Below are 72,089 nucleotides of genomic sequence, written 5' to 3'. Positions count from 1 at the left end.
CCACATACCACGGTACGAGTAAAGAGTACTTGTCAGGAGACGAGGTTGAACAAGGTATAGAGTGATACCGAAGATCAAACCTCGGACAAGTAAAATATCGCGAGACAAAGGGAATTGGTATTATATGTATATGGTTCATTCGATCACTAAAGTCATCGTTGAATATGTGGGAGCCATTATGGATCTCCAGATCCCGCTATTGGTTATTGGTCGGAGTGAGTACTCAACCATGTCCGCATAGTTCATGAACCGTAGGGTGACACACTTAAAGTTGGATGTTGAAATGGTAGTACTTGAATATGGAATGGAGTTCGAATATTTGTTCGGAGTCCCGGATGAGATCCCGGACATCACGAGGAGTTCCGGAATGGTCCGGAGAATAAGATTCATATATAGGATGTCATTTTATGTGAATTAAAATGTCGCGGAAGGTTCTATGGAAGGTTCTAGAAGGTTCTAGAAAAGTCCGGAAGAAACCACCAAGGAAGGTGGAGTCCACATGGGACTCCACCTCCATGGCCGGCCAAGCCTAGGTGGGGAGGAGTCCCAAGTGGACTCCCCCTTAGGGGGCCGGCCAACCCCCCCACATGGGAGGTGGAACTCCCACCTTTGGTAGGAGTCCTAGTTGGGCTAGGTTTCCCCCTCTTATGGAAGGTTTTTTGTTCGGGTCTTATTCGAAGACTTGGACACCAACACTTGGGGATCCACCTATATAATGAGGGGCCAAGGGAGGGGGCCGGCCACCCCAAGACCACAAGCTGGCCGCCCCCCTTTGAAGTGGCCGGCCACCCCTCCCAAACCCTAGCCGCCGCCCTCTCCTCCATATAGCCCGCGTAGCTTAGCGAAGCTCCGCCGGACTTCTCCACCGCCACCGACACCACGCCATCGTGCTGTCGGATTCAAGAGGAGCTACTACTTCCGCTGCCCGCTGGAACGGGAGGTGGACGTCGTCTTCATCAACAACCGAACGTGTGACCGAGTACGGAGGTGCTGCCCGTTCGTGGCGCCGGAACCGATCGTGATCAAGATCTTCTACGCGCTTTTGCAAGCGGCAAGTGATCATCTACCGCAGCAACAAGAGCCTCATCTTGTAGGCTTTGGAATCTCTTCAAGGGTGAGACTCGATACCCCCTCGTTGCTACCGTCTTCTAGATTGCATCTTGGCTTGGATTGCGTGTTCGCCGTAGGAAATTTTTTGTTTTCTATGCAACGTTATCCTACAGTGGTATCAGAGCCGTGTCTATGCATAGATGGTTGCACGAGTAGAACACAATGGTTTGTGGGCGTTGATGCTCTTGTTATCTTTAGTTTGAGTACTTTGCATCTTTGTGGCATAGTGGGATGAAGCGGCTCAGACTAACTTTACATGACCGCGTTCATGATACTTGTTCCTCGTTCGACATGCAACTTGTATTGCATAAGAGGCTTTGCGGGTGTCTGTCTCTCCTACTATAGTGAAGATTCAATTTACTCTTCTATTGAAAACATTAGTATCAACGTTGTGGTTCATGTTCGTAGGTAGATTAGATCTCTCTCGAAAACCCTAAACCACGTAAAATATGCAAACCAAATTAGAGACGTCTAACTTGTTTTTGCAGGGTTTGGTGATGTGATATGGCCATAATGTGATGATGAATATGTATGAGATGATCATTATTGTATTGTGGCAACCGGCAGGAGCCTTATGGTTGTCTTTAAATTTCATGTTGAGTAGTATTTCAAAGTAGTTGTAATAGTTGCTACATGGAGGACGATCATGAAGACGGCGCCATTGACCTTGACGCTACGCCGACGATGATGGAGATCATGCCCGAAGATGATGGAGATCATGTCCGTGCTTTGGAGATGAAGATCAAAGGCGCAAACACAAAAGGGCCATATCATATCACATATGAACTGCATGTGATGTTAATCCTTTTATGCATCTTATTTTGCTTAGATCGCGACGGTAGCATTATAAGATGATCCCTCACTAAAATTTCAAGATAATAAAGTGTTCATCCTTAGTAGCACCGTTGCCAAGACTTGTCGTTTCAAAGCATCTCGTGATGATCGGGTGTGATAGAATCAACAAGTGCATACAACGGGTGCAAGACAGTTTTGCACATGCGGATACTAAGGTGGCCTTGACGAGCCTAGCATGTACAGACATGGTCTCGGAACACGTGATACCGAAAGGTAGAGCATGAATCATATGGTTGATATGATGAACACTTTGAGTGTTCGCCATTGAAGTCACACTTTTTCTCGTGATGATCGGGTTTAGGTGCGGTGGATTTGGTTCGTGTGATCACTAAGACAATGCGAGGGATATTGTTTTGAGTGGGAGTTCACCTAGATTTTTAATTATGTTGAATTAAAATTTGAACTCAATTTGTCATAAACTTAGTCTAAACTATTGCAAATATATGTTGTAGAGATGGCGTCCCCAATCAATTTTAATCAGTTCCTAGAGAAAGAGAAACTTAAGAGCAACGGTAGCAACTTCACCGACTGGTTCCGTCATGTGAGGATCTTCCTCTCTGGCGGAAATCTGCAATTTGTGCTTGATGCACCGCTAGGTGACCCTCCTGCAGAAGATGAAACCGATGAAGTAAAAGCTGTTTACGCAACTCGGAAAACTCGGTACTCTCAAGTTCAGTGTGCCATCCTGTGCAGCCTGGAATCCGATCTTCAAAAACGTTTTGAGCATCATGATCCTCATGAGTTGATGAATGAGCTGAAAGCTATATTCGAGACTCATGCGGCAGTTGAATGCTATGAAGCATCGAAACATTTCTTCAGCTGTATGATGGAAGAAGGCAGTTCCGTTAGTGAGCACATGCTCGCCATGACCGGGCATGCGAAGAAACTCAGTGACTTGGGAATAGTGATTCCTAATAGACTGGGGATTAATCGTGTCCTTCAATCACTGCCACCAAGTTACAAGAACTTTGTGATGAACTACAATATGCAGAACATGAACAAGGAGTTACCTGAACTCTTTGGCATGCTAAAAGCTGCTGAGATTGAGATCAAGAAAGAGCACCAAGTGTTGATGGTCAACAAGACCACCAGTTTCAAGAAACAGGGCAAGTCTAAGGGAAAATTCAAGAAGGGTGGCAAGAAAGCTGCCACGCCTCCTATGAAACCTAAGAACGGCCCTAAGCACGATCTTTGAGTGTTATTCTTTGCAAGGAGAAGGGACACTGGAAGCGTAATTGCTCCAAGTATCTGGCTGATCTGAAGAGCGGCCTTGTCAAGAAGAAGAAAGAAGGTATATTTGATATACATGTTATAGATGTTTATCTCACTGGTTCTCGTTCTAGTACACAGGTATTTGATACTTTGGTTCGGTTGCTCATATACGTAACTCGAAACAGGAACTAAAGAATAAACGAAGACTACTGAAAGATGAAGTGACGATGCGCGTTGGAAATGGATCCAAAGTCGATGTGATCGCTGTCGGCACACTTCCTCTACATCTACCTTCGGGATTAGTTTTAAGCCTAAATAATTGTTATTTTGTACCCGCGTTGAGCATGAACATTATATCTGGATCTTGTTTAATGCAAGACGGTTATTCATTCAAGTCTGAGAATAATGGTTGTTCTATTTTTATGAATAATATCTTTTATGGTCAAGCACCACAAAAGAATGGCTTATTTCTATTAGATCTCGATAGTAGTGATACGCATATACATAACATTGATGCTAAGCGAATTAAATTGAATGATAATTCTACTTATATGTGGCACTGTCGTCTTGGTCATATTGGAGTGAAACGCATGAAGAAACTCCATACTGATGGATTACTTGAATCACTTGACTTTGAGTCACTTGATAGATGCGAAGCATGTCTAATGGGAAAAATGACAAAGACTCCATTTTCTGGTATGATGGAGCGAGCTACTGACTTATTGGAAATTATACATACCGATGTATGTGGACCAATGAGCGTAGCATCGCGCGGTGGTTATCGTTATGTTCTAACCTTCACAGATGATATGAGTAGATATGGGTATATCTATTTCATGAAACATAAATCCGAAACTTTTGAGAAGTTCAAGGAATTTCAAAGTGAAGTAGAAAATCAACGTAACAAGAAGATCAAATTTCTACGATCTGATCGTGGAGGTGAATATCTGAGTTATGAGTTTGGCATGCATTTAAAGAAATGCGGAATACTTTCACAATTGACACCGCCGGGAACACCTCAACGAAACGGTGTGTCCGAACGTCGTAATCGAACTCTCTTAGATATGGTTCGTAGTATGATGTCTCTTACTGATTTGCCGTTATCATTTTGGAGTTATGCATTAGAGACAGCCGCATTCACTTTAAATAGAGCACCATCAAAATCCGTAGAAATGACACCGTATGAATTATGGTTTAATAAGAAACCTAAGCTGTCGTTCCTGAAAGTTTGGGGTTGCGAAGCCTATGTAAAGAAGTTACAACCGGACAAGCTAGAACCCAAAGCGGAGAAATGCATCTTCATAGGATACCCTAAGGAAACTATAGGGTACACTTTCTATCACAGATCCGAAGGCAAAATCTTTGTTGCTAAGAACGGAACCTTTCTTGAGAAAGAATTTCTCACTAAAGAAGTGACTGGAAGAAAATTAGAACTCGATGAGATTGATGAATCTATACTCGTTGATCAAAGTAGCGTAGTACCGGAAGTTGTACCTGTACCGCCTACACCGGCAACAGAGGAAGCTAATGATAATGATCATGAAACTTCGAACGAGGAAACTACTGAACCTCGCAGATCGACAAGGGAACGTGCCACTCCTGATTGGTATGATCCTTGTCTAAATGTCATGATTGTGGATAACAATGATGAGGACCCTGCGACATATGAAGAAGCGATGATGAGCCCAGATTCCAACAAATGGCAAGAAGCCATGAAATCCGAAATGGGATCCATGTATGATAACAAAGTATGGACTTTGGTAGACTTACCTGATAGCCGAAAGGCTGTCGAGAATAAATGGATCTTCAAGAGAAAAACAGATGCTGATGGTAATATTACTGTCTATAAAGCTCGACTTGTCGCAAAGGGTTTCCGACAAATTCAAGGAGTTGACTACGATGAGACTTTCTCACCTGTAGCGAAGCTAAAATCTGTGAGGATTTTGTTAGCAATAGCTGCATTTTTCGATTATGAGATTTGGCAGATGGATGTCAAAACGGCGTTCCTTAATGGAGACATTGAGGAAGAGTTGTATATGGTACAACCCAAAGGTTTTGTTGATCCTAAAAATGCTGACAAAGTATGCAAACTTCAGCGTTCAATCTATGGACTGAAGCAAGCATCAAGAAGTTGGAACCGACGCTTTGATAAGGTGATCAAAGACTTCGGGTTTATACAGTGTCATGGAGAGGCCTGTATTTACAAGAAAGTGAGTGGGAGCTCTGTAGCATTCCTGATATTATATGTAGATGACATATTATTGATCGGGAATGATATAGAACTATTAAGCAGTGTTAAAGGTTATTTGAATAATAGTTTTTCAATGAAAGACCTTGGTGAAGCATCGTATATATTAGGCATCAAGATTTATAGAGATAGATCAAAACGCCTAATAGGGCTATCACAGAGTACATATCTGGACAAGATTCTAAAGAAGTTTAGAATGGACGAAAGTAAGAAAGGGTTCTTACCTATGTTAGCAGGCAAGGTATTGAGTAAGACTCAAGGACCGGCTACGGCAGAAGAAAGAGAAAGGATGAGTAATATCCCCTATGCCTCGGCAGTAGGATCTATCATGTATGCCATGCTATGTACTAGACCGGATATAGCACATGCTGTTAGTTTGACTAGCAGATATCAAAGTGATCCAGGAATGGAACACTGGACAGCGGTCAAGAATATCCTAAAGTACTTGAAAAGAACTAAGGATATGTTTCTTTGTTATGGAGGTGACCAAGAGCTCGTTGTAAACGGTTACACCGATGCAAGTTGGAACACTGATCCTGATGACTCTAAGTCACAATCTGGGTACGTGTTTATATTGAATGGTGCTACAGTAAGCTGGGCAAGCTCGAAGCAGTGCACGGTGGTGAAGTCTTCAACAGAATCAGAGTACATAGCAGCTTCAGAGGCTTCATCAGAAGCGGTATGGATGAAGAGGTTCATTGTAGAGCTCGGTGTGGTTCCTAGTGCATTGGACCCATTAATCATTTACTGTGATAACATGGGTGCCATCGCCAATGCACAAGAGCCAAGGTCACACAAGAGACTGAAGCATATCAAGCTGCGTTACCACTCGATTCGCGAGTACATCGAAGATGGAGAAGTAAAGATTTGCAAAGTACACACTGATCTGAATGTAGCAGATCCGTTGACTAAAGCTCTCCCTAGGGCAAAGCATGACCAACACCAGAATGCCATGGGTGTTAGGTATATTACGATGTAATCTAGATTATTGACTCTAGTGCAAGTGGGAGACTGAAGGAGATATGCCCTAGAGGCAATAATAAAGTGGTTATTATTTATATCTTTATGTTTATGATAAATGTTTATATATCATACTAGAATTGTATTAACCGAAACATTAGTACATGTGTGATATGTAGACAAACAAGAAGTCCCTAGTATGCCTCTTAAACTAGCTTGTTGATTAATGGATGATTAGTTTCATAATCATAAACATTGGATGTTATTAATAACAAGGTTATGTCATTATATGAATGATGTAATGGACACACCCAATTAAGCGTAGCATAAGATCTCGTCATTAAGTTATTTGCTATAAGCTTTCGATACATAGTTACCTAGTCCTTATGACCATGAGATCATGTAAATCACTTATACCGGAAAGGTACTTTGATTACACCAAACACCACTTTGCGTAAATGGGTGGCTATAAAGGTGGGATTAAGTATCCGGAAAGTATGAGTTGAGGCATATGGATCAACAGTGGGATTTGTCCATCCCGATGACGGATAGATATACTCTGGGCCCTCTCGGTGGAATGTCGTCTAATGTCTTGCAAGCATATGAATGAGTTCATAAGAGACCACATACCACGGTACGAGTGAAGAGTACTTGTCAGGAGACGAGGTTGAACAAGGTATAGAGTGATACCGAAGATCAAACCTCGGACAAGTAAAATATCGCGAGACAAAGGGAATTGGTATTATATGTATATGGTTCATTCGATCACTAAAGTCATCGTTGAATATGTGGGAGCCATTATGGATCTCCAGATCCCGCTATTGGTTATTGGTCGGAGTGAGTACTCAACCATGTCCGCATAGTTCACGAACCGTAGGGTGACACACTTAAAGTTGGATGTTGAAATGGTAGTACTTGAATATGGAATGGAGTTCGAATATTTGTTCGGAGTCCCGGATGAGATCCCGGACATCACGAGGAGTTTCGGAATGGTCCGGAGAATAAGATTCATATATAGGATGTCATTTTATGTGAATTAAAATGTCGCGGAAGGTTCTATGGAAGGTTCTAGAAGGTTCTAGAAAAGTCCGGAAGAAACCACCAAGGAAGGTGGAGTCCACATGGGACTCCACCTCCATGGCCGGCCAAGCCTAGGTGGGGAGGAGTCCCAAGTGGACTCCCCCTTAGGGGGCCGGCCAACCCCCCCACATGGGAGGTGGAACTCCCACCTTTGGTAGGAGTCCTAGTTGGGCTAGGTTTCCCCCTCTTATGGAAGGTTTTTTGTTCGGGTCTTATTCGAAGACTTGGACACCAACACTTGGGGATCCACCTATATAATGAGGGGCCAAGGGAGGGGGCCGGCCACCCCAAGACCACAAGCTGGCCGCCCCCCTTTGAAGTGGCCGGCCACCCCTCCCAAACCCTAGCCGCCCCCCTCTCCTCCATATAGCCCGCGTAGCTTAGCGAAGCTCCGCCGGACTTCTCCACCGCCACCGACACCACGCCGTCGTGCTGTCGGATTCAAGAGGAGCTACTACTTCCGCTGCCCGCTGGAACGGGAGGTGGACGTCGTCTTCATCAACAACCGAACGTGTGACCGAGTACGGAGGTGCTGCCCGTTCGTGGCGCCGGAACCGATCGTGATCAAGATCTTCTACGCGCTTTTGCAAGCGGCAAGTGATCGTCTACCGCAGCAACAAGAGCCTCATCTTGTAGGCTTTGGAATCTCTTCAAGGGTGAGACTCGATACCCCCTCGTTGCTACCGTCTTCTAGATTGCATCTTGGCTTGGATTGCGTGTTCGCCGTAGGAAAATTTTTGTTTTCTATGCAACGTTATCCTACACTTATTTGGGGCGGTTCTTACTTTCCAGTTGCTCATGGGCCATTGGATGGGGTTAGAATTGGTTAAGTTATCTAAGGCATTGCCTGTCGATGATGACAACCTTTTAGTCGACCTTGAGCCTTTCAAAAGATCGGCAGTAACTTGTGCCAATCAACTTCTGAAGCTGGTAGATGAAGCAAAAGCCGAGCCTATTCCTGAATTTGCCCCTGGTTCATCATCGGCGAACCCTTGAACTTTTTGTTTGACTTGTTGTAAATAAGATCAGCCGTAACTTGATGTAGTCCACTTTTAATTTGGCTCTGTTGCCAATTCGAACATCCTTTTGAATGTACGATATATGCCAAGTGCTCCCGATGGGAGTTTTTATGTTAATGCTGGTCTGAACTGGGGACTGTACTGCAGATTCCTTCATCTTCTTCTCGTGCCGAGCTTTTTCCAAATCCTTCGAGTAATGATGAGTCAGGCCTTGTTCGCCGCTTACGTGATCAAGTGTCTTGTCTAAATAAAGACATCACTTCTCTTCGCGCGATGGCAGCCTTGGTGAAGAAAAAGGGAGAGATAGCGACTGCTATCGAATAGTATGCTCTCGATGGTCTTTATGTTGCTACCGAAAGTTTGGGCTGTAAGTATTAGACCATCTTCTGATTTCTGGTATAGCTTGAATGTTCTTTTAACTGACATTCGTTCCTTTTCCAGTCGTAGCTTCAGATGCAAGTGAGGAGAACAAGAAGATCCATGAAGAGGTCGAGGCGATGACGGACGCTGCGCATCCGACGCACGGTTTATGGCTGCATCGTCCGAAGGCTGTTGTCATGGCGAAGTTTAAGTACCGGGTGGGGAAGGCGCATTACTACTTTGATAAGTACCATGCTCATCTCACGATGGTTTGGAACACCTTGTTCCCTCTGGACCAAGCACCCGAAACCTTATCTGGCCTGTTCACCCGATTCAAGTCTCCCGAGAGGATTCGACAGTTGGTGCGGAAAGAGCTTCTGGCTGGTGCTGAGCTTGCCTTTGCTTCGATATTGGCGTGCCATCCGTCTTTAGACTTGAGAGCCGTGGCAAACACTGAGAGGAATTTAGGCCAGTATTATGACGTTGCTAGAGGTCCTGCTTACACCATTGTTTCTCGGATGGAGTCATGCCTCGAGAAGGAACTGAAGGCCCACTGGGACCGGGGAGCCCGATCATGAATGTAATAACCTTATACCTGCATAAGATTGCTTTGTATGAATTTATTGCGTGCGTTGCACGCTATGTTAGTTTGATTGATATTTTATTGTCAAGGGCGGCTGAGTGATCAGTTCAACCTGCTCTCTCGACGACTTCGTTGAATTATGCAATGTTATTGCGAAGCCTACATGTAAGTTTTGTAAGAGCGAGACCCATCGACTTAGTCGAGGGAATTAGACGCTTGGCTTCGTCACGCGGTGCACCGGTTTGAGCCTTATTTTGTGACAATGTAACCATCGACTGCAGCACTCGTGTATTTTCTCGAGGCTTGGATTGGTTGTTTTCTTTTGTGCATCATTAATCTTAGCTCCCGTTGAGAGTATTTAATTAATGACACTGTGTAAGCATTTTTTAGGCCAGCGCTCCCGATGGGAGTAAGAGCCAATGGTAGGGCCCCATACAGTATGTTCGGGTGATAAGGCCTGGGGCAAGAAAAAAGGTAGAGAACCTGATTAGAACTTTTATTCATAGTGCAAAAGCAACCTTACGGGTTGTCGAGTAATTAAAAACAATCGTATCCTATGTATAAAACCGTCGCAGGTGTGCGATGTTCCATGGATTCTCAACATCTTTTCCTGAAGCTGGGTTTTTGAGCCGATAGGCTCCTCCTGGTATCACTTCAGTGACGATGTATGGTCCTTCCCATGGGGATTCAAGTTTCAAGGGTCTCTCCTGCTTCAGCCGAAGTACCATATCCCCGACTCTAAAGCTTCGACTGCGTATTCGTCGGCTGTGATAATTTCTCAGCGCCTGCTGGTATACCGTCGTTCTTGCCAAGGCAATGTCTCGTGCTTCGTCGAGGAGGTCTACAACGTCCTGTAGCGCGATATTTGAAGAGGATTCCGTGTATGCTGTCACTCGAGGTGCTTCGAACCGAACGTCGGCTGGCAGGACTGCCTCGGCTCCATGCACCAAGAAGAACGGGGTGTACTGAGTCGACCTGTTAGGTGTATTACGCAAACTCCAGAGTACGGATGGTAACTCTTCGACCCAGGCTCCAGCTGCACCTGTAAGGCGTTTCTTGAGGCCATCCCCTATGAGACCGTTGATCCTTTCCACCTGGCCATTGGTCTGTGGATGGGCCACTAATGCAAACTTTAGTTTGATTCCTCCGTCATCGCAAAATTTCCGAAACTCTTTGGAGTCAAAGTTGGTTCCGTTGTCTGTGACGATACTGTGAGGCGTACCAAATCGACAAGTTATTCCTTTGAAGAATTGAACTACTGTTTTAGCTTTTTGATTCCGTACGGGTACTACCTCGATCCACTTGGTGAACTTGTCGACTGCGACCAGTAAGTATGTGTGTCCTCCAGGTGACGACCTTGGCAATGGTCCAACTTGGTCGAGTCCCCATTGAGCGAAGGGCCATGCTAGTGGTATCGTCATCAAATCTGCCGCAGGGGCGTGCGGTTTTGGTGAAAACCGTTGGCAGGGGTCGCACTTCATGACCAGGTCTCGAGCGTCCGATGCCGCTGTTGGCCAGTGAAATCCCGCCCTGAAGGCCTTTGCCATGAGGGCCCTACTTCCTGCGTGATGTCCACAGGTTCCTTCATGTATCTCTCGCAACAGTGCTCTTCCATCGTCAATGGCGATACATCTTTGGAAAATACCGGAAATGCTGCGCTTGTAAAGTTCACCGTTTACTATGGTGAAGGCTTTCGACCGCCTAACGATTCGCCTCGCTTCTACCGGATCCTCTGGTAACTCCTGTTTTGTTAGATACGCTAAGAACGGCTTGGTCCATGGTGGCTCGAGGAGGAGGACTTGTTCGGCAGGAGGAGTTAGAGATTCTTCGGCAGCTTGCTGCGAGCTCGCCTCTAATTCATCAGCCGACGATTTTGGAGGTGCTGACGTATTTTCTTTTATTGATCGCTGAGTGATCACTTCGTAAAACACTCCGTCTGGGATAGGGGAGCACATGGACCCGATGTTTGCCAAGGTGTCGGCTTCCTCATTACTGGCTCTGCCGATGTGTTTGAGCTCGCATCCTTCGAATTTAGCTTCCATATTCTGATACAGCTGCCGGTAGGCGATCATGTTGTCGCTGACTGCGTCGCACAGGTTCATCGACTGCTGCACCACCAAGTTTGAGTCTCCATAGATTTGTAGACGAGTTGCCCCGCACGCCTTTGCCATCTTCATTCCGTGCAGCAGCGCTTCGTATTCTGCTTCGTTGTTCGCCGGCAGAGAGAAGTTCATACGTAGTATATACTTCATCTTATCTCCCTGCGGTGATATCAGCACCACTCCTGCTCCTGCACCTGTACTCCGTTTTGACCCATCGAAGTACATTACCCATGACCCCGACATGTCGGGTGCTGCTGGCGTCTGTGATTGGATCCAATCTGCCATGAAATCTGGGAGGATTTGGGATTTTATTGTTGTTCGGTTGACGTAGGTTATGTCGTGTGGTGCTAACTCGATGGCCCATTGGGACACTCGACCTGTGGCCTCCGGATTAGTCATTATGCTTTTCAGCGGTGCTTCGCTCACGACGATAATCGGGTGCTCTGTGAAGTAGTGCCGTAACTTGCGGGCTGACCTCCATACTGCGTATGCCAGGTTCTGATGATGGGGATACCTCTGTCTTGCGGGTGTGAGCACTTCACTGAGGTAGTAAACGGGCCTCTGTACGCCATGAACTCTCCCCGTTTCTTCTCTTTCGACGACTAGGACGCTGCTAAAGACTTGGGCCGTTGTAGCTATGTACATGAGAAGTGTTTCCTTCTCACGGGGGGTTACAAGGACCGGAGATGTCGACAAGATTTCCTTCAGCTTGTCGAAGGATTCCTGCGCCTCCTTCGTCCACTCGAACTTTTCTGATTTTTTCATCAAATTGTAGAAGGGCAAAGCTTTTTCCCCTAGCTTGGCGATAAATCTGCTGAGCGCTGCTAGTCGTCCTGCCAGTTGCTGCACTTGGTGCAGATTCTTCGGCGGCTCCATATCGAGTATAGCTTTGATCTTCGAGGGGTTCGCTTCGATCCCCCTGGCAGAGATGAAGTACCCGAGTACTTGTCCTCCTGGCACTCCGAAGAAGCATTTTTTGGGGTTCAACTTGTTTTTATACTTGTCTAAGTTGTCGAAAGTTTCCCGCAAATCATCGACGAGAGTAGCAGCGTGCTTTGTCTTCACCACGATATCGTCGATGTAGACTTCGATGTTCCTCCCGATCTGCTCTCCAAGGCAAGCCTGCATGCAACGTTGATAAGTTGCTCCTGCGTTTTTCAACCCGAAGGTCATGACGTTGTAACAGAAAACGCCGTGTGGGGTGATGAACGCGGTTAGCTCCTGGTCTTCTTTCTTCAGCTTGATCTGATTGTATCCGGAGTACGCATCAAGGAAGGAGAGGCGATCACATCCGGCTGTGGAGTCGACTATCTGATCAATGCGAGGCAGCGGGAAGTGGTCCTTCGGACAGTGTTTGTTGAGGCCGGTGTAATCGATACACATACGCAGAGCAGTGGTGTCCTTTTTGGGCACCATGACAGGGTTGGCTACCCACTCAGATTCTTTGAGCTCTCGGATGAATCCTGCTTTACGGAGTCGATTGACTTCCTCGCCAATTGCTCTCCTCTTGGGTTCGGAAAATCAGCGCATTGACTGCTACACTGGTTTGGCTGTCGGGTCAACATTAAGGGCGTGCTCAGCGAGTTCCCTGGGGATACCTGGCATGTCGGATGGTTCCCATGCAAATATCTCCCAGCGCTCACGGAGGAACTCGATGAGCGCGCCTTCCTATGCGACAGTAAGTTCCGCCGACGTATTGACCATTTTCTTCGGGTCAGTGGGATGCACCTGCAGCTTCTTGGCTTCCTTATTAGCATTGAATTCATCGGATCTTACGTTTCGATTGTCGGCTGGTGGTTGCGTATGATCTGTGGTAGCGTCAACTGCGTTGAGTTCTTCCTTGGTACCGAACTTTGAGGCGATCTTCTGGAACTCCCTATCGCAGGTGTCTGATCGAGCAAAGCTCCCATGAACGGTTATTGGGGTCCCGTTGTTGCCTGGCATCTTCAGTTTTAGGTACGCATAGTGAGGTACGGCCATGAATTTGGCAAACGCGGGCCTGCCGAGGATGGCGTGATATTGAGACTCCCAGTCGACTACTTCGAACTCGATCTTCTTCTTCCTGAAATTGCTGGGCGTACCAAAGACTACATCCAATGATGTTTTGCCAAGAGAATAAGCGGGTCGAGTCGGTATGATGCCATGGAACCCTGTGTCAGACTCTTTTAGCATGTCGACTGTTAGACCCATTGCTCTCATTGTGTTGGCGAATAATAGGTTCAAGCCACTTCCTCCATCCATGAATACTTTGCTCATATTGTGTGAACACCCGGATTTTTAAGTCCAGATGCCTATTATGCCATTCCTCGCAATCCCAGGAATATTGTTTTTGCGAGACATAATAGATTGATATCACAACACATCATTCATTACAACACATAATCGTCTTACAAATAAAGGATCACATGATCCAGTCTCATTACAATAATAGAAGTTCTATTGATCCATTACATAACACATAGCGGAAGCGAAAAAGCGTAGTAGTAGTCCATCTATTCCACAGGCAACTGTTGACGTCAGGAGTGATCCTAGTTGTCGTAGACGTCCTGCTGTCCTTCTTCCGGGTTCTGGTACTCGTCTTCATAGTCTGGCCATTTGAATAGCCAGGGACACAGCCATGAGTACTTTAAAGTACTCGCAAACTAATACTAAGGTAAACACTATCAACTATAGTAAGGGGGTTCTAAGCTCTAGTTTTATTTGCATAAAGCCAGTTTTATTTCATAAGCACTTTAATAATCAAAGTCTCTTCATTTAACTAACTCAAGTTGGAACATTAGTGTCATTCCCACAACTCAGTTGTGATTCAAAGTCAAAGTCACCTTTCAATTCAAATCACAAGTCCCCATTCATATTTTTAGAAAAGTTCTGATGACGAAACAGTATGGCCTTTCCAACTGTCCATGACAGCGGACGCGGCTATTCGAATAGGTTAAACTCTGCAGAGGTTGTACACTTGTGCCACAACAATTGCAATAGTTCGTCAGGGGTAACTGGCCCTGATTTATCGTACGCAGTACGCGAACTACCAATCCTAACCTTTCATTTACATACCCTAGTATAGGCACCTCTCCCCATGAGCTTGGCCTCCCAATGAAGACAGACAGTCAGTCTGGGAACTGCACAGGGCTTGGGCCGGACATTCACCTCATTCACGTCATTTCACATCATTCCTTTTGTTGTAGAGGCAGCCTCCGGCATAACCCCGATGACACTTGTTTTAGAGGGAACCCATACTAAGACACATAAATTTCCAGCTAAGCCTTACCCAGATTCAGGTATTGTGGGGGTACTTGTAAAATTGGAATGGTATCGCATCCGAACCCAACCATCAGTTTTTGGTAAGTTTCACCAAGTCATTCACAAGTCATATTCACCTTCAAAGTCTTTCAATAGAAAGACTCATCATTCCAAGGTTTTCAAAGTCATTGGTTTTCACAAGTTCCCAACTATAGTAGTCACTTTTAATATTTAGCACTAGCAACTAGTTATGAGATGTGCTAAGTATCTTGGAGCTTGCTAGGCTAAGTGTGATGCCCTTGTACTACTCCATAACTAAACCAAGTGAATCATAAATCAAAAAAATTACTTTGACAAATAAAATCCAATAAAGCTTGTAAAGTAAAAACTTGGGATAGGATCATAGGGCATAAAGTAAAATGTAATGGTGCCTTGCTCTTGTAGAGCTTTGCACTATTCTAGTTGCATTGGTAATAGCTTGCCTTGGTTGGTGAGGTGATCAAAGTTTTCTGGCTCTTCCTCTTGGTAGAAGTCCTCTTCCTCTTGATAGTCTCCGGTACTAGCGTCTATAAACGAATACGAGGATACAATCACCAAACAACACTTGAGTAGTCTTAATTAGCCTTATTGGCTCACACCAATGATCTAGTATCACTACTTAACATTTATTCCCAAATTATGCTAGGGTTTCCTTATTTAATATTAGGAGAATAATTTCCTCTCATTGAAAATTGGAATTAGGGTTTCTCTTTGGTTTGGATAAATAATTTCCTCTCATTGAATCTTCTTAAGATTTAATCTTCTCAAATAACCAGGGATGATCACATGTTGACCAAGGTCAACACTTCACACTTATTATTTGAGAAAAATGATTTAAAGGAGATTCATCATCTCATGTGATTTAAATAACCATTGTAATTTAACTACTATTCTGATTTAAATTCCACAAGTGAGCAAATATGAACCTAAGCAATAGAGGTCATCACATTACTTCATAACACTTGAGAAAATGATTTAAATGAGGTGCTACACCTCATAGATTTAAATTCCTAAAATTTAAAATAGTTTAAATGGGCTAGACATTGACTACATAGTCAATAATTTGCTTCTAGCCCATGATCATGTACAGAACCCATATCATATTTTTTCATAGTAAATTAGAGTTTGTGAAATGTGAATTCTAGCAATTGGATTCACTTCAAAATTCAAATTGGTTGATTTTTAAGATTTATTTGAATACTGAAAAGTCTCTGTTTTGTTATTTTTGCTATTCAAAATCTACACAAGCTAAGGGGTTGAATCCAGTGGGGTTAGCTAGATCAATTTGCATTCTGGAACATTTTGGTTTGCTAGATTTGAACTTGTAGATTTAAAACTATTCAATTTTTAGCACAGACCAGTATTGAAATTTGCTGAATCAATTTAATACAAGGTTTGAATTGTTGGGCCGCGCGGGAAAAGCAAATGGGCCGAAACGAATTTAAACCGCGCTGCGCAGCCCAACAAGCATCTGGTGCGAGTGGGCCGCCCTGACGAGGTGGGGGCCACCCGTCAGCGGCTCATCAACGAGCGAAGCGGTACGTGAGATGGGAAGCGTCGGATTAGAATTAGATCGTGCGGTCGAGGATCACCGTCGTCTCCGACGAGATCCCGACGATCTGCCGGCGTGCCTAGGGGGTCGGAGGACCTACCGACGTTCCCGCGGGGTTCTGCTAGGTGCGAGGCGACGTTGTCGACGGTGATGAAGCTCCTGGTAGCAGTGGCGAGGCGCGGGGAAGCGTCAATCGTCGGCGGTGATCTGCGGGCTTCGGCGGACTTCTTCTTCAAATTCGAGCTACTCCGGTGAGGTGGTGTCAAATTGGGTGGTCGAGAGGAAGCAAGGATGGGAGGAGAATGAGTGAGTGTGAAGAGATGGTGCTCGGGACGTCTCTATTTATAGGCGGGAGGCGATGCCGTGGGTGCTGCAAGGGCGCGTCGACGGCGTGGCCTCTCCGGCGATCGAAGGGGCCAGGCGAGGACAGCATCTTGTAGGAGGCGTTCTAGCGATGCTCAGGGACTAGCTAGCGCAGAGAAAGGGTGAGAGGATGGCTCGGGTGCGTGCGATGAGTGCGGCAGTACCCGCGGTACTTCTCCGGCGAGGACGACGGTGACAAGGCAGCCGCAGTCGTTTGAGTGTGTCTACGCGGTAGAGGGTGTAGAGGAGATTCTCGACGCAGGGGTAGTCTTTGCAGGGGAGGAGTAGGGCGCTCGATCGCGCGACGCTCTGGCACGTCCAGAGCACGCTCACCGCGTGGCCTGGCATGCCCTGGCATGTTTTTGGACGCGCGCGTTCTGGCCAATGCCGTGCCTTGGCGAGCTAGGGCCGTGCACTGGCACACTCCTGGTGATGAGTAGATGCTCTGGGACAAGGTGGTGCTGAGAGAGGGAGGCCAGAGAGATCAATGGCAAAGGGGCCGGCATGGTACATGGCACATGGCATGATCTTTTTCTCCCCTTTTCTCCACTTTAAACGACCAAGGCAAGGACGAGGCTTGATGCAGGAGTTGCAGTAGATGCTTATCATCACGAATTAAAAGTGGCTTAGGCCAAAACCCACTGGATATTGAGGTGTAACACAATTCTGGAAAGTGGCCTGCAAGGTGTTCGGAGAAATGGCCGCAAGAACTTTTTGGTGGAATTTTGGAAATCTTTTTGGTGCAACTCAAACATATAATTAATGTGAGAGATTGGTGGTGGTGGTATTCAATTTGGAGCTGTTTTGCAGAAATTTCAAAATGGGGTCATCTTCACTTTGATTCAAAGTCACCACTTGTCAAATCCATACTGGTCAACCTGGTCAAAGTTAGCATGGGTGGTCAACAGGAAAGTTTTTCACCTTGACTTGGTCTTGGATGACATGGCAAGTGTTGACCAAGTTTAGTTTAAGAAAAGATAAAACCAGAGGGGTAAAGTAGTGAAGATGTTAAAAAGTGCACATATGACCATGATCATATGTGTGATGGTTTTGAGATTTAGTTTGATTTGATTCTGGTTTCTTTGATGCATTTGTGTTTGTTTATGTCATATAAGTATTCTACAAGCAAAAGATCAAGCAAAGATGGCCTTTGGTGATGATTTGCAAAATTGGCCTTAAGTGTATGTGAGGGAAAATGAGATTTTCTCACTAATTGATTTCTCTTCATTTGATTTGACTTTTCTTGACTCTAAAGTGATTCTTATTAGTTTAGAAACATTTCCAAACTGTTGAAACCATTCCAAATGGTCTAGTTCAAAGATTTGCAAAAATGGCCATAACACATAAGAGGTGCTATGTCAAATTTCATTATTCTTGTAAATTGTTCCCCTTGTTTTACTTAGGCATGGGTTAGGATCAATTTAGTGTTATATTAGGTTTAGAGATGGTTTCACACCATTTGGTCAAGGTTTGAAGTCATAGGTCAAGGTTTGGTGAAAAGGCTATGTGTCACATATGTCTTGATGCATATGTTGTATTTGATTTTTAATTTGAATGGACTTGACCCAATTGGTGTTGTTGAGTGTTGAAGTGGTATAGAGGAGTGATCCAACCATTCACCACATGTCTTAGGGTCAAGATTCTTAATTTCACAAATTTGCTATTTTTACTCTCATATGCCTCTATGGCATTTTTAGTTTCTTTTTATTTTCTTTGGTTTCATTTTGGATTTGGTTTGAGAAGTACTAGGTAAGGTGTAAGAAGGTTTTCCAAACCTCTAAACAAAGTATAAGAGCTTAGGGTAAAGATTTACAAAAATAGTCATAGGCACAAATGCCTTTTTCTTATTAAATTTCCTTTTATTTTATTTTAACTTGGGTGATGAAAAGAGGGGTGAGGTTTAGGGTTTAAGATCATTTCAAAATACTTTAACAAGCAATCATGGCAATAGCACAAGAATTAAGCAAGATCACTAGGTATCAAACTTAAGTAAATAAAAGTTTTTGTTGGTTCCAAAATTTGGAACTAGGGAAATTCATTTGTTTTGTTTTTGAGATTTTTGGGATGTTGCATATTGTACCCTCCAATCTGTGCCTCAAGGACAAGGGCTGCATGACCTGGTCTAGGGACGGCTTTCGGGTGGTCTGTCCTACCGAAGAAGATGCTTTGCTCCGACCAGTCGATGAATTCGGGTGTGTCAACCATAGCCACTTCTGCATACTTTACTTCTCACGAGAACTTCTTGATTTCCCTCTTTGAAAAGCTGGTTTTATGGATCATGTTGACCTGCCCGCGTGGCTCTGGGAATGCTTCGGCTGGTACATACTCGTCTTTTTCCATTGGTTCGTACGGTTCTGGTACATACGATTCTGGCGGATGGCCGTAAGACCTTGCCCTCTTCTCCATCATGTGAACTCTTGATATAGGTACGGCTCTAAGATCATCACAGAACTGCCGAATCTCCAGGAAGTATCGACAGTTCCTCAACAGGTGACTGGATTTCTCTCGACCATCCTTTGGATCAATGTAGGAGTGGAGGTAACATGGTGCCTCGAGTTGCTCTGTAGCCGAAAGGTACGGAGAACGGGTGCGGCCCCAGATAAATGATGTGTCGTGGCATCCTTATTCGAACTGGCGAAGATGAGCTGCTGTTCCCCCTTCCTCCTCGCGGTGTAAGCCCTTTCATTTTTTCCTCTGTCCTGCCATGACGTCAAAACTTCCTCGATTGCTCTCTTGTATGCTCCTGGGTGGAACTTTTAGGGCTGCTGTTTGAGGAACGTCTTCCGAAGCCGCGACCTTCGGGTCAGATGCGCCGTCCCTAGGGAGGCGAAGAAAACCTCCAGAGTCGATGACGAAGTGGGCACCGCTGAAAGTAGCATCCATATCGCGGGATGATCTCGCATGGATCGGGTGAAGTGTTTCGCGGTGCGGCACGAACTCGAAGGATCCACAGCGGATCGAGTCTCTTGGTTCTGCTGGTGTCGGTGATTCGAGTAAGAACGCCGCGGACGTGACTGGTACTGCCGATGACCTGCCTTGTTCCGACAGGCTTCCCACAGACGGCACCAATTGTCGAGGGTGCTCCTCGGCAATGCCCTCCGATAGGGGCTTAGGGTTGATGGAATCCTGCAAGCTGACACGAGACATCGGTTCACAGACAAGCGGGGAGAGCGATTTACCCAGGTTCGGGGCCCTCGATGAGGTAAAACCCTTACGTCCTACCTGTCTGTTCTTGATTATGATGATAATGGGTTACAATGGGGTGCCGAATAGTTCGGCTGAGATCTCGTCGAGATGGCTAAGCGCTAAGGTAACCTAGCTTTAAGCTTTTGTTGGCTAAGATCGCTAAGGTTGATTGTGTCCCTCGACAGCCCCTCTCCTGGCCTTTATATAGGAGGCCAGGTCTCAAGAGATCTAATCGAGTACGACCAGGTTTACAGTAGATCTATCTCTAAGCTTTCCTTGTTTGGCTCCTTCCGCGTCTTGTACTTCAAGGAATCTTCCGTTGCACCATCCTTGCGGCCCATCTTGCCGTCGAGTGCCTTCATGGGCCTCCAACTAGGAAATACAGGGTAGGGCAACATTGGTTACCCAAAGGGTAATGCCCACGTCAGTACTCATCATGATATATGTATGTGCATTGTTATGCCTTCTTTATTTGTCAATTGCCCAACTGTAATTTGTTCACCCAACATCTGTTTATCTTATGGGAGAGACACCACTAGTGAACTGTGGACCCCGGTCCTATTCTTTACATCTGAAATACAATCTACTGCAATTGTTCTTTACTGTTCTTCGCAAACAATCATTATCATCCACACTATACATCTAATCCTTTGTTTACAGCAAGCCGGTGAGATTGACAACCTCACTGTTACGTTGGGGCAAAGTACTTTGATTGTGTTGTGCAGGTTCCACGTTGGCGCCGGAATCCCTGCTGTTGCGCCGCACTACACTCCGCCACCAACAACCTTCACGTGCTCCTTGATTCCTACTGGTTCGATAACCTTGGTTTCTTACTGAGGGAAAACTTGCTGCTGTACGCATCACACCTTCCGCTTGGGGTTCCCAACGGACGTGTGTCTTACACGCCATCACCCCGCCTCCCTCCGGCCTATATAAAGGGCCGCCTCTCATCGTCCCTCGCACACACAAACCCTAGCGCCTCTCTCCCCAACCCTAGCCGCCACCATCTGAAAAGACAACGCCATGTCTGGTCGAGGCCGAGGTCGCGGCCGTGGCCGTGGCCGCGACAGAGCTGCACGCACGCCGTCGCCTGCGACGCCGTCGTCTTCATCGTCGGACATGGACGAGGAGGGCCCCGTGCTGTTCGAGTTCGTCCTCGTCCTCAAGGACGCCACACAGCATCCAGAGGCTGTCGGACACCTTCGCCGACTGGGTCGTCGGCGACGAGCGCCCGGGTTCGCTGCATCTGCATGAGGCTGCCTGCGGCTTCTGCCGGTGGACCGTGGACGTGATCTACGACGCGCGCGGCAAGATGTACCTCCACATCGGCTAGGAGAAGTTCTCGCGCTACCACCGCCTCCAAGCTGGCTTCGTGCTTATGTTCTCCTACTTTGGCGAGAGGGACATGACCGTCAAGGTGTTCGACGAGATGTGTTGCCGCCGCCACTACCACGGTGACATCGTTGAGGAGGACGAAAACTATGTGTTGTTTCTTCACAACGAATATCGGCACGCATGCATGTTTTTAGATGTTTTTCCTCGAAAGAACCAACAGGGGCACCCTCACCAACTGGATTTTCCAGTTTGGGTGACTGGGTGTGCCCTCGAGTGTTCTTTCTTGGCAGCGAACACACGAAATCTGCGATGACCGGCCTAGTTAGGTTTATTTTTTTGCAATGTTTTATATTTGTGTCAACCATGGTTCAAACTATGTATTAGTTTGTGGAAAACCATGTTCCAAACTATATCTTCATGTAAACCACGTTCCCAATTATGTATTAGTTTGTGGTATGGAATGTTTCTTATTCGATTTTATATGCATTTATTTATGATTTTAATTCAAAACATCTATCGGGGCCGCCGTTTTGGGGGCGCCGGTGTGGGAACAGCTCCCCAAGGATGCAGTGCCGGCGTCCCCCAAACTTGGTGCCGGCGCCCCTGCCGGCGCCTATTTGGGAGCTACCGGTGGAGATTCTCTAACATGCAACACCTATCACCCAACAAAAGTTGTTGCTCTGGTGCTTCTATATATTTCCCTCCGATCTCCCTTCCTTCGTATAATTTCACCAATGACCGGCTTGTCCTCATCGGCGATCATGGCCAAGAGGGAGACGAGGATAGCTAGATGCTCGTCGTCTTCAGCGGCGTCCCTGCTCGCGACAGCGAGCTTCTCGTCCATGAGCGTGGCCATGACGTCCTCGTCGTCCGAGTCCATCGCCTTGGAAAATGACCGAACACCTCACGTGTAGGGTGGGAGCGCGGTGGGGACGGAGGTAGAAGCGGTGGCGGTGGGGGCTGGCCGTGTGGGCGAGGGTTGGCGACGGAACGTACGCGGCGGCGGAGTTGGTTCCTACCGGCGGCAATGGTCCGTCGCGGTGAGGGGTGTTTGCGGCGGCGACAGCGGTCGCGGGCGAGGAGGAAAATGTTTTGGTGTTTTTTGCTCTGGTCGCCGCAGGGCTGGCCCGCGACGTTTTCTCGCCCCGCCGACGCCGACGCCGTCGCTAGCCCCGTCTGAGGGTGTCGGGTGAAAAGTTGGGCCGCGCCGGTGAAATAACAACTTTGAAGGCCGCGGCTGGGTACTTGTTTACGCGCTGGCGCCAAGGTCGACTATTGGCGGACTTTGGAAGGCGAGCGGAAATGCTCTTATTTCCAGCAGTTTCTTTTGTGTTAAGAAATGCGAGCAGAAAGAGAAGCAAACGTGGCAGCGCACGCGTGGTCGAGCCGGCACAACACAGGGCGGGTCCGATCCTCGTTCTCGATGGACGCCACGGGCCTTGCACTCTACTACCCTGCGGCTATCCTGACGGATCACATGCCAACTTCCGCTGCTGCGCCAGAAATAACACAGCGAGCACGTTTCCCCACCCACATTGCTCGATCAAAAGCAACCGCTGTAGTACGTCTGTACCGACCGATCGATCAACACACGTCAAGAAAACGAGCCATCACTCGAGGCAGCGTTGAGAGCGTAGCCACTTTGCTAGCGTAGCACAGTGAGAAGACCAGGCGAGGCCAGGCCAGTCCAGTCCAAGAGGCCTTCTCTGATAGCTGACCAGAGAGAGCCGGCCGGACGCGCAGCCAGGGGGTGGCGACATGACTGGACCGCCCGGACGTGACTGGACGTTCAGAGACGCCACGACCAGGTTTGTGTATACAGCGCATTTGATCGATCCATCCACGGGCCGCCACCGATTCGACGGGTCCGAACTCCGGCGGCCCCATGTCGTTTTTTGGGACGGCGGCCGAGCCGCCGAGGGCATTCGGTAGAATGCAAGCTACATTTTACTCCACTATTGAGGACTTTCTGAGCTGTAGGCTTGTAGCAATGCCGACTGCACGTTCAAGTGGACAAAATTGTATTTAGGGCTCCATTTCGTTTTTTAAACATAATGCTCAAGAAAACCTGGCTTCAAGATAAGAAACGGTTTTCTATTTACCTTCTCGTGGCTTCGGGAGAGATGAAGTCACCGTCCTCCACCTCGTGCGGTTCCCCCTCCACAGCTCCACCTCCGCCTCCTCATCGGGCGATGGCTAGTCGGAGAGCTAGGGTGTGAGGCGTGGTGGTCCAGGAGCTCTCCACATCCTCCGGGGAGCGCATTGCCCGGCGAGTAGGCCTCGTGTGGGTCGAAGGCAGCCTTGTTGTGTGCACTCTGTTGCGCGCTAAATGCAGACTTGTCATGTGTTGTCATCATCAGCGGTGTAGGAGGTGTGTGGCTGCGGGGAGAAGCAGACGAGCCCCCATGGGCAACAATGGAGCTATTGACCGGACACATTGTAGATCCGACTAGGGGCTTGTCGGATCCAATTTAGCAAGTTATCGGAGTATTGCGACAGAGGAGGTGTGGCCACGGCGGTGCCCAGCAAGGTTTTATATCGGCTCATTTTTAGCTAATATCTAGTGGACTAGATTTTTTTTGAGGGCTGGGCCGATATGTAGTTTTTGTTCCGGCAACAAAACTGCATTTTCGAAAATAGGCACTTTATTACTTAAAGCAATAGACCCGGCCTCTGCATAACTAAGATGCACACAGCCGCACAATTATCTATTACAAAACCACACTGATGTACGAAAGACAACAAACTTTAAGGAATGATAAAAGACTAGCTAGGTTGATCCAGCCGAAGATCACGCTGCCACCCATGTTGGGAAAAAATATCCCTCGCCGTGTCCTTCAATCGTGAAGATACCTCCGTAAAGAGGTCTCGATGCTCCACCCGCTGCAATGGCACCCAAGAGCGGAGTGTAGCTGTGCACCGGTAAATGACCTGCATAAAGGAGGAAGAAATATTATTGAAATCTTGTCATTTCTACATAGCCACATGGACCAAATAATTGCAATCTCTCCCATCCTGATAAGACGCTTAAATCTTACATCCACGCCATTGAGCCAGTTGCCAAATATATTGGCAACACTACAGGGTGGGTATAGGGTAGACCTTATTTGAACGGCTGACCATATAGACCTAGCAAACTTACATTGAAAGAATAGGTGTTTGATAGTCTCATCATGATGACAGAAAACACACTTTTTTACTTCCATGCCAGTTGCGTTCGGCAAGATTATATTTAGTTAGAATAACCCCACGACTAAGATGCCATGCAAAAACTTTTGTTTTAAGCGTTATTCTCATCTTCCAAATTTTTGAGTTATTATCGACCGGAATATCAGGTTGGATAAGAGCATTGTACATGGAGGCTAATTGATGAGGACATCCCTACTACACTACCACCTCCGTCATTGCAAGATGAAGATGATGCTGATGTGAAGCTCAAGTCCAATGAAGTCAGGATTGGACCAATGACAAGAGCTCGTGCGAAGCTACTCAAACAACATGTGAACTTGTTCTTAAGTGATACTTTGATCGATGAGAATTTTATACTGCCTAAGTCCTATTACTTATGTATGATCAGGTATGAGGAGGGAGCAAGCATCGCACGAGGAGGAGAGGAGGAGCTGGACAAGAAGCTGGACGTGAAGCTGGACATGGAGCTGGCCATGAAGCTGGACAAGAAGACATCCCATGTGATGGGTTCGTTGCATAGAAAATAAAAAATTCTACCGTGAACAAGAACAAAAACAAGATCCAATCTAGGAAAAGCCAAGATCTAATCTATGAAGATCGGAGCAACGAGATGTACGTGAGACTAACCCTCGAAGATTCCAGAGCCTACGAGATTAGATCTCGTTGTTGATGTAGTCGATCGTCCCGTGCTGCAATCCGGCAGCACTTCCGTACTCGGTCATGCGTACGGTGTCGATGAAGTCCGTCCTCTCCCCATTCCAGCGGGCAGCTGTGGTGTGGTAGATCCCCTCGGAATCCCAGCAGCACGACGGCGTGTTGGTGGTGGTGGAGGAGAAATTCCTGCAGGGCTTCGCCAAGCCTGCACAGGAAGGAGGAGGGAGAGAGGGGCGGCTAGGGCTTAGGGGGATGATGTATTACGCCCCAGCCCTCCCCTCCCTCTTATATAGGCGTGGGGGGCTTCCTTGGCCCCTCCTCCAAGCCCTAGGGTTGGCCAAAACAAGGGGGCAACTTCCCTCCCAAGTTAAGTCCCTATTTTCAAGGGATTTGATCTTATCCACTTGATCCACCCACATGGGTCTTGGTGGGCTGGTGTGCCTGGCCCATGTGGGCCTATGCGACCCCTCCGGTCCATGTTGGTCGTCCGGGATAGGTGGGCCCCACTATGGTACCCTCCGGAACCTTCTAGAACCTCTGGTACAATACCGAAAAATCCTGAACTTTTCCGGTAACCCTGAAAATGACTTCCCATATATGAATCTTATTCTCCGGACTATTCCGGACCTCCTCGTGATGTCTTGGATCCCATCCGAGACTCAACAAACTTCGGTCTCCATCTCATATTCCGAATCTACTTATGCGACATCGAACCTTAAGCGCGTGACCCTACGGTTCGTGAACTATGCGGACATGATCGAGACTCCTCTCCAACCAATAACCAATAGCGGGATCTGAAGATCCATAATAGCTCCCACACATTCAGCGATAACTTAGTGATCGATTGAACCATTTACATACGATACCAATTCCCTTTGTCACGCGATACTTTACTTATCTGAGGTTCGATCATCGGTATCTCCATACCTAGTTCAACCTCGTTACCGACAAGTACTCTTTACTCGTACCATGGTATGTCATCTCTTGTGAACTTGTCACATGCTTGCAAGCTAATTAGATGTCATTCCACCGAGAGGGCCCAGAGTATATCTATCCGTCACCGGGATGGACAAATCCCACTCTTGATCCATATGCCTCAACTCATACTTTCCGAATACTTAATCCCATCTTTATAACCACCCATTTACGCAGTGGCGTTTGATGTAATCAAAGTACCCTTCCGGTATAAGTGATTTACATGATCTCATGGTCAAAGGACTAGGTTACTATGTATCTGAAAGCTTATAGCAAGTTGAACTTGATGACTTGATCTCATACTATGCTTACTATGGGTGTGTGTGTCCATCACATCATTCAGCTAATGATATGACCTTGTTATTAATAACATCCAATGTTCATGATCAGGAAACCATGATCATCTATTAATCAACAAAGCTAGTTAAACGAGAGGCTTACTAGGGACTCTGGTTGTTTACACAACACACATGTATCAATGTTTCGGTTAATACAATTATAGCATGGATGCAAACATTTATCATGAACACTAAGATATAATAATAACTAATTTATTATTGCCTCTTGGGCATATCTCCAACACCATGGAAGCGCGAGGGAGAAGAGGGAGGCATGCGCGAGGGGAGAAGAAGAAGTTCATGTGAAGACTAAAGAGTTGATAGAGAAGAAAGACAAGAGCAATGCTGCAAGGATGAACAAGAAGCACAAGGAGATGTTATTCAAGCCTGGTGATATGGTTTGGTACATTTTCGCAAGGATAGGTTCCCGAAGCTACGGAAGTCCAAGTTGCTTCCTCGTGGTGCTGGTCCTAACAAAGTGCTTGCCAAGATCAATGATAATGCATACTCTATAGATCTTCCAATTGATGAGTTTGGTGTCAGCAATTCTATCAATGTGGCTGATTTGACACCATATAACGGAGAAGACTTTGGAGCGTCGAGGTCGACGCCTTTTAAAGGGGGGAGATGATGAGGACATCCCTACTACACTACCACCTCCGTCATTGTAAGATGAAGATGATGCTGCTGTGAAGCTCAAGTCCAATGAAGTCAGGATTTGACCAATGAAAAGAGCTAGTGCGAAGCTACTCAAACAACATGTGAACTTGTTCTTAAGTGATACTTTGATCGATGAGAATTTTATACTGCCTAAGTCCTATTACATATGTATGATCAGGTATGAGGAGGGAGCAAGCATCGCACGAGGAGGAGAGGAGCAGCTGGACAAGAAGCTGGATGTGGAGCTGGACATGGAGCTGACCATTAAGCTGGTCAAGAAGACATCCCATGGAAGCGCGAGGGAGGAGAGGGAGGCATGCGCGAGGGGATAAGAAGAAGTCCAGGCCGGCGTCAGACCCGGTTAGACCGGCCGGCGCGCCCGGTCCCAGGTCCGGTCCAACCGGATGCCCCGCCGGATCAACCCGGTGCAGACCGGACGCCACGCTTGTGCCAGCCGGGCACTATCCAGTAAGCTTGGACGCCTAGCCCGGTTCCCACCCGGCGCCAGACCCGGTTGAAACCGGATGGCCCGGTCCCAGGCCCGGTCGACCGACCGTATGACCGGCCAAATCCGAGTCTGTCTCGACCAGATCCGATCTGGGTCGGATTTCTATGTATCTTTTCGACCTGAGGTCGTCCTGAACCCCTATATAAGTGCCCAGGATGCCCCCCAATTAGGTTTAGACCACGTTTAAGATAAACCCTAGTTCACAGTTGATTGTTTTGCAACTCTATTAAATCCTTACACCATATTGCATTGATTTGGTGTAAACTCTGAAAGTCTTGTGTGATCTGCTGTTTCATTGGGAATTAGACGGTTGCAACTTACCGCTTCGTGGTCGGCGGCTACGTGCGCAAGTGTGTGGAGTTGCGAATATCTTGCAGGGTTGAGAGCTGTTGCATTGGCGACAGGGACCAATCGAGAGATCTCGTTGCATCATACAAGTTATCATCCACTTCGTCATCAAGTTATCTCCATTGTGTTCATCCCGTGATCATCATCACCACCGTTGCTTACTGAGAAGATCGGGCCACCCCTTATCACTAATGAGAATGAATCATTCCCTGTAAGATTCCAGCGAAACACATCCGTTCCCTGCGTCAATTGAACTAGCTCAAGATGATGTAACAATTCCTGCCATGAGGAACTAGCTCAAGATGATGTAACAATTCCTGCCATGAGGTTTGTCTGGGACCGATGAGGCTTCTTCTAAACGCCACATTTGGTGGGAAAATTTCCATCACCTTAGCGATAGTATCACTCTTGTGCCGCACAATATTATATAATGCCGAATATTGTTCTCGGAGCGTGGTATTACCTAACCATTTATCCTCTCAGAAACGAATTTCCGATCCATTCTTAATAGAAATATCCATATGGAAAGAAATAATTTTTTGTGTCCATCAGACCAGCCCAAAAATGAGAATCTCCCGGTTTTCAAAGAACCTGGGATAGAGCTTTTGAGCCAATATAATTTCTCTTGAGGAGTGTTTGCCAGATACCCTCTTCGGTACGTAGCTTGGATAACCATTTACCGATAAGTGCCCTATTCTTGATCTGGAGGTCTTATATACCAAGTCCCCCATGATCTTTAGGTCGGCAAAGAACACTCCACTTATCCAGTCGATATTTACGCTTCTCACTATCCCCTTGGCAGAAGAATCTTGATCGGAAATAATCCAATCTTTTTAAGACTCCTCTAGGAAGTTGGAAAAAAGATATCATATATAGCACTACCTCTATTTCAAGGAATAAGGCGCCCTCGTTTTACGAGTTTTTTGTTTGACCAAGAATTACTTTAAATAGATAAGAAATATTTGTATGAAATTAGTATCATTAAAAAGTGTTTTTTCAATATGAATCCAACGATATTAATTAAGTATAATATAATCAAGATTTTCTTGTTTAATTTTAATGGTCAAAGTTCGTCTTGAAATACGTGTGCGCCTTATTTCTTGAAACAGAGGTAGTACCATATTACTGAGTACCGCATTTATGAGTTCTAATCTTTCTCCCAAGGACAGTAGTTTACCTTTCCAACTGCTTAATCTAATTTGTAGTCTTTCCTCGACCATTTTCCATTCAGCATTGGTGAGTCTGCGATAATGAATCGGGATACCCAAGTACCTAATCGGAAATTGGCCTTGACCACAGCCGAACAGTTCAGCATACTATGCAACATGGTCTTGGGCCTCACCAAAACAAAACAACTCACTTTTATGGAAGTTAATTTTTAGACCCGATAGATGCTCAAATGCTGAAAGAATTAACTTTAGATTCCGAGCCTTTTCGATGTCATGATCCATAAAAAGAATTGTGTCATCGGCATATTGAAGAATAGACAATCCTCCATCAACAAGATGAGGAATGACCCCTTCAGTCTCACCCTCGGACTTTGCGCGTTCAATTAAAACAGCAAGCATATCAGCCACTATATTAAATAGCACTGGCGATAAAGGATCTCCCTGTCTAAGTCCCTTCTTGGTTTGACAGTATTTGCCCACATCGTCATTGACTTTAATGGCAACACTCTCCCCCGAGACAAAAATATTGATCAACGCACACCACTCATCAGAGAATCCTATCATTCTGAGAGTTTGTTGCAAAAAAAAGACCACTTAATCTTATCATAGCCTTTTTCAAAATCAATCTTAAAATCACCCCATTTAACTTCTTTCTATACAACTCATGAACAGTTTCATGGAGGACTACAACCCCATCCAGGATATTTTGTCCTTGGATAAAAGCAGTTTGTGAAGGTCTTATCACATGATCAGCCACCGTGTTAAGCCGAATCGTGGCAACCTTGGTGAAAATTTTAAAGCTCACGTTAAGGAGACAGATATGACGATATTGTTAGATCCTTTCTGCTTGATTAACCTTCGGTAATAAAATAATTTCACCAAAATTTAGCCTAAAAAGCTCCAACTGACCAGCATAAAGATCCGCAAAAAGAGCCAACAGGTCAACCTTGATGATATCCCAGAAAGACTAATAAAATTCAGCTGGAAAACCATCAGGGCCAGGGACTTTGTTATGCTCCGTCTGGAAAACAGCTTTTCTTACTTCCTCCTCATTGTAAGGCGAAGTGAGAAAATTATTCTCCGCTTGAGAGACTTGAGGAATATCCTCTGTTCTTGTCTCATCTAATGAAAAATTACTGTCTTCTGGAGCACCAAAACGGCCTTTATAATAGCTCGTAATATACGACTTTAGCTGGTCATGACCGTCAATCAAACCCTCATCCTGCAGAAGGGTACGAATAAGCTTCTTCCTATGTCTGCCATTGGCAACACAATGGAAGTACCTCGTATTCGAATCTCCCTCCAGGATAAACTGGGCCTTAGATCATTGGTACAACTTGAGCTCCTCCTCATGCAAAAGTTTTGCGATTTCCGCATTTTATTGACTTTTTTGCTCAATCTCTTGTGTGGAAAGCGATCGAACTTCTGCCTTGGATTCAAGGTCATCTATGATAGATGTAAGCCGCTGTTTTTCTTTCTTAAGAATACCAGTTGTATGCCGTGCCCATCCACAGAGGTGTTTGCGTACGGGACGTATCTTATTATTCCACCTCTGCATCGGAGACAACCCCACAACCGGCCGTTCCCATATTTTTTTACCATGGTCTGAAAACCTTCCCGATTCAACCAACCGAGTTTAAACCTGAATCGGCGGTTAGATGGAGGTCTAGCCACAAAACTGCATGAAACAACAAATCGACGATATGCTAGAGATGCCCTAACCGTGTGTTGCTTCGTGTGTATCGTTGTTGCCTTCTTAAATTTGCACTTGCTATCTTCATCTTCACTGTAGGAAATATGATACTGCATCACTTGAGGATGTATCCTTTAAAACTAGTATTTAGTCAGTACTACCTCATCCGTTTCAATAGACAAGTCTTTTTTTTTTCAAAGTCAGGTCAGCTAAAGTTTGACCAAATTTCAAAAAAGCTATTAATAAATGTAATATTCTTTTGCTATCAATGTTCCAGGATGTATCTAATGATATTAAATTTGTAATTTGCATGTCAATATCTTTTTCGTAAAAAAATTATAAAGCTTTAAATGTTTCGACTTTTCAAGAAGAATATAAATCTTATTTATTTAAACAGAGGGAGTCTCTCCATCGCAAGACAAATGAACTTGTTACGCCTCCGAGAGTTAGTTAAGCAGCTTACTTAAGCTGGCTCTAGTGCTACGAAAGCACAAGCTAGGATAACTCGTTCTTGATCAGCACAAAATCCAATCCTAGCGAGACCTATGTCAAGTCAAACTCCAAAGTCCAAGCACACAGTAGTAAAATATGCATACTGCATGACAACCAAGAACACATTGGGAGGAACCCATCGGTGCAGTACAGCACAGTGCAGCGCGGCTCTCTTACTTTGAGGCGCACCGCATAGGCCACACATCAGTTCACCGCACGGCAGAGCTTGGTTGGGATGCTGGTAATACCACTGAACAAGGCCATGCACAGTACGAGCCGAAAGGGTTTCCATTTTATCCTTTTGGAGCAAAACTCCTGCTTCCTCTGCCTACCACTCGTATGCTGCCCTTGCAAGGAAGGAATCACACTTCAGACCGGCGGCTAGCTAGTAGATACTACAAGCTGCTGCACCGCATGCAGCTTGTTTTGCTACCTTGCACACAAATACATATATTCTTTTTCTTTCTTTTGTCTGGATACATATATATATATATATATATTATTTTCTCTGCCATATCTCTCTCTCTCTGCTTGTGTCTGCAATGCTATGGGGCTATCCTTTGCTTGCAATGTTAGCTGTGAGATAGGAGCAGCAGTTTGCATGTTTTGGCTGTGCGTTGGGGCATGAAAGGCTGCCGCTGCAGCTGGAAAGGGATTTCAATTGTGAGTCTTGTGACAGGACAATTCATGGGTGCTGGTCAGGGGGCTGTGCCGTGTCCGTGTAACAAAACATGCACGAGCCGAGAAAGAACAAAGACTAGCGACGTACCCTTGTCTCCCTATATGCTGCCACCGAACCGCGTCGTGGAGAGAGTGAGAGAGCGTGACAGAGAAGAACGAGAGAGAGAGAGAGTAGCTCCTCCCTTTGATACCACTGATATTTCCAAGGAACGCCTGTTAAATGCGTCCTCCTTTCAGCCGTTTCTAAAGCCTTGCTAGAGTGTGTAGAATCTAAGAACAAAAGAACCGAGAGGAAGGATCTATTAAGATGATAGCAGCAATCTATGTCTTACAATTATTTTCTTGGAAGCAAGGGCCGATTACTACACATGCTATCCATTCGTAGTAGTACGAGAAAGATGAAGCCGGGCGACTACCGCCGGCGACGGCTAACGTTGGCGCCTGAGATCCGTCCTTCTGTTCGCTCTCCGGCCACCTCGACTGCATCCTCGTCTAGTGGATCTCGGTTCTCCTGTTTAGAGGAGAAGGAGCGGGATTCGGACGAGGATTCATGTTCTTCCGAGGTGCCGTTTGAGGCGGCTCTCGATGTGCTGGAGGAAGATCGGCCTGAGACCGGGTGGTCTACCGTTCAGAGGAAGGGAAGGCGATCTGATGAGGAATTGGTGCAGGACTTCTGGGCCGACATTGGATTTCCAACGCCGGCTTCGAGGTTCTGGGAGGCTAAGTCGCCGTCGATCGAAGGTATGGAGACTAATGGTTCTTCTGGCTGTAGGTCTCCAGGCGTCGTAGAGCAGCTGCGTGGATCGTCGGATCCCGGGAGGAAGGTAATGACTCGTACGCCGTCGCCGATTTCCCAGGCCGGGGTGCGCATCCGCCGTCCTCCTAGAGCTGGCTCCTGGCGTGGCCCGGTTCCGCGAGGACGGTACTCCCCGCCGCCGCTTCTAGGAAGCTTCCTCGAGGCAGCGCTCCAAACGGCGGCAGAGCGGTCACCGGCGTCCGGGGCGGTTTCGGCGGAGGCCACTGATGTCGCCGGTTCGGAGGAGGTTCAAACGGAAGATGGTGGTCCTGGGCTGCATGCCGATCCTGGCTGTTCGTTGTCTTGGCGAATCCTCAGCCGTCGGATGGGAGCCCTTTGGATTGACTTTCGGCAGCGCCGAGGTATTGATCCTCCATACGGTGATCTCGCAGCCGCCGCCTCGCCATCAACGCCTTCGAGTCCTCCCTCGCCGTCGCCAAGTTCTTCGCAACACCCTGCGCCGCACCTTCCCCGGCCAAGTTCGTCATCAACTCCGTCTGCATCGACCTCTTCCTCCGACCCACCGTCTTCACCCATCACCCCTGCGTTCCGCTGCGCTTGGAGGCAGAGGGTGAGGCGGACATTTGCGCAGGTGGTCGCTGCGTCGCCGCGCCCCATGGCGGGAGCCCAGCCCCCGCGTGGTGGAGCTCCGCCAGCTGCCCAGGGTGGAACACCACGGCCGCCGCCGCCGGTTCTTCTGCAACATCCTCGGCCACAGATGCACCCACAGCTCCCCCCGCAGTTCTTCCCTACTGGTCCTCCGCTTGGACGACCGATCCTGCAGCAGCCAGGGCACCCTCAGTATGGTGGAGCTGCTGTAGCCGCCGCTCAGTTGCAGCCGGCCTCCTACCCTACTTCTGGGTACTCGACTCAGGGGTTTGCGCCGCCGCCGTACTACAATGCACCGGTCTATGGGACAGCTCCGCCCTCGCAGCAACAGGGGTTTGCTGCTGCTGCACCTGTGCTGCAAGGTCCTTCTGGTGCCGTGGGCTCGGCCGCGCCGAGACAGAAGCGGAAGAAGAAGAAAGCTCAGCCGCCTGTAGGTCAGACCGTAGCCCCGCAGGCTCAGTTTCAGCAGCAATTTGCTCCAGGTTCGCAACAACAATTGGCAGGTTTCCAAGGGCAGACAGGGTACTCCCAACCTAGTGTTCCTCAGCATCCTGATAACGTTGTGCAATATCCGGGGCAGCTTTCAGCACAGTCTCAGGTAGCTATTGGCCAAGGTTCTAGTGTTGGAGGACAACCGCCTGTGAACCACCCACCACCAGTCACGCAGGTTGTTAACAATTCAACTCAAAGTCTTGTGGAGGTGGCAACAAGAGCTAAGAAACCGGTTTGGTGCTGGAAATGTGCTTCTGATTCTCATGTTTCCAAGGATTGTAAGGCGCAACATTATTGTCACATTTGCGATAAACTTGCTCATCCTACTGTTCGTTGTCCTGTTTTGAAGTCTCCGAGACCTACGGCTTTTGTAGCAGGGCTGGGCTTGTTGGACTCTTATTTTACTTCACTTCCTGATAGTGTTGTCAAGGATGAACTTGAGCCGAGCCTCTCTCCTATTGCCCATGTTGTTGTGACTGGTGATGTTGTCCCCGCTGATGTTATTGCAAAACAAATGGCGAGGAGGTATCCGAACAAACCTCATTGGAAATGGGAGGCGATTCCTCATGGAGCGAATGAGTTTATGATCAGTTTTCCTTCTTTTGAGGATTTGGACATTGTAGATGGTATGCAAGTTGGGGTTCCATCCTTCAATGCTCAAATGAAAGTCTCTGCTTGGAAATCTAAGGAGGTGCCACATAAGCTGGAATTGCATCAAGTGTGGGTGCACGTAGAGGGAGTTCCACATACTGTACGCCATTTCTTGGGTCTGTGGGCAGTGGGTTCGCTCCTTGGGAAAACTCTAGATGTTGATCTTGTTAGCCTCAGACGCCGTGGCTTGGTTCGTGTTTTTGTAGCTATGGTTGACTCAAGTATTCTTGTTAAGAAGAAGGATGGTTCTGAGGGGCCTATGATGTCTGACGTGGTGGTCAAATTGAAGGGTTATGAATTTCGTTTTACTCGTGAACCCGCTGGATATGTGGCGGAACCAGATTTTGTGCCTTTTATTTGGAAGCGGAAGGATGGGGACAGTGAGGATGGAAGAGGTAAAGATATCGATGATGCGATGGATACTTCGGAACCTGCTCTTGGTCCTTCAGCGTCCACATCGCAGCAGCAGCCGGTGTCGCGTACAGGGGCTGCCCAGAACGGAAAACCTCCCGCCGCCTCCACCCATTATGCTGTGACGCCGTTCAACCCAAATCCGCAGACTCCGCGCGGAAGAGAGATTGTTGCAGCGATGAGGGTGTCGCATCCCTCCTTGGAGCGTCGTGCACCTTCTCCATCATCTAGCAACCTTGCAACGTTGGCTAAGGTGTCTCCTTCACAGCTGCAAGCAGCTGTGGCTGCTGCTACGGCATCGGTGCTTGTGGAGTCCGGAGGAGAGGAGCCGCCTCTCATTGTTAGGCAGACTCGGCCGTCATCTTCTTCCGCAGCCTCCCGCTGCCGTGCCAGCGTCCTGGGCCGGACCCGGCCTTCTTCAGCGCGCGGGCGGTCGGCTCCCCCTGGTGACCGCGGCAAAGACACCATAGTGGCGGCAGGTCCTGGGCAGTCTACAGGAGCTCAGATTGCTGCCCAGAGCTTGGGCGGGAGCCATGCCTCGGCTCCCAAGGGAAGGAAGCCGTCTGCTGCTACTTCGTCGCCGTTGTCAGTGGGTTTGGTGTCGCGCTCTCCGTGCGAGGAGATGTCAGCGGAGGACCGGCCACTGGCAGGCAGAGGGTCGCCTCTTCCGCGCGTAGCAAGGTCCATGGCGTCGTCTCCGTCGGATGGCCTCGGGGTGGGGGGTTTTACACCGCCTGTACCCTCTCCTGGGGCTGCTCTTTCGCCGTCGCCGACTGCACCTGGGTCGGGGGGTTCTACACCACCTTTACCCTCTCCCAGGTTCGCGGCAATATCTCCACCGGCTGGAATAGCATTCAAGGGTTCTACATCGCCTATACCCGCTCCCGGGTCTGCGCCACCTACGCCGCTGGTTCGTCATGGGGAGGGGGGACCTTCTTCGACAATCCCTCCCCCCAAGACACCGCTGCATGGACAGGCCGGCACTGGAACACCATCACGCCGCAGCATGCGTTTTGGCGTCGCTGCGGATGGATCTTCATCAACGGATGAGGACTCGCTGTCCAAAGCGATGCGACGTAAGGCTGAAGCGAATTTGGACTCTCCAGGGATAACCGAATGTAAGAAATCCTTCTTGTCTTTTTCTAATACTTATATTTCTGCTAAGTTAAATTCTGTTGGTGTCTCTCTTGGTTCTACTGAGAAAGATATTGTCTTGTCGACTAGTGCTTTGAAACATATGGAGTTTGATAGATTGAAAGTCAACCCAAAAGTTTCGAGCCGGTCCGAGATTACTTTTGTAGATGATGATGAGGAACTGAATGCCGATATAGATGGCCAGCTTCTCTCTCATCTTGTTGGTGTGGTGTCGGAGGTAGATTTGGATGAGACTGTGCTTGATCTAAAAGCATCTTGTCGCAAATCCAAGACTTCCTCCGCTCGCAAGAATGCTAGACCTTCTAAAAAGGCCAAATGTTCTAAATCTCCAATTGTTTCCAAATGAATGGCATTTTTAAGAATAGCAGAGGTCTAAAAGACTTGGCTAAACACTTACATTTTGCTGATTCTATTAGGGAACATTGTTTAGATTTTTTGGCTATTTCTGAGACCGGCAAGAGAGACTACACACAAAGTTTTCTGGACCGCCTATCTGGTGGGGTTAACTTTACGTGGGTATCTCGACCGCCGCGTGGTAGGTCTGGTGGCATTCTTGTCGGTATTAGATCAGACAATATGGATGTTTTGGCTGTTTCGGGAGGAGATTATCATATCAAACTCCATATCCGAAATAAAGCCGATAACTTCATGTGGAGTCTGGTAGCTGTTTATGGCGCTGCCCAAGATGAATTTAAAGCTGCCTTCCTACGAGAATTAGTGAATTTGACAAAGGACAATCCGTACCCTATTCTAATAGGTGGGGATTTTAATTTGCTCAGATTTGCTCATGAGAAAAGTAGAGGCAGATTTGATAACCACTGGCCATTTCTCTTCAACGCTGTCATTGATAGCTTGGATTTAAGAGAGATAGGCATGTTTGGTAGACAATTCACCTGGGCAAATAGTCTTCCAGAGCCAACATACGAGAAGTTGGACAGGGTTCTTATGGATGCTAGTTGGGAACTGAAATATCCAATGGTATCTGTACGAACCCTGCCACGTATTGAGGCTCTGTCGGACCACGCTCCTATACTTTTATCCACCGGGACTCACAGAAATCCGAGCAAAACTCAGTTCAAATTTGAACTTGGATGGTTGCTTCGTGATGGTTTCTCTGAGGTCGTGAGGAGGGTATGGGAGAGACCCGTGGGTGGTCACAGTCCTATCCAGAGGTGGAATAATAAGCTGCGTGCTTTGCGTAAATACCTCCGTGGATGGGCATCGCACTTATCTGGGCAGTTGAAGGCTGAAAAGCTCAGTCTGACCATGACCATTGATGAGCTTGAGGCAATTGCGGAGGTTCGACCGCTAACCGTGCAAGAGATTGAATTAAAAAGTCAATCCAATGCACGACTGGCTGGTCTTCTACGCGAGGAAGAGCTCAAATGGTACCAAAGATCAAAAGTCCAATTCCTATTGGAAGGAGATTCGAATACGAGATACTTCCATAGTGTCGCTAATGGCAGACATAGGAAGAAACTCATTCATTCTCTGGAACAGGAAGAGGGGCTGATCGAGGGGCATGACCAGATAAAGTCTTATATTACTAATTATTACAAAGGCCTGTTTGGGGATCCTGTGGAGAGTACCCTATCACTGGATGAGACCAGAATTGAGGATATTCCCCAGGTGTCCGCGGAGGAAAATGCATTTCTTACTGCTCCTTATTCCGAGGAGGAAGTAAAGAAAGCAGTTTTCCAGATGGAGCACAATAAAGCACCAGGACCCGATGGATTTCCAGCTGAGTTCTTTCAGAGCTTCTGGGAGATAATCAAAGGGGACTTGTTGGAGCTTTTTGCGGCTTTGTCGACCGGCCAGTTGGAGCTTTTCCGGATTAATTTTGGAGAAATCGTTTTGTTACCCAAAGTGAATGAAGCAGAACGAATTCAACAATACAGACCCATTTGTCTCCTTAATGTTTGTTTTAAAATTTTCACAAAAGCCGCGACCATTCGTCTTAATTCGGTGGCCGATCATGTGGTACGTCCTACTCAAACCGCGTTCATGCAAGGTAGATACATACTCGATGGAGTAGTCACCTTACATGAAACAGTTCATGAGTTACATCATAAGAAGATGAATGGCGTTATCCTAAAAATTGACTTCGAAAAGGCCTATGATAAAGTGAAGTGGTCTTTCCTTCAACAGACTCTCAGGATGAAAGGTTTTTCTGATGAGTGGCGTCAGCTAATTTATAACTTTGTCTTCGGTGGAAGTGTTGCCATCAAAGTCAATGATGACGTTGGCAGATACTTTCAGACGAAAAAAGGTTTAAGGCAAGGCGATCCGTTATCACCTATGTTATTTAACATAGTTGCGGATATGCTAGCTATTATTATTGAGCGTGCGAAGTCTGAAGGGCAAATTGAAGGAGTAGTGCCCCATCTAGTTGATGGCGGGCTTTCTATCCTGCAATACGCCGATGATACGATTCTGTTTATGGAACATGACTTAGAGAAAGCAAGAAACCTGAAGTTAATCCTTTCAGCGTTCGAGCAACTATCTGGGTTGAAAATCAATTTCCATAAGAGTGAATTGTTTTGTTTTGGTGAAGCCCACGATGATGCCAACCTATATGCTGAGATGTTCGGCTGTGGTTTAGGGCAGTTTCCAATTAACTATTTGGGTATCCCGATTCACTTCCGGAGACTCACATTAGCTGAATGGAAACATGTCGAGGAAAGACTTCAAAAGCGTCTAAGTAGCTGGAAAGGCAAATTACTATCACTGGGAGGAAGATTGGTTCTCATAAACTCAGTACTAACTAATATGGTACTGTATATGATTTCCTTCTTCCAGATTCCTAAAGGGGTCTTGCATCGATTAGACTATTTTCGATCAAGATTCTTTTGGCAAGGTGATAGTGAGAAAAAGAAATACCGGCTTACAAAATGGAGTGTGGTTTGTCGTCCGAAGGAACTAGGAGGGCTCGGGATTCATGACCTTGAGGTCAAGAACAGAGCTCTGCTAGGGAAGTGGCTCTCAAAGCTGCTCACTGAGGACGGTGTCTGGCAAACAATCTTAAGGAGAAAGTATGTCGGTTCAAAAGCGATATCCCAAGTGTTTTGGAAACCTGGGGATTCTCACTTTTGGGCAGGCCTTATGGCGACAAAGAAATACTTCTTCCCTCATGGTTGCTTCTCCATTAGGGATGGATCGGAGATACGTTTCTGGGAGGATAAGTGGTTGGGTAACACCACGCTCCGAGAACAATATCCGGCACTATATAACATTGTGCGTTACAAAGAGGATACCCTTGCAAAGGTAATGGGTTCTAACCCACCTCAGGTGACGTTCAGACGAGACCTTATTGGGGCCCGACTTGTATCCTGGAATGCATTACTCCAGCGTTTGGAGAATGTACACTTGACGCAAGGGTCTGATGAGTTTCGGTGGAATCTTACTGAGAATCACAGATTCTCGGTTAACTCCATGTATAGTGCTTTGATCCAACCAGTTGAGCCGGTCGTCAATAATAAAATGATCTGGAAAATGAAGATACCACTAAAAACAAAGGTTTTCGCATGGTATCTTCGGAAAGGGGTCATTCTTACTAAAGACAACCTTGCTAGGCGCAACTGGCAAGGAAATAAGAAATGTGTGTATTGTCATCACAGTGAGACAATAAATCATCTCTTCTTTCATTGTCAGTTTGCTAGATCTATATGGTCAATCATCCAAATAGGGTCTACCTTATACCCACCACGTAGTGTCGCCAACATTTTTGGCAATTGGCTTCTTGGGGTGGATCATAGGTTTAAAATACTCATTAGGGTGGCAGCGATTGCAGTTATTTGGTCGCTGTGGCTATGTAGAAATGACAAGGTTTTTAACAATGTAAATTCTTCTATTTTGCAGGTTATCTACCGGTGCACGGCTTTACTCCGTTCATGGTCGTCTCTTCAGCGTTTGGAGCACAAAGACCTATTTACGGAGGTGTCTGTACGGTTGGAAACTACGGCGAAGGATTATATTATCCAACATGGGTGGCAGCATAGCCTCCGAATCGGGCCATCTTAATCTTAGGATTTGTTGCTGCTCTTTGTCGTGCTTTGTATCGTGCTTTGTTTTAGTTGTATCTTTATGGCTGTGTGCATCTCGGTTATGCAGAGGCCGGGTGTAATACTTAAACTTAAGTAATAAAATGCCCTTTATCGAAAAAATTCGTAGTAGTACTTTGCTAATGCACCTACGTTTTGTCCGGTTGTGAGTTGTGACAGAGTCTAGTCAAAAAGACGCAGCATAAACTCGGTAAGCAGCTCAGTATTTAAGCCTGAAACCTAGCTCGGCATCTAGTAATGACATCACAACATGACATAGCTCGTTGCAAACATGCAAAGTTGCAAACAGTGCTAAGCCAGCAGTACATTGTATTGTCAGCAGCCAAAACGGCATCAAACTAGGAAGCTGTACATGACTGATGTACTAGTTAAGTACCAAGAGGTTCAGATTAGTCCTCTATATCTTGGATTAGCAACAGGACATGGGGAAATAGCCAAGCCACCGCAACGAAGAAGACAAGTTCTTGATCCTTCCATTCCCAAATCTTCCAACCAAAAGGATCCATCACTGGTCATACAAGAACAGCGAAGGAAGCAAAATCACCAAGAAACGCCCAAACCCTATACTACTATTAATATCGACAAGCCCCTGCTAGCTACACCGGAGCATCCGAGCGATTCATGGGCTCAATATCAGGCGCCCACACTTGCATCTCCAGCTCAGAGGCTTGTAGTTGGAGTGGTCGTCGTAGGAGGACGGCATTGCTCTCCCGCCTGCACCGTAGGATGCAGAAGTCCGGCTTCCATGAAGCCCAAGCTCTTTCTTCTTCTTCTTCTTCTTCCGCAGCTCCTGTGGGGAAATGGGCACCTGGACCGCCTCGCAGTGCCCGCACGACCTGCACCTCCCCGCGCAGCTCGGCGGCCTTGACCCTATCATGCCTCTGATCCCTGCTATGCTCTTCTCCTGCGACGATTCAACAGACAGCAAGATCAGCAAAACAAATCGCATTGCAAGAAGTTGCAGGCTTGCAGAAAAACGCTGAACATGTGTGAGTGTGTGACAGGGAGTAGTAACCACACTGACATACCTCAGCGAAGGCGGCGGCGTCGGCATGGAAGGCGGCGCGAGTGGAAGCGAGGAGGAGGGCTAGTATGAGCAGGAAGAGCTGGCCCATTTGATGATGGGTGGAAGCTGGGAAGTGAAAAGGCTAGTCGCGGTGGAGCTGCTGCGGAAGGGAAGGAAAGAAAGGGGGGTGGCGATGATGGGGGAAGGGAAAGGCAAAAGTTGGCGACCAGCTGATGGTTTCAGGCTTCGTCGTAGCAATGGATGCTCGTGCGGGCGTTTTATCCGCGGCCGAGCGGGTGAAGATTCCCGGAGGAAGAGGACAGACAGGCGATACAAAACAGCCGGGGGATTGCGGGCTGTGGCTGGCTGCTGCGACTCTACGTGCCCTTTTGGCGGATTGCTAGCTTCCGGGGTACAGTACTGACTGAATGCGATTCCAATGAATCTACAGTTTTTTTATAAAAGAAATGTGTATTTATATTGCCTGCAAATCTAAAATAAAGAACTAAAGAATCACAATTTTAATTTAGTAAAAACCATCTACCGCCAACAAATAATTTCTCTCCTTTCTCTTTTATTGTGTAATTATTAATTAAATCAGTTCAATTCTTGTCCTCATATTAAAATGAATAGGGATTGATAAGAATTTAATTAATGGTGTTTGAGCTTGTACTTATTTTGAGTTAAATAGTACTATCTTCACCCTAAAGTTTATGGCTTATATTATTTTAGAAAGTCAAACTATGTCAAGATTGACTAAGCTTTTACCAAAAATCATTAACATCCAAAATATAAAATTAATATCATTAAATAGATAATGAAATATATTTTTATATGGTATCTACAAAATATTATATTTGTTGATAGATTTTTCTTCTTCTTCCTTTCGTGGTAGAATTGTGTGCATCCATGGAAACATTAAGACTATCAGATCACAATGAGTACCATAAAACCCTAGCTTAGATCTGGTAGTTTTGCTTAGATCTAGACTGGGTAGCTGAGATCAGCAAGACCTGACTAGTTTGCTTCGATCCGAAGGTGGTGTAGTTGCGTCAAACACCTTGTTGTGTGATCTACATAGTTGTGTGGTCCACGTAGAAGTGCAATAGTTGGTACGAGGATTGGCTCTACATTGTGTACATCTTCTCCTTGTACCAGCTTTGCGCTTATACGTACATGGCAGCGTGCACCGAAGATTGTTAGTGTCTTTCTTACAAGGTGTTTGCTCTATGGTTCTTTGATTTCGACTGATGCAAGCTCACCTGTTCTATTGGCGAACACGGTGCTGCCGGCGGTGCCGTTCCGGTACATCCCGTGCCTGCCCAATTAGAAAGAGGAACATGATGGTATAGCATGTTGCTCTGTCCACCTTCGTGTTGAACAAGGTGTGTGAGTTCATGAAGAATGGGGTGCCAATGGACAAGGGATTCAGGATGGTGCACCTTAAAGCAATTGCGGAGGTTGTTCTCAAGTTCAGTGGCCGCCAAATTGGACACAACCAAATCTACAACCATCTGAGACACTAGAGAGCAAGGTGGTTCATGTCATGAGAATCGAAATGCTTGAGGATGTGCTTTAGGTGGAGAAGACAACATCTATCATGATGTGCGATGATACCTACTTTGCCCACATCAAGGTACGATGAACGCACCTCTTGTTCCAGAGAACTATGCTCAGATGAAGATCATCTACACCGGTCGTGTTCCAACGGCTCCCATATCTTCCTCTGCGTTCCATCGTGCTCTGAGTCACCAATTGTCATGGATCACAAGACACATGTCAACATGTATCTTGTGATGGCTCCTGCAAACAGGATGCCTTGGTTTACTGTCTTCCTGAAGAAGTATTACCTCCGAGGAGCCTGAGCATTGTTCGCGTGCTTGTTCTCGTGCGTGTTCTGTTGCTGATGGTGAACATCACGTTCAATATGTATATTTTGGGAGTAGCTAAGTTTGATCTGAACTGATGCCAAGTTTGTATATTTTGCGAGGTGGTATTTATGTAACCTCTCGGTTGATGAACTTGTCTTGCATCACTGAGTAGTAGTTCGAGATATCGTGGTGCAAACATAAACTTTGATCCTCTACTAGAACTATGTTAGCATTGTTTATTATGTGATATATAGTTGTCATCATCTACTTTCCTATTGCGTCGAACACCTTGTGGGCATTGTTTGTTAACTTGTTAATCTGGCCAAAAAGGCTACGAGGTTACCATATCCGGGAAACATGATATGATGTAACCAAAGGCAAGTCCATTTCACGAAATGCGAATTCTAGGCAACCAAACAACAGGGACTTGGCTTAAAAATTGTTAGCAACAAAATAAGTTGCACAGCGTAGATTAGAGGTTGCATTCCCACACACAGCTTCCACGGAGCCAAGATCCCCATGTGCAGGAAAACCCTACGAGCAACCAATCACACCCCTAAAGTCACACCACCATGTTCCAAGTTAGGAGGCATTTTGAAAATGCCTTAAAAATGTGCTATTTGGAGGCGTTTGAAAAAATGAGAAAAAAGTTAGGGAAGGGAAATGTCATTTGAGGCATTTTATGCCTCCAAAGATATCAACGCAGACGTTCTTAAAAATGCCTTCAATTGTTATTTGTGGCATTTTGAGAAACGCATGCAATAATTTGTTTGAGCATTTCTCAAAATGAGTCAAATAACAATTGAAGGCATTTCTCAAAATACCGGAATATGTATACTTAGTCATTTTACCATAATGCCTCAAAATCTATTTGAGAGCATATTTTCTAAAAATACATAGCCATTTTTGAAATTACCAAGAAGCAACCATTATGCAAAACATTAAATTGCAACTACATGATTGTCTAAATTCAATTAAGATATGAGTGAATTGAAAGCACACATTGTCACATGATTATCTGTATCCACTTTGTATGAACCAACACAGTCTGCACGGATCACAATACAACCATAAATGTATCACACTATGAAGAAGTGCTTCGGGTCAGGTTAAGGAATAAAGATACTTTGGCACTATTTCACTCGATGTAGTTTCACTTGCTGTACCTTCACGCTTATCATCTGTTTTTGTTCTGCTTGTTATCTGCACTTGCTTTGCGTTTCTCGAACTGTTTGAGAGCCAAGCACGCTTTTTTTATTTCTACAAGAAATACAATTTCAAACACATACAAAATTCATGGAAACACACATCGTAGAACATTAGAATACAATTTGCCAACGCCTTTTACAACTCTGCGCTACCCGGGCAATTAGCATAGATAGGTACTAAACTTATGTTCTATTTTACAGACGTAGTTTGAGTAAGCATATCATATTTTAACAATGGTGTGCCCATACTGGCCACTTTCAATTTCAGAAACAACGACAACATGGTTCAGCTGAGTATAATGTAGTCTGAAAGCAGTCAAGCTAGCTATCAAATCCAAAGCGCAAATAGCAAAACCACAGAGCATCCATGCACATGTAAGCAATAGAAATGGGGCAAAGTTTGACAACACAAGATGCTCTCAGACATAAAGATATGAGCTAATCACACACGATGCAATGCCAATATTATCTCCCAGTATTTCATCCTTACAGACTTACATTTGTTCTAGCTGAATCTGATATGCATAGTACAAAGTTACCATCCACTGATTAGGATATTGCTGCTCTAGATCTCATCGAACTACTTCTAACTCACCCTGTTTTTATAAATGAAATCTTAAAACCTGGCAACTTCTAAAAAATGTGTAAAGACAATAAACTGACAATATGTGTCGGATGTATACAACTAAATCTGGCATCGAGCATCTCCGTGCCATATCTTCATCACAATTAACATACAATTATCAAATATAAAAAGAAGCAAAGAAACGAAGAAATAGCAGTTCCTTGGAAAAAAAATTACTTGACTTCATACACACGGATAGAAAATAAAACAGGGGTTGACATCATGATTTTCATACAGCCTAACCCCTTCGCAAATACTGAGATAGATAATGGCAGAAGAAAACACAGGTCACAGCAGGCACCGCTGCACTGAAAGGAAAGTTGCACGCGTTTAATCTAGTAATTTGTTAATTTGTGAGCCCTTTTCTACTTCTAATTATAATGATTATTTTGTGAGCCTTTTAAGTCATTTTGCAGAATCCTTATCAGATACTTCTACTGCCATGGAGATTTGAGAAATACTTGATTATGTACTTGAAATTGTTTCAACCTTGTCTGTCTCGCATTTGATCTATTCAAATTACCTAACAGATTAAATTGTACTGATTTGGGGGATACTTCCACTGATACAATTAGTTCACCCTTGTTGCTTTTTTTTTGAAAAGGGAAAACCCCGGCTTCTGCATCCTTGTGATGCACACAACCTTTTATTGAGAAACAGTAATCTTTGTTCAGTACTTATTACATCTCAAGGATCGCGTAAAGTCGATACAAGAATCAACCAGCGAAAAAAGGAGAACAACATGAATCGACTAAGCATCCTCTAGTCGACTAATATGCTGCCAGCCAGCCCGACACAAGATATCCCGAGCGACCATCTTGAGCCGTGTGCATCCAGAAGTCATGACATCCCACTGCTCTGGTGGTGATAGGAGAGTCCAAAGATGGATCCAATGCACCATGGAGAAGATAACCTGTAAAAAATTAAAAAAATTATTGTTGTTAAAGATTATATCATTGTGGCATCTCCATATTGATTAACATAAGGCTGATACACCAATGCGAATTAAAGCCTTGGATTGTTTGTCAACTTCATTTAACCAGTTTCCAAACATATTTGTAATATTGGTTCGCGGAGGGAGATTATGAGTAAAATTAACAGTTCGCCATATTAATTTAGCAAAAGGGCATGTTAAGAATAAGTGTACTACCGTCTCTTGCTCTCCACAAAACACACATTTAGTACACCCAGTCCATTGTCTCTTTGCTAAATTATCTTTTGTCAAAAGCACCTTATTACTCAGGAACCACATAATTTTTTTATTTTTAGGGGGATTTTCATTTTCCAAAGATATTTCTGCAAGTATGGTGTATTATCATTCATAAGATCCTCATACATAGATTTGACTGTAAACAACCCATTAGTTGTTAGTTTCCACATAAAACAGTCTGATTCATCATTTAAATTTACCATCATTAATCTTTGGCATAAGTGTAACCATGATATCCACTTATTACCAGATAGGACCCGTCTGATGCCAATGTTCAGCGGTGTTTGTGCCAATACATGAGCCACTACCGCATTTTTATGGTTCGCGATATTATGTAAGGACGGGTATTGAGTATCTAAAGAGGATTCTCCTAACGAAATATCTTCCCAAAATCTTGTCGTTGCACCGTTTCCAATTTTAAAATATCCTTTTTGAAAGAAATTATTTTTTACCTGCATGAGTTCCTTCCAAAAGGGGGAATCAGTCGGTTTTGCCTGCACCTCAGCAAGGGTTTTTTGAATTAGGTATTTATTCCGTAGCAACTCTTGCCACACCCCTTCCTCATTTAGTATTTTAAAGAGCCACTTACTCAATAAACATCTATTTTTGAGCTGAAGAACCTCAATACCTAAACCTCCTTGATCTTTTGGTCGGCAAATTATGTTACATTTTGAGAGTCTATATTTTATCTTAGCTTCATCTGATTGCCAGAAGAATCTAGACCTATAAAAATCTAGACGCTTCCTGACCCCAACGGGTATTTCCAGGAACAATAACATGAACATTGGAAGACTTGTTAAAACAAAATTGATAAGTACTAATCTATCGCCATACGATAGCAATTTTCCTTTCCAGCATCCCAATTTACCTTCATACCGGGTCTCCACTGGATACCAATCTAAAATTTTAAGCTTCCTAAAATGAATAGGAATCCCTAAATATCTAAAAGGTAATTCCCCAATATCACATCCAAAAATTTATTTGTACTGTTGCTCTTCCTCCTTAGCCTTTCCGAAACAGAATAACTCACGCTTATGAAAATTAATCTTGAGGCCTGATAATTCTTCAAACAAACATAAGATTAGTTTCATGTTTACCGCTTTTTGCAAGTCATGTTCTAAAAACAAAATTGTATCATCAGCATATTGTAGGATAGAGAGTCCCCCCTCGACAAGATGAGGAATACGACCACCCACTTGACCATCCTCCTTTGCTCTTTCGATTAGAATAGCAAGCATGTCTGCTATAATATTAAACAACATTGGAGATAATGGGTCACCCTGTCTGACCCAATTTTTTGTTTGAAAATAACGACCAATGTCGTCATTCACTTTAACACCAACACTTCCTCCTTGCATAAAATATTCAATTAACTTACACCATCCACTAGCAAAACCTTTCATTCGCATGGACTGTTGCAAGAAAGACCATTTGACCTTGTCATATGCCTTCTCAAAATCAATTTTCAAAAGAACACCATCCATTTTCTTATTATGTAATTCATGGATTGTTTCATGCAAAATCACCACCCCCCTCTAGGATGTTACGACCCGGCATAAATGCCGACTGAGTAGGTTTTATCACTTTTGGGGCAATCCCTGTAATGTGATTCGTCGCTACCTTCGTGAAAATTTTGAAATAAATATTTAGAAGACAAATAGGCCTATATTGTTGAATCTGGAATGCATCATGTATTTTTGGAAGTAAAGTGATAACACCAAAATTCAGTTTGTACAGGGCAAATCCCCTGAAACGAGCTGATCAAATAGTGCCATAATGTCACTTTATTTACTCCCCAGAACATTTGATAAAACTCCGCCGGAAAACCATCCAGCCCAGGAGTTTTATTGTGTTCCATCTGTGAAATTGTATCGTATACCTCCTTCTCAGTGAAAGGAGATGTTAGGATCACATTTTCCTCAGCAGACAATTGTGGAATATCATGTACAAAATCCTCCATCAAGGATACATTAGTCGATTCTAGAGGTCCGAATAATCTTTAGGTTTTCCTGACCAACAATGGTTCCTTCTTGTTGCTCCAATTGAATTTTTTTTCTTTTTTCTATGCTTTCCATTAGCAATTAGGTGAAAATATCTAGTATTGTTCCCCCCTACTTGAATATGTTTTACTTTAGTTCTCTGGGCCCATTTTGTTTCCTCCTCTATTCGTAATTTCCTAATACTGTCATTAGTCTAGTTAAGAGCCTCTCATTCAACAACATTAATATGTTGATTTTCAGATTTCAAATCTAGACTATCAATTCTAGAGAGCAACCTCTTTTTTTCCTTTTTATATTTTTCGCTCAAGTTTTTTGCCCACCCTTTCAAGAATCGTCTAATATGACGCAATTTATTTAGCCATCTATCCATTGGAGAGATTCCATTCATTACCGAGTTCCATTCTTTCTCGATCATCTCATAGAAACCTTCTTGTCATAACCAATACAACTCAAAGGAAAATTGAGCCTGATTTCCCAAATGTGCCTTCACACCCGAGTCAATAAGGATCGGAGTATGATCAGATTTAGCTCTAGATAGGGCTCTAACCGTAACCAAGGGAAACTTCTGTTCCCAAGAAGTACTCGCAAGAACTCTATCTAGTTTCTCATATGTAGGCGTGTCTCTACGATTAGCCCAAGTGAATTGTCTCCCCGAGAGATCAATCTCTCTCAAATTGAGATGCTCAATGATAGAATTAAAAACAAAGGGCCAGCAGGCATTTAAGTTATCATTATTTTTTTCCTCTTTTTTCCTAATAATATTGAAATCACCCCTACCAACATAGGGAGTGGTTCATGTTCACATGTTCGAACCAATTCAGCCAGAAAATCCGACTTGTCCATCTCTTGGGTAGCCCCATAGACAGACACAAAAATCCATTCGAAACCATCATTTTTTACATTTAATATGCAACTTGACACAATAGTCACCATTGCTCACTTTCAGCACCTGCAATGTATCTGAATTTACACCCACTAGTATACCTCGAGATCGACCATGAGGTGGTAAACAAACCCAATTAAAATTAAATCTAGCGGCTAACTGATTAAAAAAGGGTATAGAGAAATTGGATCTCCCTGTCTCCAATAAGGCAATGAAATCCAATTTGTGATCTCGAATAGCCTCTTTAACAAATAAGTGTTTAGCTGTATCTTTAAAACCCTCACTATTCCAATTTAAACCTTTTAAATTTTGCATTATGAGTACTGTTTTTTGATAATTTTCCTTGTACTCTTGCGGACATTGGAGAGATCATAAACCTTCCTTCTCCTCTGTTTCTTTTCTTTTTTAATCGGTACTGCATGTTTGAAGTGATCTACCAAGTATGCATGAATATCTTCATCATCTAGAAGATCCTCACACAAATTGGATGCTCTTGAAACAATGAGGGAGGCCGAACCTTCATTGGAAATTTCATCAGCATTTTTTTGCATTATTAATAAAGTTCGTTCACCCTCTCGGTTTTTTATCCCATTTATACTACTCGCAACTTCATCAAACGATTTTCCTAAAGAGATTCCCATGCGGTTCACGCTTTCCTTAATTTCTATATCAGGGATAGATAAAATAGAGAATTTAGGTAGATGATTACCTGAGTTGACAGAGTTACGCAATTGAGTATTCTTCATTGCACGCTCCATCTGTGTCAAATCCGCATCCGATTGGGCACCAATTCGCTTGCTGATCCGCACCTCGTTCGCAGCAGGACATGGTATTCCTGCAGAGGCTATCACGTCCTCGACAGAGGGCTTTGGAGAAACCGACATAGGCAAATTATTTGTTACGTCAACAGTAACAGTAGCATTATTTGGCACCATACCAGATAAACAAAATAATTGTTACGTACCAGACTGTACGTTTTTGTGAACATCATCATCATTCTCCCAACTCTTGGCTACAGACTTCACATTTGTTTCTGCCACATCTGAAGTATGCACAGTAGTGGTATTAGACTGCCCAGTCTTTATTTGTTCATCAATCGATATATGTCCATCCTCTTTTTGCTGCACCACATTTTGAAGCAAATGAAAGGGGCTCGTTATTTCATTCGATGATTGCATCATACTATGTATATTACAACTATTTCTTACCTTATCTCGAGTCAAATGCAATGACGACGCAGAGTCAGACAACCTATGCAGTGACTCTTCATCGATCCTCATGCATTTGACACTCTCCGCGGCTGCCCTCGGCGATGAAGGAGTTGTGTTAGCCCTTGGCGTCGGCGAATACTTCGCAGCCAAAAATTCAGTTTGGGCCGTGTCCCTGTGTACCCCGTCTTAGTCAATAGGGACAGCAGGTGCTCCTCTTGAGCAACATCAGATTTCTCCGAAATCTTCTCCGCATCACCACCAAATTATTTGGGTAGTACCAAAATAGTATCCAAATCTGCATCGGAAAACATCAAAGATTTGTCATCAAGAATATGTCTTTGTACATGCACTATAGGTATTTCATTAGTATTGTTACGTAGATCATCAGAGGTGGGTAATTTAGTACCTGAGAGGTTTATTTGAGACACAAAGGCTCCAAATTTAAACTCCATTTCAGACCGATCCAGATCAACTTGTTTCCCCTTATGGCCTTCATTTTCATTAATTTCCATATTACTAGAATCCTCCTTATCTGTGTGCCCATTTGCTCCATCCATGTCCATCTCATTACCCTTCCCATCATTGTCCCCCTCTCTGTCCTTGTTCGCCTCATCAGATCCATCATCATCTTTCCGACCCCATTAGATTCAATCATATCCGCATCATGTTCTCCCACCCCCCTCTCTACCTCAAAATGCAATTTAAAGAAACCTCTATTTATAAATAGATCAGAGTCTAGAGGAATAAGGGACGGATTAATACAACCGATCTTGATTCTCAACACCTTATTCTTCCAAGTAAAAGCCATGTCCACTTCTACTGTCTTGCCAAACATAGATCCCACACCCCATAGTGTCAGAAAATCAGTCCTAATATCCGATGGAATTCCAGAAACCCTCATCCAAACCTCTGGCAACATATAAAGTGGCTCTTCCAAAGCTGACCAGTAATCAAAAGTCATCTCGGAAGGTCTACCAAGACATATATAAATACCGAAAATTTTCAATCTCTGGACTTCATTTGTGTTTGGGAGTTTAACTCTGTATATGTTGTTCTGAAAATGATACACTTCCCAATTGAAATTATCATATGGCACAATTCGCTTCGGATTTTCAATGATATCCGGTATTGTCATCGTTTCACCCTCGACTGTAACCTTTGCAAGTCTTGGATTGTCCACCTTTGGTTTGTATGTGCCTGAGCATGGAAGCTCAAAAAACATCAATTCTTCACAAGCATAGCCATGCAAAGTTACAGATGGTTTCGGAGCCTTCAACAAGTGACATTCCACGAACTCATGATTAATGGATTCACAGTATAAACAGTAGGGTATGGTGCAATCATCAATCAAGTGTCCAGGCTTTTTTGCATCTAAAACATCCATTTTTGTCAATCTTCTTCTTTTTCATTGGACCAGCCCCCTCCACCTCCTTCTGTTTTGGTACATCATCCTCTAATACCTTCTCTTGAGCTTGTGCTTGATGGTCCACATATTGCACCACATTCTCTGTATGCAAGAAAACACCTTGAGGCATTCCTCCAGAGATAGTGTACTTCCATGATTTGCGGCTGATGCATCACCCCGGGCCACCGAGTCGTGTTGAGCAACAAACTCTGGTGGCTTTTGAGCAACGGTGATCGCTGCCACAACAGCTGCAACCATCTTCTGCAAAAATAATAATCTACCCCACTGTTTACTCGGACATTATCCCCTGTGTTACCACTAGCTCTATTATAATTTGCACTTCCATTATTCCCATTAAAAGTATTTCTTCCATCCACAAAACGACCATTGTATCCACCAGATCTCAGATTATTGTTTCCACTATACTGCCTCCCGCTATGGTTCCCAGCATATCCAGTATTATCTCTGAAACTATATGAATTAGAACCACGACGAAAATTGGGCACATTACCTCCACTATTATCTTGGAAATCAGCACCTCCCATATCATCCCGATTTCCAACCGTGCCACTTGATTCACCCTGGAAGAAATTTGGCCTGTTGTTGTTACCAAGGAAGCGACCTCCGCCCGGACCAGCGCCACCACCGCCTCCGCCCGGACCAGAGCCAACACCGTCGCGTCCAGGTTGAAAACGCCCACGGCCAGCACCACGACCATCATATGCAGGGTTGAAGTTTCTGCCCTGGTATCTTCTTCCTTGGTTGAAACCACCGTGCCCGCCATCGCCATTCATGTCGGGTCGCCGCCAGACTTGGACGAAACCGTAACATAGTCTACGGATTGAAGCCCCACCCACACCCTAGGCGTCATATGATTCATCGCTCCGATATGTATTTTGACTTTTTTCCGACTTTTGACTTGAGACATATAAACGGCTGTGTGCATCTTGGTTATGCAGAGGCTGGATGTAATTTGTTTTCAAAGTAATAAAGCATCTTTTATCGAAAAAACATATGCCGAAAGGCTTGCGCAGCGACAAGATTTGGCAGAGGAAAGGATGAGGAAGGTGATGCTCAACTTATTGACGATTCTGAATTCTAGCATCAACTTCTCAAGCTGCTTCCCGATTCATGCGATGCATGGGCATGCATCTGGATTCTATGCTCTCGGAAAGAAGCAGCACAAGAAGACAAAAATCCACTAGACGTGGTAGAGAAATGTTGTTGAAAATAATACAACATATCTAGAGGCCAACTCAATTGCCCTATTAAAATGATGATCTTTTTAAACTACTTGTCGGCTTTTCTAAATTCTGGACAGTGATAGCTCATAAGATGGTCCTGATACATCGCTCTAGGTAACTACTTGTCAACAAGTATCTAGAGGGCCCAGTGGCGGCGCTGGGGGTATTTCCCTGTATTCACGTGAATACCAAAGAATTTGAGTAATTTGTTTTTTACATATCATCAACTAGCCCATAGACCATACAGAAGCCCAACTAGGAAATGCTCCTCCGTCGCCACCAAGCCATGAGGGCACGAACCGGTCGAACCCACTCTCACGCACGGTCGCACACACAACAGTCAGCACAGCGGCAGCCCTAGGCGAGCGGCGGCGGCGGCGAGCCAGCGACCAGCGGGAAGCGATGGAGCAGCGGCCAGCAGCCAGTGGCAGCGGAGCAGACAGCCGACCGCGACATCAACGGCCAGCAGCTAGGTGCTCTCTTCATCCCTAACTAGATGACCCGTTGCGCTATCGCGCAAATAGCAAAATCAAGGCAGAATCTAAACTATAAGATTTAGCTTTATTCGTACTTATTGCGCGCATGGGGATAAAAAGTTTGGTTCAAAATTTTGAACCAGTTGGTACCACGTAAACCAAAAACTATTATAGATGGGCTTCAAGGTTATCACAACTTCGCACCCAGCACAAAGGCAAAAGCAAGACTGGTGGAATTCACATGTAAATTCTATGGAAATTTGGAGAATGTCCAATATCATTGTCCCACAGGCAATAACACTATGTACAAAATCAGGAGGTGGGTGCCAATTCAAAATTGAATTTATTGCATGAAAACTTATATTTACAGCAAAATTACTACCGGATGGTCTCATTATGTACAAACTTAACCTGATAAATTATTCCAGCTAATATGCAAAGAAAACCTCACTTCAACTCTATCCCCATCCCTGAGTTTGGTCTCGGGCAACACAGATTTTCTATTGACTGAAAGCAGCTTCTGATCCGTGCTCGCTATGCACCGGTAGCAATCCTCACTATGTTCACATACTGTCAGTAGACAATGTCTAGCGCATAAAGATATTGGTCTGGTAAGAGCTCTTGAGCTGAAAAGATCACACTACAGAAGAAACAGCTGCATGTGATTAAAAAGTTCACTGCAAAGACAATGTATAAAAATAGATACAAACATATAAAGGGAAGGTGAAGCACGATAATAGCATGGCTCTAAGCGCCACAACTACTGCACAAGTGTTTGTTTAATCACACATCATCTCATGAAGCTGAAAGCAGTATAATGGAACCTCATATACAATACCTATGTGTTCGCTCAGTATATATTCATAATAGTATATGCTTGCTCCAACTTCAGCGAATATATCACAATTGGTGTGTCTTGGCACGGGACAAAGGAAATAGAAACATGAAGTTATAATTAACTTATCCCTGTTAAGGAGCTTAATTAGTTAATACCATTGAACAACCAAATAGGAATCAACCTTTCGATAGAGTAGAAGGGTTCAAACAAAGACTTTGCTCTACCCTAAGATATATATAAGAAACAAATATTATATCAAGATATTAAAAAAGATCACGATGAGAACAATAGGAGACCGAGTTTCTGGAAATTAAAGTGCCATCATCCAAACAACGTAGTGTCGGATGTTCAGACTAATAGGGTTGATCAAACAATGCACACCATGATCAAATAGCAAATCAGATTAGGAGTATACCCAACATGATGAGTACCTCGGATAAGGAACACTAAAATAGCAAGCAGATCAATTAATAGACAACAGAACTTCTATATGACCTCACAGGCATTATAACCTCACCCACAACCTGTTCTTATATGCACAGTAGAATGATGGCTAAGAGCATCTGCACATAAAACTCTTAGAATGAAAAGGTTACCACACCCTTGAAACAAAGAGGAATAAACTTTTATCTTGATCACTACTACATGAACATCGCTACTTGTTCCAAATAGAAAAGGTTCATCTCTGGTTAAACTTAGAATAACACATGCTTATATAATGCCTTTAGATTTCTGTAGAGAAAAAAATTCTTCCGGAGATTGATTTTATCAAGATCTATATGGCATCATGTTGAACTGTGTAGCTATTATTATTATATGACATCCGGAGAAAACAAAGTGGTGTGCAAGGAACCATTATCTAATTTCAATGCGAGTTTTCCAGTAAATCAAACTATATTTGGCCTAGTTTTGCAGAGCTATGATCAGCTAAGCAAGCACAATACAATTGGGCCAAGGAAAAGAATCAAGGTTCCCTGTAAACAATAAAACCACTTAATGTATTAATTTGGAAATGTATTGGCCAAGAAGCTGTCGATAAATACATTACATCGGAATGAAAACACAGACAAACTAAAGCCATCCATCGGTTCACCCCAATTTTCTACTTCACCTATTCACAAGAATACCTTTCAAAACTCAGTTTACATTCTATATGCTTCGGAGCCAGATTCAGTAATCAGTCCATCAAAACTAAAAACCATAGCATATGGCAACAGTGAGAGAGAGACCACAATTACGCTGAAAGATCGAGAGAAGCTCACCCCAGTGTGGCATGAATAATGGATCCGGGCCAGAATATCCATTACATATGCACCTAGCCTGCAAAAATAGAAGTTTTCCTAAATGCTCTAAACAAACAATGGAAACTAAGCATCCATACTTTGAAAATAGCAATGTGAAGCATAAAGAAAGATCAATGAACATTCAGTAATCTGAAAAAATATCTTACGAAGATCACATCATGTATATAGCCAAAGAGGTTTTTTAGCTACCCCTAGTCAAGGAGCCTACTACAAAACATTGTATACAGAATGAAATGGAACCAATAAACTGCTAACACAGAGCATATAACTTATTGTATTGAAACGTGTATAAATAAAGATATTCTTGACAACACCCTGTAATCAGGAATGCACATGTCATGTTCTCATTCCCTCTTAAATTACACACCACATATAACTTATTGTATTGAAACGTGTATAAATAAAGATATTCTTGACAACACCCTGTAATCAGGAATGCACATGTCATGCTCTCATTCCCTCTTAAATTACACACCACGCATGATAAATGGGTGGCATGTTAAGACGGAGGGACATTATTGGACTCCATTTAAAAATTCAAATCAACCGGTTAAAAGGCCAAAGAGGATGCGAGATAAGTCACCGTATATCATCATTTCTTGAAATAATAGATCCATAGAGCAGCGAACAAATCCAGAAAGCAACTCCTGAGAAGGCCAATATGCCATACACACATACATTGCAAAACCTACAGTAAAAGAAATAACCGTCATACATTGTAAGTTTAGATAAACCTACCTAAGGCCAATATGGTTTGCCGTTGTTGTGTTACTGCAATTAATGAAAATTGGCAACTAACAATCATTTTATACTGCATAGGGTGTGAAAAATGACTCGCCTTGGGGGCCTTCCTTCCCAGCTGTAGCGCGGGATGAGCTGCACATCAAGTGGTGTAAGAGAAAAGGCCGGTTTAGATGCCACTGCCTGCAGGTATAAAGAAATTTCAGTTGAGTCAGAAATTAAAACAACATGCTGTGGGAAACCTAAAGAGAGTGAGACCACTCATCTTAGCAAGAAGAAACCAGATCCTGAGATTAAAAAAAGAACAAAAGCACAAAGTAACATGTCAAATTGAGACAGATTCTTGTAACCATCAAGAAATAGAGAGAAGGGGAGGTATCCATTGCCTACCTTGGCGCTGACCACCAAGCCCTCCACGAGTCGGAAGGAGCTTAGCTTGTGAGGCCAATGGGAGGAGAGAGATGAGCCACAACCCTAGGCCACGGATAAATTAACCAATCCCTACAACCTCATCCCTGTGGCTGCCACCTGCCTCCACCCCCGCCTCCTGCTTCGAGCCTACTCTGCACCGCGGAATCGGCTCAAGGACGGCCGGAAACGGTGAAGTTGAGGGAGGGGATCTCTCCTGGGCCGGTGAGGTGGAAGTTGCCAGCAAGAGTCAGCGAGGTCGCCTGGCCGATGGGGAGGAAGAAGCTGGCGCCGGCCGTGGCGGTGGCACCCACGCTCGCTGGTCCTCCCTCATCCTCGTGCCTCCATCCCTCTACCCGCCTCCACTCAGCCGCCTGGAGGTGCCGCCATGGAAGAAGGGTCGAGGGCTTCCTCTCGCTGCCTCCCTGGAGTTGTTGCCTCCTCGTCCGGTGCGGAGGTAGGGGAGGACAAGGCGAGGGAGGCGCCCTTGACCGAAGACCTTGAGTTCCGCCGGTTGTGGATGATGTTTTCAAGGCGACGCGCCGCCACCACTCTCCGCGCCGCCGCCCGCCTCCATGCACTCTCCTTCTCGATCTTGGCACGACGACGCCCGCGACCGGCGGCGACCGGAATGGCATGAGTAAATCATAGGCAATTAAAATAAGCAAAAACATAGCACGAGTACAAATAAATAATTTTGGATACTTATTCATAGGAGATTAAATCAAATAACACAACTGAACCAATTAGATGGCAAGAGCTCATGAATCATAAGCCAGATCAGAGGCAAATATTAACAAAATGTTAGAGGCGAAATCTAAAAGCCAGTTGGGAGCTTCAGTAGTCAGGTGTCGATCAGTTTAAGAGTATTAATGTGGAATGGTGTAGTTGGACAGAGGAGCTACATGACACATAGATTGAGTGTGATTTAAAACTCGTATTTAAAGCAACGCACATAACACACATACAAAAATTGAAGAATCTTGAGCAGACTATGTTCAGGCTTTGACTCATATTTCAAGCTCAAACAATGGAGATCAAAGGGGAGAGCAAGTTCTTCCAAGAATTAGCAAGATTTATGGGAGGAATCAAAGGGGAGAGCAAGTTCTTCCAAGAGCAACAATGGAGGTGAAGAAAGGGGAAGAACTAGCTCAGCCCAAGGTGGAAGAAGGGCTATTTATAGCCCAAGAGAAAATATAACCGTTGGGAAAAAGTTGGGCTGAGAAAACCATCGAGGAGGCCGGTCAACCGGGCCTGGGGCCGGGCCGTCCGGTCCAGGGCGATCGAGACCGGGCCACAGACCGGACCCGCCGGTCCAAACCGGACGACAGACCGGATCATGACCGGACCCTCGAAGTGACGCGCAGTACTCCCTCCGGTTGCAGTCAGCGCAGAGCTCGGTTGGCGCCGGGGGCGCCCGGTCGGGAGCCCGGTCGGACCGGGCCAGGGACCGGACCCGCCGGTCCAAACCGGGCGGCAGACCGGACCTTGACCGGGAGAGCAGGAAAACATGTTATACAAAAACTGTGATAACTTTTGTGTCCGGACCCCGATTGACATAAAACCAATTTTGTTGGAAAGATAACGACGAATAGAACCCCAACAAAAACTGGAAATATGGAGACTCCTCATAGAACATTTTAGATGATTTTAGAGAGGGAGTCTCCCACCGTCAAGAAACGGTGAAGACGTCCAAACTCGAAAACGCAATAGAAGATGCATGCGGATTCCGTTTTCGATGAACTTGGGCTTGTTGTAAAGCTAGCAACAAGCTCAAGAACCTCACACAGAGAAACACCAAGAAGCAATAGGGATATGCAAAGTATGCAAAGTATTGAGCTCCCTAAGACGATGCGATCAAGTTACCCAACCGAAAGCCCCTCTTGATAGTGCGGCTATCTATCCTATAATCCGGTCTCCCAACAACCACCTTGAGACCGGTAAAAGGAAAACCTAGCAAGGCCATAACTTTGCCTTGCGCATCCCGCTTGATCTTGATGATAGCTCTTCAAGCTCCACTCAAGCCGGAATGCCTCACTTGATCATCGTCGCTTCGTGAAGACTCACAAATGCTCCCCCATACACCATGATGGGAAAGCTCTATTGATGCACATCTTCACATGTCCATTATTACCAAATGGACGGCAAACTTCAAGCATGTGATCCACTTGAGATGCTCATCTTGAACTTGCCAAACTCAACCTTGTACCTTCTCATACTCTCATAAGATAGAGCATGGCTAATATTGAGTTCCACATAAGAACTCCATCTTCATTTCTTCTTCTTGATCATATCACATATGTATCTTCAAACCGATGATCTTGATGCCAATACACAAGGTATACCTTTATCTTCATGGCATCCATACTTGAATCCAACACATGGAGAGCAAGTAGTACCTATGGAATATTCCTTCATATAAACTCAATGAAAACATTAGTCCATAGGGGTTGTCATTAATTACCAAAACAACACATAGGGGCAATGTACCCTTACAATCTCCCCCATTTTTGTAATTGATGACAACCACAATAAGAGGGTTTATATAATGAATATTAGTGACAAGTACGCAACTTATCCGAGAATAAGTTGTATACAAGAGGTTGTATTTGATATGGTCAAGTAACACAAAGCAACTAGTCCATATCAAAACCGGCTCTACTCACACAACTACAACAAATGCAATGGATGTGAGTAGAACCAATATATATAGAGAAAACTCCCCCACAATGTATGCACGTGTGATGAACATGAATTCATTGCATATATTGTCAAGATTAACCATTGGGATAGTTTCCACTATATATATACAACCATGCAAGACATATAAATATGGAATGCATGAGAGGCAAAACACTTAAGCACAAACCAAGCTTAAGTATAAAACCATTCCCTTAAACCCTCTAAACTTCTCCCCCATTGGCATCGATTGTCAAAATGGGTGAAAAATTTAGAAGGCCAATATAATGTGAGTTCCTCCCCAAAGTGTGCACTTCTCATAATTTGAGTGGAATCAAGTGCACATATCTAATGATGAATACTTGAAGGAAGTCAAACTATATTGAGGATCAAAGATTGCATAAAGATACCATGGTGAAGTGAGCTTCAACAAATAAAGCGAGCAATCAAAGATCCAATTGGACAAACAAAGATATCATGATAAGAGAGATATAGTGCTCTAAATAAAATAAGAAAGCTCCCCAAGGTTCGTGCACAATTTATAATGTTTGCATTTGAATACAATATGCACAAACATGGAATCCTCACTCCCTCTATATTATTTAGAACATACCCAAGATAAAAATAATATGCTTATCAAGAATAACTTGAGTCCAACAATTACGAGATATGAGTGCATGAAGAAAAACAAGTAAACCAAGCACTCATAAATCTTCTTTACCAACACCACTAAAAGCAAAAGGGTAAAAGATGATTGGCAAGGAACAAGGATATCAAGTTGATGGATTAACGCTCTCATGTATATAAGTTTCTAAAGTGGACATAGTGATCCATAAAGAAACATGCACACACAAGAGGTTAACAAAATAAATAAGACATGATATCCAAGATGAAGTCATAAAATATACCAAGGATGTTTGCTTAAAAAGCATATATAGCCTATGGCTCCAATTTACACACTTGTGGTATATGAATGAGCTTCAACCAAGAAAATCTCAAAAACATCACAACTAACAATAAGGGAAGTAAAGCTAGTTGGAATGTTTTGAGAGAGGCAACAAGTATCACAAATACGGATTTATTTCACAATTTCATCAATATTGTACACAAGAGCTCTTTGAGGAATTGATATGCAATAAATTGCTAGAGGGCATATTTGTGATAGGTGAATCATAAAATATGATATATATATATAACCTATCATATGCATCTTCTCAAATTACTCAAGTGTTCAATAAGAAGTTTTACTTAAAAAGGGTTTTTCAAGAACCGCAATATTTTCAAAATAAATAATTTCATGCCAAGATACAACCTACAAGAGGTTGGATGCTATATGAGAGTGCATGAATAAGATACTTGTTACCGAGATGGCAATGGCTTGATGTAGTGGATAAGAGTTCATCGATCATCCTAGCTTGACTCCAATCGTCATATGGTGACAACACCTTCCTTATAGATGAGACAAGCCTCCATTGCATCTCCAATGTACCTAAAACATCATTCAAGTACATCTTGGTCCCCAAACTTATTGGGTCCAACATGGTTAGACTAACCACAATATATAGAACACACTCCATATAAACATGTGCATATTTAGATGAAATTCGAATTTCATGCACATCTTAGCCATTTAGGATTTGATGGAGTATATCCTACATAATGGATCGAAAGAAAGCAAGCATGCTACAAGCATAAACAAATTACATATAAGCATGCACCAAAACTTTTAAAGATCCAAGAAAGATATACTTTGGACAAAACACCAAAAGAATTAAATAAGGCATAGAGGTGTCACAAAACAAATTTGTTGTCCAAATTATATCTAAGAAGCAAATCACAAAAGATTTGTTCAACAAAGTTCAACAAGTGAACTAAGAAGAAACCATTGAGCATAGAGGATGAAATAAAGCAAACATGCTCAAAGATTTATCTCATTCAAGCTAATAAAATATGTAAGAAGGAATGAGATAGCAAACTCCCCAAAAGAGCAAGGTTCGAACAAATAAACCAAACCCTCACTTTTCACAATGGCACAATGTACCGTAAGGAAAAGGTTTGTCTTCCAAAACAAACACTTGATATGAATTAAGAGAATTTATCAAAAGGGTTTTCAAAGGGACAAGGAAGACACATGGGAGCAACAAAGATTTCTTGGAAAAATAAGTAAATAAGAAGCAATCCAAGGTGAAGATGATCCATGAATTCAACCACATACAAGGTTATCAATTGTCAAAGACAATGGGTATATTGGAAATAATTTCCGGTGGTGAATTGACAATGATAGTAAGGATCAACTTCACAATAAAAGGCATAGGATAAGTATATAGAATTAAGCACTATGCACGGATGAAGATTCTTGATAGCTTCAACTAGTCAAACAATCACGCACGGCAATGATTAGAATAACTTGAAGCAATCGGTGTCCCAAATAAATTATAGAGATATGTATTTGAGGAAAACCGTACCAAGAATTTCTTATTCAAACAAGAATCCATAAGATGAGCAATAAAAGCTTTTTAATAGAAGTGGAGCTTGTTTGAGCAAACATGCCACCTAGGAACAAGATAATTAAGAGCATCAACTCTAAGTGGCATAACCTCATATGTTCACATTTTCTAGGCTTGTGATATGTACAAAACATATTACTCCCCCATAACGTGATAAAACATTTCTTCTAAACAAGAGGCAACTAAAAATTCAACTAGAGATGATTAATGGATATTTAGAATTTGAATTTCTCATGAGTATGACACACCACATAGTGACTAGATAATCTTGCAATATCAATACTAAGTGGTGGTACCCATGTACACACATTTTAAAGGAAGAGAGATGCACAAAGCATATCACTCCCCCAAAATGGGATGTTCCATTAATCACTTCAAAGAGAGCCAAATAAAATATCATCAAGATGCATTAGGCTCAAAACAATACACAAGTATATGATGAGTCAAACAAACATACTTGAATACACAAGATCGGCAAGTAAGACACAACACATACATACACATATTTGGTACAAAACCAAACATGCAAAGGGGCAAGTAACTTACAATAAACATGAAGAGTTGAAGTATAAGTTACCGCAAAGAGGAACATTGGATATAAGATATAGATGATAATCCATATGACTTGGCTTGGTAAAAATATAATATATGAAGATCCCTTAATTCTTCATGAAGTAGCCAAGTCTCCAATGACCTCCACTTGTACCTATTGATCAAGTTTGAGATTGTTGGTCCCCAACCAAGTTGGGTCCTAAGGGGTTAGTCACAATAGGCTTGGCAACCCAAATGGTTCTTTTCTTCAAACCACTTTGAGTTCCAACATACTTGGCAAACACATTGCCATCCTTATCCTTCCCTAGAGAATAATCATCATCAACAATTATAGGGTTAGATAAGGTACCACCTAAGCAAGAAGAAGCAAAGTGCCCCTTCTCACGGCATAAGTAGCAAGTGTTCCCCTTTCTCTTCTTTATTGATTTCTTCTCTTGGGGAACAATATCTTGATTCTTCTTGGAAAGTGGCCTATCTTCAACTTGAGGTCGAGCATGAGCTTGACCTTTACCTTGTGGCCGTTTCCCTTGTTGTTTCTCACTCAAGTGCTTCTTCTTCTTCTTCTTCAATGGGCATGATCTAACATGATGCCCTTCAACCTTGCACTTGAAACAAACCAACTTGGCCGGATCCTTGACTTTGTCTTGGCCCTTCTTCTTGTTGCTCTTGCTCTTGGACTTGTTCTTGTTATTGGAGTTGAATCCAAGTCCACTCTTGTCATTGGGGAATTGTTGCACACTTAGCATCTTGTCAAGTGCGGATTTCCCTTCATGACGCTTTTCCAAGTCTTTCTTCAAAGAAAGAACTTGAGCCTCGAGCTCTTTTATTTCCTCTACATGGTTAGTAGAAATACAAGTACTAGAGGAAGTAGAAGCTTCATTGTTAGAGCAACAAGGCAAAGTGAGTAATCCAACACAAGGTGTATCACTAGTTTGACTAGATGGATTACAAGGACTAGCACATGGCAATATAACATTTGTAGTAGAGATTGTGCTAACATCCATATGAGGCTCACAAGATGTTACCTTAGTGATACTTGCCTCATGAGCTAACTTTAGCCCATCATAGGAAATTAGAAGATCATCATGAGAGCTTGAGAGCTTTTTATGACTTTCTTCCAATTCCCTATAATTGCTAGTTAGCAACTCAAGTTGAGCCCTTAGCTCAACATTCTCCTTTAAGGTCGATGCTTCACAAGAATTAGAGTTAGTAGCACAAGCATCAACAATAGTTTTCTCATTTTCATGCATATAGGATTCAATTTTTTGTATAAGCATGAAATTAGCATGCTTCTCATCTTTTAGCTCATGCTTGAGGAGAGTGAATCTCATTTCCCCATTTTCAATATGGGACTCCAACTCCACTATGGTTTCACTATATTTATTCAAGGTATCCATAGAGTGTTCGAGATAAGCACGAGCTTCTTTATTACCACGAAGAGAAGCATATACCATTGCCATATCATGCACCAAGATATTATGTTCTTCATCATTATCATCATCATCACTCTCATCATTAGAGGATGTGCTAGGAGTCAAAGTAGGAGATACCTTTGGTCCATTTGCCATAAGGCACATGTGCATACCGGAGGATGAAGATGAAGATATTCTTGAATCCTCATTTGAAATCATGTCTTGATCCATAGAGTGTTCGGTTTCCTCTACAATGTTAGTCAACAAGCAACTAGAGGAAATAGAAACATTTTGATTATGGGAGCAAGACAAGGCAAGCATATCCTCATGAGATCTATGTAAGCAATTTACACATGATATGCAAGGACTATCAACACAAGCATGTAGATTATTTTCAATGCAAGATGTGTTTAAGTCCAAAGAGGAACCATTGCAATGAGATAGAGATGACGAGTCATCACTAATGAGCACAATATCAACATTGCAATTTCCCTCACCACTCACCATATCATTACCTTGTGTCTTGCAACACGTTGGTGAAGTGGAAGAAGATGATATATCATCACGACCGGAGGTGGAAGCAACTTGGAGCTCTTCATGATGTGAAGGGGAAGAGAGCTCCTCGGAGTCACCACCGACCAATTTAGAAGTGGATCCACCAAACATTTCCTTAAGCTTGATCCACATCTCATGAGACGATTTTCGCTTTATATATCAAGAACCTACGAAAATCGGGTCTCAAGGAGAATAAAAGCTCATTAGATACTTGAGCTTCAAGATGTAAGTTTTTCTCATCCTCTAAAGATAGATTTTGAGAATCCATCGGAGGAGAAAAACTGACATCTAGAAATTGCTCTATATGTGGACACAAGGTCCGAAGCTTACAAAGCAAGCAATTTCTCCACAAAAGATAATTTGTGCCATTAAAGACAATTGTGTCATTGTGCACTATACTAGCCGACATCTTTACTCTCAAGGCGGTGAAGCCTTAAACAAGGAGAGACCTTGCTCTGATACCAATTGAAAGATCGAGATGTCGCCTAGAGGGGGGGGGGGGGGGGTGAATAGGCAATTACAAACTCTTGTGGATTTGTCTTGTATGAATGCGGAATTAAACTATCGTTTAGTTCACAAGCACCAACCCTAGATATGCTAAGCTCAATTAAGTGTAACAATGGCAACTAGAGCTAAGCAAGATAGGCACAAGATATATGTAGCACAAGTGATAGCAAGATATATATATATATATATACTTCAAGCACGATGGCTATCACAAGGAAAGAGAGCTCGGGTATAGAAATAACCGAGGCACGCGGAGACGAGGATGTATTCCTGTGTTCCCTTGCTTTGCAACAAGGTACGTCACGTTTGGAGGAGTGGAGGTCCCACGAAGGATTCCCCGCGCCACGAAGGCTCGCCCTATTCTCTGAACCACACCCACGAAGGATAATGGCCCTTTCCTTATGGTTAGCTTTTCCTCCACTCCGGAGATGGCAAGCTCCACAACCACTTCACAAGCTCCACGAAGGAGAAGCCCGGGCCTCTTCACAATCTTCTTGAAGAGATCACCGGAGCACCAACCGCCAAGCCAACTAGGAGGTTTCCCTCCAAGAGTAACAAGCTCACGGTCTCTCACTCGAACTAATCGTGGTGGAGAGCTCAACACTATGCAATGATGCAAAGCAAGAACACTAGAGGTGTTCAAATCCTTCACTCTCAAATCCCACCCAAACAACAAATGCTAGGATGAGATTGGAGAGGAAGAACAATGGGGAAAGTCAACAAAAGACTCCAAGATCTAGATCCCAAGAGTTCCCCTCACTTAGAGAAGAAATGGATTGGTGGAAGTGTAGATCTAGATCTCTTCTCTTAGATCCCTCAAGAATTAGCAAGATTTATGGGAGGAATCAAAGGGGAGAGCAAGTTCTTCCAAGAGCAACAATGGAGGTGAAGAAAGGGGAAGAACTAGCTCAGCCCAAGGTGGAAGAAGGGCTATTTATAGCCCAAGAGAAAATATAACCGTTGGGAAAAAGTTGGGCTGAGAAAACCATCGAGGAGGCCGGTCAACCGGGCCTGGGGCCGGGCCGTCCGGTCCAGGGCCCGGTCAGACCGGGCCACAGACCGGACCCGCCGGTCCAAACCGGACGACAGACCGGATCATGACCGGACCCTCGAAGTGACGCGCAGTACTCCCTCCGGTTGCAGTCAGCGCAGAGCTCGGTTGGCGCCGGGGGCGCCCGGTCGGGAGCCCGGTCGGACCGGGCCAGGGACCGGACCCGCCGGTCCAAACCGGGCGGCAGACCGGACCTTGACCGGGAGAGCAGGAAAACATGTTATACAAAAACTGTGATAACTTTTGTGTCCGGACCCCGATTGACATAAAACCAATTTTGTTGGAAAGATAACGACGAATAGAACCCCAACAAAAACTGGAAATATGGAGACTCCTCACAGAACATTTTAGATGATTTTAGAGAGGGAGTCTCCCACCGTCAAGAAACGGTGAAGACGTCCAAACTCGAAAACGCAATAGAAGATGCATGCGGATTCCGTTTTCGATGAACTTGGGCTTGTTGTAAAGCTAGCAACAAGCTCAAGAACCTCACACAGAGAAACACCAAGAAGCAATAGGGATATGCAAAGTATGCAAAGTATTGAGCTCCCTAAGACGATGCGATCAAGTTACCCAACCGAAAGCCCCTCTTGATAGTGCGGCTATCTATCCTATAATCCGGTCTCCCAACAACCACCTTGAGACCGGTAAAAGGAAAACCTAGCAAGGCCATACCTTTGCCTTGCGCATCCCGCTTGATCTTGATGATAGCTCTTCAAGCTCCACTCAAGCCGGAATGCCTCACTTGATCATCGTCGCTTCGTGAAGACTCACAAATGCTCCCCCATACACCATGATGGGAAAGCTCTATTGATGCACATCTTCACATGTCCATTATTACCAAATGGACGGCAAACTTCAAGCATGTGATCCACTTGAGATGCTCATCTTGAACTTGCCAAACTCAACCTTGTACCTTCTCATACTCTCATAAGATAGAGCATGGCTAATATTGAGTTCCACATAAGAACTCCATCTTCATTTCTTCTTCTTGATCATATCACATATGTATCTTCAAACCGATGATCTTGATGCCAATACACAAGGTATACCTTTATCTTCATGGCATCCATACTTGAATCCAACACATGGAGAGCAAGTAGTACCTATGAAATATTCCTTCATATAAACTCAATGAAAACATTAGTCCATAGGGGTTGTCATTAATTACCAAAACAACACATAGGGGCAATGTACCCTTACACGGAAAATATTGTATGAGGATCCAAACCATCTTTGATGTTAAATGATCCGAACAATGGTGTTACCCCAAAAATTACACTCCTAGAATCTAATATCTGAACCGTCTTTGATGTTAAATGATCCAAAGCGGAAGAAGTGTTTTTTGTCGCAAGAAGACCAACCCCAAAAGTGAGAGACACCCAGTTTATAGTAAAATTGGGACGATGCTTTTGAGGCTATATATTTTCTTTTTAGAAGGGTTTAATACACCCCATCTTGGATGACCATCTTAACAAGCCATTTACCAAGTAGGGATGTATATTGATTCCGAAGGTCATGAATTCCGAGCCCTATTGACCTTTGGGTCGGCAAACTAGATCCTATCTTGCTAGTCTTTTTTTTAACTATTGTGTTAACAAAAGAACTTTGATCGAAAATAATTCAACCTATGGAATACTTCTTTGGGAAATTGGAAGAAAAAGAGGTGGCACAATTATTTGTATCCAGTTTATGAGTACTATTCTTCGGTGAAGAGATACTAGTATTTATTTCCAGCTACTTAGCCTTTTTTTGGAATGTATCCTCAACTTGTTTTCATTGGTATTTTGTGAATCTCCTATAATGTATCGGAATACCCAAATACCTAATAGGAAATTAGCCTTCCACAAAACCATGTAGTTCGGCATAGAGAGCAGCCGTGTTATGCGTCTTCCCGAAACAAAACAGTTCACTCGTATGAAAGTTTATTTTTGAGTACCGACGACTGTTCGAACGCTGATAAAATTAATTTAAGGTTTCAGGATTATGTTTATGAGGATATGAAGGATAGATAGTCCCTCATCCACGAGATGCTGAACTACCGCTAGGTTTGGCCATCTAATTTTGCACGGTTGACTCATGATTTTAAGATTCTGATGGGAACATTATCAACTAGCAATGGATATTCCAAAGCACCGATCTGTGAATTTGATTAGCCACTAGTTTCTTACAAACACATCATGGTTTTGCAGTATAGAGCACATATTTATGTGCATACATCATGATAAATACTTGAATTTCATTGTCCCTTATTACATGTGTTCTTAGCCATCGATCCAGGCATAGATTGGCATGTACTAGTAGTATATATCATTTGCATTGTATGCAGGATGCCATTCCCGCTATATACCGATCGATCGATCGATCGATCAGACGCGCGCTCACACATTAATGTCGAGCACCATGGGCGAGTCATCCTTGTCGACGGTGAACTCCTGGGAGATCTTTCCGGTGGACGTGACGACGTCGACGGTGTATGCGCCGTGATGACCCCGGAACCTGAACTCCCCGTTGTCGTCGGGGTGTCCCCGCGCGTGCGTGAGCCATTCCTTCTTGAGCTGCAGCAGGCGGCGGCCGGCCTCGTTGATGTCCCCCTCCGCGTTGACGAGGTGCGCGTCGTCTCGGCTCATGAAGAGCTCCCAGAAGCCCCAGAGCATGACGCCCTCCACCGCCGGGTGCGCGTAGGCCTCCCGCAGCATCACCTCCAGGTCGTCGGCGCGGACGTGCTCGTTGGCCGCCGACACGTCGAGCTCCGTGAACCAGAGCGGCAGGCCGAGCACGGCGAGCCGGTCCAGTACGGAGCGGATGACGGGGCCGACCGGGTTGCTGACGTGGCCCTGCAGGCCGACGCCGCCCACCGGCGCGCCCTGCTCCTGCAGGCCGATGATCTGCTGGATGTAGGCCTCGGGCGTAGCGCGGATGTCGCACATGCCCTCCACGTTGTAGTCGTTGACGAAGAGCAGCGCGTCCGGGTCCAGCTCGCCGGCCGTCTTGAACATGGTGGCGCGGATGTCCTTGCCCAGCTTGTCCTGGTAGAAGGAGCCGTGCAGCATCTCGTTGTTCACGTCGTAGTGCCGGAACTTCCCCTTGTACCGGGTGAGCAGCCCGTCGATGCGGCTCTTCACGGCGGCGGAGAGGTCGTCGGCGGACAGCGTCTTCACCCACTGCTGCACCATGTTTTCCACCTCCCAGAAGATGCAGTGGCCGCGGACGCACATGCCGTTGTCGGAGCAGAGCTTGAGGAGGTCGTCGGCGTCGGCGTAGCTCACCTGCCCGCGCTGCGGCTCCGTCCAGTACCACTTGAGCTCGTTCCCGAACACGCCCCAGTTGAAGTGCTTGGTGAAGAAGTCCACGAAGTCCTCGTTGTCCATGTTGGTGCGCATGATGCACGCGCCCAGCGGGAAGCTGTTCGACACCTGCCGCACGCGCACCTCCACGCACTCCGTCGCCTTGATGACGCCGCCGTCGGCGCCCGTCAGCTTCACCACCACGTCGCGCTTGCGCACCTTGTCGGTGATCTTCTTCAGGTGCTTGGCTCGGGCCTTCCGGTCTACCGGGAACACCTGCAAGCCGGCGACCATGAGGTCCAGGCCGGCGTCGGGGCCCTGGACATACACCATGACGCGCGACGCAGGCTTGGTCTCCACCCGGAACGACCCGCCGATCTCGTACCACCGCTCGTCGCGCGCCAGGACCTGACCGCCGTTGAGCCACTGGCTGTCGACTTGGACGGCGATGTTTATGTTCTGCGGCGCGCCGTTCATCTTGCCGGCGACGCGGACCCAGGCCGAGACCTGGTACGTGGCGTGGAGGGTGAGCTTGTCGGTGATGATCTGCGCGGGGCCCATCCACGTCTGCGTGCGGTTGGTGACGTGGATGTGCTTCCCGTTGAGCGGCTCGTCGTCCAGCGCCAGGGACTCCTGCGCCATGGCGGGGAGCACGCGCGGCGAGCCTTCGCCGACGGCGAGCGCGCACGGGCCGAGCGGGAACCAGGGGTTTAGACCGTCGTCGAGGTTGCTATTTTCGATGATGTTGGCACCGTACACCAGATTCTGTACAAAAGAATGGCATGATCACAACTTGGACCACGAGTTGACCTTAGTTGTCAATGCTTTAAGATCCGGGCGAATATGTTACTACGTTAAGCTGACAGCACGTACTGTGCATAGGCATGCTTGACGCTTGGTGTTAGGAGGATAGGATTCAGGTAGTGATATATACTTGTGCAACAGTAACGTGAAAGCTTATCTGACGGACTTCATCGTACTGAAGTTTGGTACAATACGAACTTCATCGTTAACAACAGAAGGGCGTTCACCTCGAAGTCCGGCGGCGGGGACGGCGTTGCCTTCTGGGCATGCTTCACCACCAAGCAGTCGAGAAGCAGGTCGACGCCGGCCTTCGGCCCTTCGATGTAGATGGTGGCCTTGGCCACAGTGCTGTTCAGCAGGAACTTGCCCTGCAGCTGCGCCCAGTCCTTGTCTGACGCCTGCAACCTGCAGCAACCGGAAAACACAACGGCAACATCCTCCGTCACAAACCAAGACACCGTGCAATGCCGATCGCGGTGACCCGGCGACAAAGACTCCAACGTACTTGCCGACGCCGATGTACTGCTGCCTGCCGTCGGCCGTCTGCACGGCGAGCGTGGCGCGGACCTCGCACGGCGAGACGTTGGCGCCGGAGAGCCGCACGGTGGCGGCCACCTCGTAGGCCATCTTGCGCTGCAGCCGCGCCGTGATGTCCTGCATGACGCCGTTCCAGGTGTCGGTCCTCCCCGTGGCCGCCACGAAGTACTTGCCGCTCGCCGGGAGCACCTTGCCGTCGTCCAGCGAGTCGTGCAGCTCGATCTTGCACCCGCTCCCGGACCACCCGTCCAGCCCGCTGTCGAACTCCGGGTTCAGGATGATGTTCTCGTCGCCGCCACTGTCGCTGACGCGCCCCTCGGTGCCAGTAATCGCCATTGATGTGTGCGCACACCGATCAAGTACTGTACCTGAGGCTGCGAGCTTTCTGTCGATCACCTGAGTGAGCTAGCTGGTTAATCTGATGCTAATGCCAATAATCGGTGACCTATATATACCGATCGCAAGTTGGAACTTGGAAGGCAAACAGAGAGTGGCCAACGAACGATCGCAAACAAGTCATCTGCCTGGGATTGCAAGCTACACAAGAATATTTATTTTTCGCATCGAGATACGCCGCCGTCGTTTATCAAAAACATAAAATGGAAAACGAAAAAGGGATACTGCATCGCCATACACCGACCTCGGCCGGTTTCACCGTAACGATCACTTGATCTCCCACTCGCATGTTCATGGCTTAATCCGCAGATCACATGCCTTGTAGCGGATGGTTGCTTCGGCTTAAGGACTGAATTAGCAGACACTAGCTACATTTCAATCTGATCTGCATGATCGCAGCCAATTCTTGCACCGCAATATAAGGCTAAATCGATGGATGCCAGGAGTGTGGACGAGCATGGCGAGAAGACGTTGGAGTGAAGAGGAGGGCGGCGGCCTGAATACCGGAGCTAGTGGTTTGCTATAAGCACGAGGCGAGATTGTGCCCTGAGCCAATGGGGAACGAGAGCGGCGGAGCTACGGCAAGCAGGGAAGGGTGCTTTGCATGCGCAGGCGTTCGGCCGTGTACGATAATAACTGGATTTGGCGGTTGGTTTGTCACTGTCGAAGAAGAAGCACAAGGAAAAGTTAACGGCTCGACTACTATTGGTATGTTGAAGCCTCAAGGACGCAGGGAAGAGGGAACCAGGTGACATGATTAATATCTTTACTGAATTTTTTTCGGACCACTAGTATGATGTTCTTTTTTGGGGCTAAACGGAGATCTCTCCCCCCATTCCATTGCAAGACACAGACTGTACTCGTAATTTCGTACTACCAGTGAGATTTTCTGATGATCCTAGGGATGCAAATATGGCTGCCGATACTTCAGTTAGACATACTAAGGGTGTGTTCGGTTGTTGGATGGAGTGGAATGGAATGGAATGGTTCCGTTCCATTCCATTCCATCCCATTCCATTCCATTCCATTTGGGTGTTCGGTTGATTTCAGAAGCTGTGGAATGGAATAGAATCTAATTAGTCTAAACATCCAATTAATTAGACCCTAATTTAATTTAAATATTTAATTAACTTAATTATCTCCAAACCACAGGAGAGGAGCCTGCCCGCGCCCGGCTTCCTCCGCGCCCCCGCCGGCCGCCAGCCCGCGCCGCGCCGCCAGCCCCCGCCGGCCACCAGCCCGCGCC

General features: G+C 45.1%; 3 protein-coding genes and 1 long non-coding RNA gene across 4 annotated transcripts; 1 reads left to right on the top strand and 3 right to left on the bottom strand.

The window, feature by feature from the left end:
- Positions 1-32,349: 32,349 nt before the first annotated feature.
- Positions 32,350-40,222, top strand: LOC127293513 (uncharacterized). The gene is made up of 2 exons (XM_051323149.1): positions 32,350-36,028; positions 39,924-40,222. The coding sequence occupies exons 1-2, from the start codon at positions 32,350-32,352 to the stop codon at positions 40,061-40,063; spliced, it is 3,819 nt and encodes a 1,272-aa protein (XP_051179109.1). The 3' UTR covers positions 40,064-40,222.
- Positions 40,223-40,405: 183 nt separating this feature from the next.
- LOC127348542 (EPIDERMAL PATTERNING FACTOR-like protein 2) lies at positions 40,406-41,422 on the bottom strand. The gene is made up of 2 exons (XM_051374535.2): positions 41,155-41,422; positions 40,406-41,030 (listed from the first exon to the last, which is right to left on the bottom strand). Exons 1-2 carry the CDS (start codon positions 41,239-41,241, stop codon positions 40,746-40,748), a joined length of 372 nt encoding a protein of 123 aa, XP_051230495.1. The 5' UTR covers positions 41,242-41,422; the 3' UTR covers positions 40,406-40,745.
- Positions 41,423-53,798: 12,376 nt separating this feature from the next.
- Positions 53,799-57,482, bottom strand: LOC127348541 (uncharacterized). The gene is made up of 5 exons (XR_007879817.2): positions 56,539-57,482; positions 56,246-56,331; positions 55,991-56,095; positions 54,104-55,423; positions 53,799-53,905 (listed from the first exon to the last, which is right to left on the bottom strand). It is a non-coding gene; the product is annotated as an uncharacterized lncRNA (long non-coding RNA).
- Positions 57,483-68,024: 10,542 nt separating this feature from the next.
- On the bottom strand, positions 68,025-70,853 carry LOC127293511 (endo-1,4-beta-xylanase 1). Its single transcript, XM_051323148.2, has 3 exons — positions 70,416-70,853; positions 70,138-70,315; positions 68,025-69,871 (listed from the first exon to the last, which is right to left on the bottom strand). Exons 1-3 carry the CDS (start codon positions 70,781-70,783, stop codon positions 68,201-68,203), a joined length of 2,217 nt encoding a protein of 738 aa, XP_051179108.1. The 5' UTR covers positions 70,784-70,853; the 3' UTR covers positions 68,025-68,200.
- Positions 70,854-72,089: the final 1,236 nt, after the last annotated feature.

This window comes from Lolium perenne, chromosome 4, assembly GCF_019359855.2.
Source record: "Lolium perenne isolate Kyuss_39 chromosome 4, Kyuss_2.0, whole genome shotgun sequence".
Lineage (NCBI taxonomy): Eukaryota > Viridiplantae > Streptophyta > Magnoliopsida > Poales > Poaceae > Lolium > Lolium perenne.
Note: the sequence above shows the minus strand (reverse complement) of the source record. Positions and strands in the feature narration are given on the sequence as shown.

Excerpts from the sequence above, each read along its gene's own strand:
- LOC127293513 (XM_051323149.1), top strand. The coding sequence starts at position 32,350 with ATGAAGCCGGGCGACTACCGCCGGCGACGGCTAACGTTGGCGCCTGAG. Across the intron at positions 36,029-39,923 it reads CTCTCCAGGGATAACCGAAT|GTTATCTACCGGTGCACGGC; the intron begins GTAAGAAATCCT and ends TCTATTTTGCAG.
- LOC127348542 (XM_051374535.2), bottom strand. The coding sequence starts at position 41,241 with ATGGGCCAGCTCTTCCTGCTCATACTAGCCCTCCTCCTCGCTTCCACT. Across the intron at positions 41,031-41,154 it reads ACGCCGCCGCCTTCGCTGAG|GAGAAGAGCATAGCAGGGAT; the intron begins GTATGTCAGTGT and ends GAATCGTCGCAG.
- LOC127293511 (XM_051323148.2), bottom strand. The coding sequence starts at position 70,783 with ATGGCGATTACTGGCACCGAGGGGCGCGTCAGCGACAGTGGCGGCGAC. Across the intron at positions 70,316-70,415 it reads CAGTACATCGGCGTCGGCAA|GTTGCAGGCGTCAGACAAGG; the intron begins GTACGTTGGAGT and ends CGGTTGCTGCAG. Across the intron at positions 69,872-70,137 it reads CCCCGCCGCCGGACTTCGAG|AATCTGGTGTACGGTGCCAA; the intron begins GTGAACGCCCTT and ends TCTTTTGTACAG.